Source organism: Podarcis bocagei (assembly GCF_964188305.1).
Source record: "Podarcis bocagei genome assembly, chromosome: 11".
Lineage (NCBI taxonomy): Eukaryota > Metazoa > Chordata > Lepidosauria > Squamata > Lacertidae > Podarcis > Podarcis bocagei.
In genome coordinates, this window is record NC_138136.1 from 57,171,362 (window position 1) to 57,232,309 (window position 60,948).

A 60,948-nucleotide genomic window follows, 5' to 3' on the forward strand; every position below is an offset into this window, starting at 1 on the left:
AAGGGACACCTGACCGTTAGGTCCAGTCGTGGCCGACTCTGGGGTTGCAGTGCCCATCTCGCTCTATAGGCCGAGGGAGCCGGCGTACAGCTTCCGGGTCATGTGGCCAGCATGACTAAGCCGCTTCTGGCGAACCAGAGCAGCGCACGGAAACGCTGTTTACCTTCCTGCTGGAGCGGTACCTATTTATCTACTTGCACTTTGAGGTGCTTTCGAACTGCTAGGTTGGCAGGAGCAGGGACCGAGCAACGGGAGCTCACTCCGTCGCGGGGATTCGAACCGCCGACCTTCTGATCGGCAAGTCCTAGGCTCTGTGGTTTAGACTACAGCGCCACCCGTGTCCCGTGGCAAGTAGTTTGCCTGCAGAAGCTCCTAGATTGAATCCTCAGCATCTCCAGGTAGGTCTGGGAGATAATTCCTGGACAGATCCATTGACAGTGCAGACATAGAAAGCCTTAATGGCTCAGAACCGCAATACCTCAAGGACTGCCTCTCTCCAGGTGAACCTACCTGGACCCTCCGATCATCATCTGAGAACCTTCTTCGTATGCCTCTTCCCTGAGAGGTCCAGAGGGTAGCGACAGGAGCAACACTTTCCCGTAGTGGCTCCCCATTCATAGAAAGCTTTCCCCAGGGAAGCTCGCCTGGCGCCTTCATTATACACCTTTAGACACCAAGCAAAAACGTCCCTCTCTAACTAGGCCAGTGATGGCCAAACTTGGCCGTCCAGCTGTTTTGGGACTACAACTCCCATCATCCCTAGCTAAGTGGTCAGGGATGATGGGAATTGTAGTCCCAAAACAGCTGGAGGGCCAAGTTTGGCCATCACTGATGTTTGGCCTTTGGCTGATGAACATTAAACATCAGGAAGAACTTTCTGACAGTAAGAGCTGTTTGACAGTGGAACGGTCTCCCTCCCTTGGAGGTCCTTAAGCAGAGGTTGGGTGGCCATCTGTCATGGACGCTTGAGCTGAGATTCCGGCATTGCAGGGGGTTGGACTAGATGACCCTTGGTGTCCCTTCCAACGCAACCATTCTGATTCTGTCTGATACTCTTTTAAATGTGCTGTGGGATTCTTGGTTTGCTTTTGCTCTTACTTTCATTATTATGTGTTTTGTGTCTTCTATTTTCTTTCCGCAGGGCCTGTAAGACAGAGTTGTTCCGCCTGGCCTTTGGCTTGGAATCAATTTGATTCCCTCCCCCTCTTTCTTTTTTCCTTTCTCCTTCTGTGATGGAACTCCTATTTGGGGACTTCCCTGGCTTTTTTCTAGCCCATGTAGGACCAGTCTGGATAGTTAGCCTTGGCGAAGACTTGACGGTTTTATCCCCCCAAAAGTTTTTCAGCTCCACTGAAATGAGGCTGCATTTTAATGCTGTATTTTAATTTTGTTTTTTAAGCTGTATTCTAATCAATAGTTTTTTATATTTGGTGTTAAGCTGCCCTGAGCCTGGTCTTGGCTGGGGAGGGCGGAGTATAAATATTATTATTATTATTATTATTATTATTATTATTATTATTATTATTATTATTATTATTATGTTCTGAACTGCCCTGAGATCTACAAATGCAGGGCGGTAAACACAATATAATAATAATAATAATAATAATAATAATAATAATAATAATAATAATAATAGTAGTAGTAGTAGTAGTAGTAGTAATAATAGGCAGTGGTGAGCTATTGGAGCACTGGTCTGACTCAATATAAGGCAGCCTCTTACTTTCCCATCACCAGTACTTAAGTTGGTCAACTGGGGAGTTCAGCCGGCTTCCACTGCGTGGAACTGGGGAGGAGAGTGGGGAGTTTTAGGCTGCAAATGGCTCAGGTCAGCCCATGGACTGCAGTAATAAACATACTTGCCTTTTTAAACCACATCCAGGCTGTCCGGTTTCTCCTTGAGGAAGGCGTTTATGACTCCTCTTGCAATAAGCGGCCAGCTTATCTGGAGGGGAAGCGACCTGCTGGCTCATATTGTTTTATTCATTTAGAAGCATTTCCAAACCACTTTACGTTGCGAAAGAGGTGTATGCCACGCACTACACAAAAACAATATCCATTACAATGAAAATACAACCTAAAACCTTCTTCAGAGAGCTGTCATGGTGTAGTGGCTGGAGTGTGGGGACTAGGACGTAGGAGACAAGGGAAGCTTGATGCGGTGATAATAAATTATAAGGATCATTATTATTATTATTATTATAACTTGAAAACAGAAAAGCAGTGGTGAGGTCCATGTACGCCATCTCCCAAAATTTCCCACCCCTCCCCCAAAGCCCCACACACTACAAAGTAAGATATTGTTTAAATAATCCACTCTATTTTATTTTGTCTTAAAATAGTTTAAACTTTATGCTACAGACTTGTTTCCAAAAAAAACAGAAAGTCTCATCTTGCACCAAAAAATATATATATTTTATAACACTCTGTTTTATTATTATTATTATTTTTTCTTCTCCAAAGACCATTAAATACTAGATGGAAACGAGAATGAGTGTTAAAAAGAACATTTTTGTGTGGGGTTTTTTGTCTTTTTTAATTCAAGAGTTACACAACTGAAAACAATAAATTCTAAGCATTTAATTTTTAATTTTTTTTTTGTCTCCACTGGAAGATTCCAAGCTTGAGCTCCAGCAAGAAGAGAAGCTGCTAAAACCAGGCCTGTAAGGAAAACAAGGAGCCCCAAGATGCAGCTTGCCAATTTCTTGGGTAGAATCTGTATTTTTTTATCAGAGATCCTGCTGGTCTGCAAGACGTGCCTGGGAAGCCAGGATGGGTGCATGTTTAACAGGCCTGTGCAAGGACGATCAAGTGCATTTGTTCTTAGCCATACGATGGCTACAATTTCACTTATCCATTGAGAAAATCAGTCCCAGCGACCTTTTGCTCTCTCAGACAAAGATGATGAAGAAGAAAAGGGGGAAAAGGAAAAAGAAGACGAAGAAGTAATGTATTAACTATCCAGTGATTGCGGTTTGAATTTTTTGTTTCTTTTCTCTTTCTTTTTTAAAAGAACATAGCTTTAAGAAAAATTATCCAAGTCGGCAAAATAAATGTAGTGTTTTTTGTTTTGTTTTTTAAATTAAAAGAGAGAGACATGAACTGGTTATCAAGCTTGGAGTTCATGATTCCTTTAAAAACAAACACAGTGCACAATTGGAGGAAGTTTGGTTAGAATGCAGTCATATTTTTTATATGTACATGGAAGTCACAGCATATACAAAGTTTTTGTTTTCCCCTTCTGCTTCTTTCTTTTTTTAAAAAAGGAAGGACTCCTAGATGCTTCTGGTACTGGCCAGCGTAAAAGGGAGGATACTGGGCTTACCAGCTTAGTAGACCAGCATGGCTCATATATTTTCTAAAGAGAGCCAATTTTCATGTTTCAAAAGGCAACTTCATTAACGGTAGTAATGAAGCAGCCGTTCTCGGCCAAAGGCTGCCTGGTTAGCTTGCTCTGGTGCTTTTCAAACGCACCTCCATCTGAATTACTTGCCCATGATGCAATCCATGCAGTCGTCATAGGCATGCGTGAAAACTGGAAATGGACATACTGGGTGACTGGTGTTTCTCACCTGACTGCCAGCATGCCACAACCAGCTGGGAAGAGCTAGGCAGCTGGCCAATGCCTCGTGGCAGTGCCATTCACACACACACACAGACACACACACACACTCCAATCACATGGGACAGGGCCACGAGAAAGCCGTTCCCAAGCAGCTTTCTCGTGCGCAGGTGACTTTGAGCCTGGTGTTCATTTCGCAATGTAGTTTGAGAGCGATGGAATCAGCGACTGAGGAGAAAAAGAAGGGATGGCTTTTGGGGGCAAAAGATCTGCAGGCACAACTGATAGCTTTAACAGCCTTGGGTGGTAGGTGAAGACACTGTTTAGGACCAATGTGTCCTGTGCACAGTAGCGGCTGGTGGAGTGGCGTTGCCCACCTGGCTATCCAACATGGGAGATTCTACCAATAGCTGAGAGGGAGAGGAGAGGAGGTTGGCGTGGACACAGCGTCAGATTGGCTCTGCTGCTGCTCCCGCAGTGCGCTGACCTCCCTCGCCCCTACCAGCAGCAACCTCCATCTTGAGATGGCAAGTGAGTAATGCCATGCCACCCTGCTGTTCTGGCAACCACTGCCTGGGTCTGCTGTACATCTTCAGTCCATGCTGCTTTGCCTGCCATAGCAAGCAGGACTCGGATTTCACAATCTGGCAATTTTAGCTCGGGGGAAGGAGACACTGTTCCCAAAGTTAGCATAATCATGTTAACATTGCAGGCTGAAGGTGGAAGAAACTGCACATGAAAATACTTTTCCAAAAAAATAATAATTTCCTGAGCCCTGGCAACTACTTCAGAGAGGGAGCTGCAGCCTAGACTTCTCTCAGACATCCTCGTTTTCCATTTGGCAGAGATGTTGCTAAGATGGCAGAGCCCTGAAACATGCAATTCCTTCGCCTACAGTCTGAAATAAGGCCTCACCACCTCGCAGATGTTGAAGCAACAGGTGCAGTCTCCAGATCAAAAGCTGGCAAGCCTAGTGGTGTCTATTGGAACTGTGGCCAGGACAACAAAGCATTATCTGTTCAACAAATCAAGTCCTGACTGCCTCCATCTAACAATAAAATCCAAGTCTCAGAGTCCAAGTCCACCTTGTGGTCATTGATAGAGTGTGGGGAGAGCAGGAGATACAACTCATCCCCTCTGCAGAAACCTGTTATCAAGTTGTTTTTTTAACAGTGACCACATCCTTCCCACTTTATAACATCAGCAAAACTGCTCATAGCTGGCATCAAGAGCAATCTCAAGACCTGCCACATCTGCAGAACTATCTAAGGCAACCCTCTCCCAAAAGTCTTGCCCACTGAATCAAACTAAGAAGGGCAAACAAGTCCCATGCTGTCCTTCAAATGACAATCAGATGGGGACTTAGGAAGGTCTTTTTAGTACAGGCAGCGTGATCTAGTGAGTATAAAGAACTTTGTGGGAAGCATAAACGTTGTTCAGTTCAACATAACAACACATGCAGGGATTGCACAACAAGGAGATTTTAAACTGAAAGCTGGCTGTGTGTCATTAACCACTTAACTGTCTATTCAACAGGCTGCATCTACTCCAGTGTAAATGATGGCTGAACTGAGCTTTGGCATGTCCTACCCTTCCAGAGAGAGAATATTCTTACTCCTTGATAACCCAGGTACAGAGTGGTAACCCTACCATATGCAAAGGTTTGGTCCACCAACAGCTACTGCCGTTGCATAAGGAAAGATCATTTTGTAGCGACCAATATCAGAACTGAAACAACTGCATGAATGCCGTTTCGAACTGTCAAGGCATTTAAGGAGTCTTGAGGAACAAAGGGCATTGCCCACATATTATTCAGAAACTGCCCCAGATGTACTAATGATTGAAGCCAACACTGGTCAGGAATCAAGCAAAACAACTTTGTCTGGATGTGCAATGGACTCTACAGCTAAAGGTGACTGGACAAACATGAACATCTAAGTGCCCAATGAGTCCAGCTGCCATTATGTTGCTGCCTAAGTCCTATCAGCCCTTGCAAGAGAACAGAAGGCATGCGGGAAAGGAGAAATCCCGGCTTGCAGCAAATGCCACAATCTGGGCCAGGGAATCGTTCTAAAGCCAAGGGGCATAACCCCAAGAGTTGTTGAAGCCCAGCAGTGCTCAGCCAAGTTTTTAAAAGAAGGTAAAATCAAGGGTCATTTCTCATGTTAGTATGAAAAGCAAAGGTACACTTACAGATTAACACCTCATCTCTGAAGATGCACACACACACACACAAGGAAACTCCAATCCCCTCCCATTCTTTTTCATCCACATGAAGTGATCCATATTTGTGGCAAAGCTTCCCTTGCTGCTCCAGATTTCGCTGCTTTTCCTGCGGAAGCAATCAAATGAATGAAGGCAAAGCCGTGCTGGGTAATTCTCAGGGGTGACGGCTATGTAAGAGGATATGTTCTACTTTTGATCATACATGCTTTGCATACAGAGCCTCATGCTTTCCTCTGTAGGGTGGTAATATTCAGAGAAGCTACGGGAGGCTTCCTCTCTACGAGTTATTTCTTGCTCTGTTTCGAACAGAGTAGGTGCCAGTCACCCTGAGAAGAGATTGAACTGGGCCTACTCTGTAAACATTCGCCCAGCTGAGAAAATGCTTCCCTTGGAAGGGGAGTCCCTAGCGACCCAGCAGCCTCCTCTAATTCTTCTCTTGCTAAGAGGAGGACAGGAAGGATAGTGTGCTAAAGGTTTGTTAAAAACCAAAATTCCTTTGTACAAATGCAGCCCAGGGCAGAAGGATCCACTCTGGTGCTCATGTTCTGCTTTTACATACCTCCAGACACGTAGAGATACGGGTTAGGCTGCCTTTAAAGCTTAACATGAAAACCACACCTGAGATCAGAATTAGGTACTTTTGTGATGCGTCACTTCCTTGTGCTTTTGTTTGCTTCGGGTGAACGACAACAATAACAAAACAAAACAAAAAAAGGCTGTAACAATCTGGGCCAAATGACCAGTAACAGTACAGTAGTCTAAAGAGAAAAAATAAAATGCGTTATTATGAGGAGACTGAGCACTGAGCAAGCTACAAATTATGTTGAAAACCATCTTTAGGGTTTTAAACAGAGCTGCTCAGTGCATGCTAGAGGCCTTTTGTGATCAATTCCTGCTGGTTTTGCAACCAAATCAACTTGCGTTAGGAATGCCCCCGTCTAAGCTCCCACAGTTATACTACAATCATGATGGGGGCATTCAGAGCTATGAACAAATTGGGCCAGTGGTGTTATTTATTTATTTTTAAATAAAAAAAAATGCAAGGGGAAAAATAATAATAAAGCCCCACATGTACCAGCGACATCCGTTTTAGTGGTGAATTAAAGCAATTGTACGGCTCTCTAAAGGGTGTGGGTTGGAAGGTGTCGCTGCTGCTGTCAACGAATGCTCTAAATTAATCACACACAATGGAAAAAAACCTGGAAGTTGTCATTGAAGTACAGTGCCACTAAGTTTTCCGTAAGAGGGAAAGCTCCCTTTGACTACAGAGGGGTCAATATCTCAAGGAAAGTTCTTGATGATGCAATTTTAATTGGAGGGTGTCGGGGGGGGGAGGGGAGGAGGAGTTCAGAAGAGGAGGAAACCCTCCCGGAGGACTCTGAATTCCAGAATGCCAGGAGCAGAGGCTTTGAACACCGAGGCGATAACCAGAAACTTCTGTGCCACAAAAGGAAGAAGAGGGCTAAGTGAACTAGAAAACATAGTGAAGTTGCATTACAGTAGGTATTTGCGCCTGCTGTCCTCGTCCAGCGTGAGATCCACCACTTCGGGCGGCGAAGACCAATTCTGCGGGGGGGCCACACCTGTCCATGGTTCAGATTGCCGGGTGCACTGCAGGCCTGAGACGTGTTTCCGGGAAGACACACTCTGAATCACTCCTCCCCGAGGATGGACACATCTGCGGAAAACAAAGGGGAGACAAGAGACATTCCCGTCAAGGCTCACCTATTGGAGCACAAGGAGTGGTTTACACCAGTGGTTGTCAACCTGGTTCCTACAGCCCACTAGTGGACGTTTCAGGATTCTAGGTGGGCGGTAGAGGGTTCTGTGGCACAAGATGAATCCTCCTTCCATCAAGCACTGGTGGGCGGTAAGGAAATTTTACCATCAAGGAAGATGCATTAGTGGGCGGTAGGTATAAAAAGGTTGACAATCCCTGGTTTACACGGATGCATTAAGACCCTAATTTCTTTGGCAAAGGGATCACCAAAATAAATGCATCAAAGCAGGGAGAGGGAGACAGAAAAATTATGTCCAAGCATTGGCTAAAATTCTTAAGGAAATCAGCCCTGAGTGCTCACTGGAAGGACAGATCCTGAAGCTGAGGCTCCAATACTTTGGCCACCTCATGAGAAGAGAAGACTCCCTGGAAAAGACCCGGATGTTGGGAAAGATGGAGGGCACAAGGGGATGACAGAGGACGAGATGGTTGGACAGTGTTCTTGAAGCTGCCAGCCTGAGTTTGACCAAACTGCGGGAGGCAGTGGAAGACAGGAGTGCCTGGCGTGCTCTTGTCCATGGGGTCACGAAGAGTCGGACACGACTAAACAACAACATTGGCTAAAATGTGATAAGGGAGGGGGTGTAAAGGGGCTTTTAAAGTGTAGCATAATTTGGAGGAATTAACTTCATGTGTGAAATGGGCACCAAAGGATAATCACCGAACCGTCCTTACAATTTATATAAGCGCTTGAGGGTGTTTCAAAGCACTTCCCTTGGATTGCAACCACGCCTGACTAGATCAAAGTAACGAGAAATATCATCCTGTGCCAGTTTTCTTTTAATGACATGGCTTAAAAAGGCCACCTGCCTTTCGCATTCTATGTAATTTTGCAGAGCTGTCAATGCACCTGAGAGAGCATCCCGCTTCCAGATTTCCAATAACTGTTTTAGCGTTCAAAAGGTAGCTCTGGTATTTGAAAGGTGAAGCCGCTTACAGCCTGTATTCCCCTTGCCACAGATGGAGAAACCTGGGATTAGAGCTACATCGCGTGCCAGTGGCCAGAAGGTCCTACAGGGTCAGCGAAGGGCTAACTCTCGCCCGGTTGGATACCTGCCATTGGCCAGACACCAAGGCCACCTGCAGCTTCGCTCCCTAGAAAGAGGAGCATGAAACCAGGACGACAGTGACTGTCTGTGCCCAGATGCGGAGCAGGCTTCCTTGTGGTCCCCGGCAGCCAGTACCTGCGTAGAGTACCTGCCTTCACACTGGAAACTGAGGGGCAGTTGGGCTCTGCGCCTTTGCTCAAACGGTTCTTTGCTCTCACTTCTTGCCTTGCCTTTTGACACCTCACTGACTTCCTCCTCGGCTTCCACTTCACTTCCTCCTCTGCTTTCACTTCTCCCTATGTCTGGAATGCCTTTCTCCCCTGCCGCTTGAAACACTTCTTTCCTGTTTTAAAAAAACGATCTCCTTAAGACTCGGGTTCTCCCTTTGCTTTGCTCCCTTATGGTTTTGCTGCTTTGGTTCGTTTAAAAATAAGCTTGCAGCGGCTTGTAGCAGCTGTGCACACTATACGGTATGCTAAAAACACCCTTCTCTGTGCCCTGTGCCTCTGGGTTCGGCAGATTCCGTCACACCCAAATATCAATCAAATATCAATCATATATTTGACGCTAGGTCCATGTTTAATGTGTATGCACTTCCGGGGGTTAGACTGGGAAAAGGCAAGTCGTCTTAACAGAGGGAGGGAGGGAGAAAACCTACCCACAGGCGGAAAAAGGTAACATGACCAACTGATCTGCATTTTCTTCCTTTTCAAAAATTAATTCCAAGTATTTAGATGGACTCAGTGCTTAAAAGGGAAATTAGTACCTTGCGTGTTCCTGAACTCCCACGATCTCCACCTCGCTATCTGATGATGCTATATTAATTTCTTCATTGACCTGGGTGTTGCTGCTGGGGGCCTTGCCGCTTGCCAGGAATCCAGCATTCAAGTGATCTGTAGAAGGCAAAGAAAAAGGGCAACCCAGCCCAGATTCAGCAGCTTCATCACCCTTGCAGGAAATCCTTAGAAAGAAGCCGTTTCTCACCAAGGTCAAGCAAAGACCCATTCATCACACTGACATTGCAAAATATACCAGCCATGGATTGGGAGTGGGGGACGGGGAGAAGACTTTCCTTCCTGGCAGACCCTGTTTTTCTATAAAAACAGACCCTTCATATTTTTTATTTTTTATGATGGATTGCCACCAGGTCGAACCTGACACAGTCTACTGTCCACCTGCTAGAAAAGCTTCAGAGGGTCCCTTCCATCAGCCTAGCTCTACAAAAAAAAATAAACCCAAAGAGCACTTTTGGATTTACGAAAGGACCCAGAAGTTAACAAAACTTTGCGAAATATCCTTGGAGAGTATAAAAGTGTCCCTGAACAATTGTGTGGTCTGGAAGATTTTTGTGAGAAATTCCAGAGAAATATCTTTCTAAATCATTGACACAAACATCAGATCATTCAGAAAAGGTGGGGGAAAGGAAGGAAAAGGAAAAGTGACAAATCACACACACAGATTTGCAAATAAAAATAGAAGTGTCACAGTAAGTTAGTTTTACCTGCATGAGTCGGGCTTCTGTTAAGGGGCCAGCTTTTACTGGTCTCAGAATCCCATAAAAATGTTAGGCTTCACTCATGGTCTTTCATCCTTTGGAAGCATTTAATCAGAAGTTCAGATATTCTCTCTCTCTTTCTTTCACAATCTTTTCCAAGGAACTGTGCACATGTTCTGAACCCTATTGGTTTGTATTACAAAAGGACTCGCTATTTTTGAGTAGCTGACGTATCGGGAGAAAAGGGATTAAACTCAGGATATGTATTGGGGAATGAAAGGAAGAATATCTGTCTGTTTTGGACTTTGAGAGAAGTGGTCAGCCACAGGTGCTCTCGGGGGCAATGTTTGCCTGCTTGGAATACAGCTTGTCTACAGTTCTCACTTCCATACATCACTACTGGGAAAACCATAGCTTTCACTATACGGACCTTGCCAACAAAGGTCCGTATAGTTAAAGCTATGGTTTTCCCAGTAGTGATGTATGGAAGTGAGAGCTGGACCATAAAGAAGGCTGATCGCCGAAGAATGGATGCTTTTGAATTATGGTGCTGGAGGAGACTCTTGAGAGTCCCATGGACTACAAGAAGATCAAACCTATCCATTCTGAAGGAAATCAACCCTGAGTGTTCACTGGAAGGACAGATCCTGAAGCTGAGGCTCCAATACTTTGGCCACCTTATGAGAAGAGAAGACTCCCTGGAAAAGACCCTGATGTTGGGAAAGATGGAGGGCACAAGGAGAAGGGGACACCAGAGGACGAGATGGTTGGACAGTGTTCTCGAAGCTACCAGCATGAGTTTGACCAAACTGCGGGGGGCAGTGGAAGACAGGAGTGCCTGGCGTGCTCTGGTCCAGGGGGTCACAAAGAGTCGGACACGACTAAACAACAACAACCATGCCAGTTCAGCCATATTTACAATGTGTACACTTAAGTTTTCTAATAGCGAGCAGTGGAAAGAATGGGTTTGCATGCCTAGTTGCTGCAGGCTTGATGACCTCAGGCTACAGATGAAGAGTCACGGCGGGGGGACAACAGCGTAGGCCAGGTGCAGGAGCTAACGTAGGACTGGGACAATGTTCCCCTACTCACCTGTCTCAGCATTCAGCTCTTCTAGCAGCCCTCTCGTCCTCCAAGTAGGCCCAGTGTCCTGGTTAGCGACAGAACTGTTGTGCTCTTGGACTACCGCAGCTGCCAATAGATTGTCTACATTCACCACTTCCGGGTCGGAATTTGTGTCCGAGATATCATAGTGAGCCACAACCGGAGCTCCATCTGGGAAGGAAAGAAAACCCGCAGCTATTAAGACCGCAAGCGGCTCAGAGGAAGCACAAACTCTACTGCTGCTTTGCTGTCTCTATACCGAGCGTTAGCATTTGAATACTAAACAAATCAAAAGCAGGGACAGAACTGCCAACTTTCATTTGATCCAGATCAGCCTTCTCGGATGGGGTGTCCACCAGCTGCTTTGGACTACAACTCCCAGCTGATGGGAACTGTAGTCCAAAATATCTGGGTGGCCCCAGGTTGCAGAAGGCTGATGCAGACCATAAACGTCATTTGTTGAAGTAATATGCAAGGAAATGCTTTACATAATGCCAATATTATTTATCTAAAGTATTACTGGCAATGAAATATACTGTATTTTTCGCTCTATAAGATGCACCAGACCACAAGACACACCTAGTTTTTGGAGGAGGAAAACAGGAAAAAAATATCTTGAATCTCAAAAGCCAGAACAGCAAGAGGGATCGCTGCACAGTGAAAGCAGCAATCTCTCTTGCTGTTCTGGCTTCTGTGATAGCTGTGCAGCCTGCATTCGCTCCATAAGACGCACACACATTTCCCCTTACTTTTTAGGAGGGAAAGGTGAGTCTTATAGAGCAAAAAATACGGTACTTAATATTTCCCACAAAAGAATAATAGAATCATAGTTGGATGGGACTCTGAGGCTCCTCTCGTTCAACCCCCTGCAGTGCAGGAATATGCAGCTGTCCCATGCGGGGATTGAACCTGCAACCCTGGTGTTATCAGCACTGTGCTTTAACCACCTGAGCAATCCAGTTAAAACTATCACCGGGCTACTTTGTGCAGATCTTATAGATCTGCCCTATTTCTCCCCTTTAACTGAACTTTGTATATCTGGGTGAGGCTTCCCTTGCCGGTGGTCTGGAAAGTGCAGTGAGTGTAGAATGCTGCAGTGCAGCTGCTGACAGGAATGAGACCCTCTCAGCACACCACAACTCGGCCCAAAGGTTTGCAGTGCCTGCTGATTTGCTACTGGGCCAAGTATTCCTATTGGTATATAAAGCCCTTAATACCTTGGGGCCTGCATGCTTGAGGGACCGTAGTGGGCCTCTCATGCCTTCTCCACCACTTTGATTTACAGGGCTTGCACTCTTACAAGTGTCTTATAATAATCATTCCACGTCTGCCCAACTTTCAGGGTGGCAGCAACCATGCCATGGAACTCCCTGCGTGTTAGCGCTATTCAGGCACTCTTGGTATACTGTTTTTTGATGCTTGCTAAGAAGACTTTGTCCAGACCTATCCAGATATGTACCTGCTTTTAGTTCTGTTGATTTTACCTGCATCTCATTATACTGCAGAATGCACACTGCTTAAGAGATTATTTTTTATTTTATTGAGTGGTTTATATTTATATTTTCTAAATCGGTAAACATCGGCATTTCTGCGCTTTTGAAGATTTTGAAAACTGTAAGCACGGATGCAGAAAAAGTGGTGCAGAAACATACATATGCGAACACATGAAGCTGCCTTATAATGAGTCTAATTATCATTGGTCCATGTGGCCTAGCAAGGTACACTCTGACTGACAGCAGCCCTCCAAGATCTGGGGAAGCTGCCCTGTTTACCTGAGATGCTCTAACTCAGTGTTTCTCAACCTGTGGGTCCCCAGATGTTGTTGGACTACAACTCCCATCATTCCTAGTCGGCATGACCAGTGTTCAGGGATGATGGGAGTTGTAGTCCAACAACATCTGGGGACCCACAGGTTGAGAAACACTGCTTTAACTGGAAATGCAAAGGGCTGCATGCAGATAATCTACTCTACCAACGAGCTATGGAAAAGGTATGTCACATTTCATCTGGCAACTTACAATTAAGGGGGGCAGATGAGGACAAACCCTCCTTTTCGATTCACTCATCTAACACACCGACAAAAGAATTCACATCAATTCTTTCCAAAATTACAGCAGGGTATTTTTGTTGCTAAGTGAGAGGAGGGTGCGGGGGGAGAGTGAAGAGCGCCAGATGGACTGCAAGCGAAGCACGGCATGCCTGTTCTCAATATAGCTGCCTTAGAAACAACCATCTACTCCTATGAAAGTGGGAGAGAGGAAGGGAATGGGAAAAGCAGCAACTATGTAGACTGAAGAATCAACCGTTCAGGCTAGGCAATGAGGCAAAGTCAAGATTTGGCTGTCGGAAACACGCAACTTCCTCATGGTCCTCCACATCCTGGTTTCTAGGAACAATAGTTTGCCTCAATGTCTGAGTTAAGCAAATTATGGGTATCACTACTCACAGTCTGCCTCCAAACAGAATGAGAAATCATGGTGTGAAGTGGGCTTCCAACTCTAGATTGGAGGCAACCCGCGATCTGAAGTACTCATAGTTTCAGACATCACAACAACTTATGATTACCGTAACCCAGGAAGCACAGAAGGTAACTGGCATGTGCAAGCACAGAGTGTGTTCCCAACGACCAAATTATGGTTTGTTTCATCTGCATTGAGCCAGGATCTCGCTAGTCCATGCAGTCATGCATTATCATGGTACAAGTCTTTGTGACACAGAAAAACACAGAGGCAGTCCCTTCTTTAATTTATATGGTTCAGAGTCTTGTCTGGAGACTAGACACCTGAAATGCTCAGTCTTCGAATAACCTGGCGGGGAATTATTTTTAAATGTTCTTGGGGTTTTCTGCTTTTTCAATGAGCAGCAGACCGCCTCCCACTCCCAATGTCACATCACAAACAGTTTTTGCTATTCTCCTCCATTTCAAACTCCTCCATTTCTACTATGAAGCATTGTGTGTTTCAGGTGTTCCTATGTGTCAGCATCAGTCTAAAGTTTCTTTAGGCATGCAAACAAGTTAAATGGATCTTTGGATTTTTAAAATGTGAAAGCAGCTTTCTGGTTCAGACCAAAGATCCACCTAAGTGCAACATTTTGCTTCTTTCAGCAGCCAACCAAATATTTTTGGAGGCGACAAGCTGCACATAAAGTCAATAGCCTCCTCTGCTTTTGCTCCCCAGTACTTAATATTTAGATTCCTATAGACTCCTATAAAAATGGAGGTTTCATAAAAGCCATCATCACTAATAGCTGTTTCTCCATGCATCTGACTTGTCCCCTTTAAAACCGCCATGCCGCGTAGTAGAACTGAATTTTGCAAAGTCTGCAATACACACCCCTTCTGGAGGTATTATTATTATTATTATTATTATTATTATTATTATTATTAATACCCCGCCCATCTGGCTGGGTTTTTTCAGCCACTCTGGGTGGCTCCCAACAGAATTAAAAGCACAATAGAACATCAAACATTAAAAACTTCCCTAAACAGGGCTGCAATCCATATTCTGAAAGAAAAACTCACTTTGCTGTCAAGAGAACTGACCCTCACTCTGTCCTGGCTGAAACAGAATATAAAAAGAATCCTTCCAGTGGCTAATGTGGGTGTGCAAATGGGATATGGAGCCCAATGATTTGCCAGACATCCTCAGTGAAAGGTTCTCATGTCACAAAGCTGGGGAAGACTTTGAGATTCCCTACTGCCAGTTTGGACAGAGGACCCTGGGCTAGATGGACCAATAAAAATGATTCAGTATAAAAGCAGTTATTCTCTTATATAAAATGGCTGCCAGCTACCATGCAGTATAAATCCCAGTGTAATCCGATATAGTAGAAGAATAATGTTCCATATTATGGGAAATGAAGCTAAAGTTTTAGGAATCTAAAAACCCAACTTTGGAGCAGACCCAAAGTTCATCCTGTTTCCCACAGCGGCCAACCAAATGCTCTGTTCAGAAACACAGGGATTTTGGTACGTTTTGGACTTCATTTCTCAAATAACTAAATAAACCAGGTAATTTAGCAAGACGTTTCTTAATTCCATAAGGAACCATTTAAAGTATCCCGAAATCAGTTCTGTAAATTACGTTAAAGAAACGTACAGAAGATTCAGGATAAACCAGCCTCAATAATAACCTGCTTCCTGAAACAATGTCAGAGTTGCAAAAATTAAGACAGATTCAACTTAAATAAAAGGTAAATGGAATGGTTAACTACTAGTATGTACAAAGGGGACAATGGACCAACACCAAACACTGATGATTGTAATGCGGGGAGGAATCATAGCCAGTTGCAGATTGACATTTGCTGTTGAAAATAGGGCTTTAAACTTTATATGCAAGGGTAAGAATTTTTTTAGGTGGGAAGTGAGAATGTGTGTTACAACACTAACTGGCGTGCAGAGTTAAGCAAAGGCGTAATTTTCCGCCCCACAATATCATCAGAGTTCAGTGCAATATGGTATCAATTGACATTACATGGTCAATAAAAAATGTTTTGAGTGCAGAAGATACGAGGGTCAAGTACAATATTGACTGTTTCTTATCTAGCCAATTAAGGAGCTACTCATAATTTTTTCATGTTTTGCAAATGAGTTTACTTTAATTGTCAGTAATATTGTCAAAAGTCGAATCGGACAGGTCTAAATGAGCCAAATTGTATTTAGACAATAACTGGAGTAAAGTCAAAATTGTACCACTCCTACATGTATAATCATGCAAAAATGTATAATAAATGTATATACATGCAGAGTGATATTCTTATCACCTACCCAGAGAATAACTTGGGTGAAAGTCTTCATCAGTAGGAAATACAAGCATAAACTTGCTATCTGTAGCTCCAACTCCTGTATCTTCCACACTTCCAAACAGCACACCTTATAACTTAGCTTAAATTTTTAGCATACATTGAACAAACAGTTTACATGCTGAACAATAATTAACATTTGTCAATTATGAAAATAAATATTTAAACTAGGTTTCTTTAAAAGAAAAACTGGCAAAAATCAAATGCCCTAAAACTGTCAATGGAAGAGTTGTGTTATTTGATTGTTTTGGACTCTCAAATGAGATTGGGGAAAGGGAAATTCCTATGCATGTTTGCATTAATCCAGAAGCAGCCCAGGCAAAAGGCAAATGAAGCCGATCATGGGCAGGTGAGGGGAAAGACAGGAAGGTGAATAATCTCTTGCACAAGCCCTGCTGGACTTAAGGGGAGCCATACAAGGGCATTCAATGAGACCTGTACAGGGAAGAAACTGGCAGAATGAATCCCTTTTTTACTGGTGGTGGGGTGGCTTATGAATTTTCTGACTCAGGCTGCAATACACTTGGAAACAAGTTCCATTTAACACACTAGGAATTGTTTCTGAGTAAATATGCAAAGGACTGGGTTACATGGCACCAAAAGTTTTTGTCTAGGCCCTGGCTAAAACAGCTGTCCTTTTAGGAAATTCACAATGCAATGTCCTGCAACTTTGCCTTTTCTCTCAATCTGCAAAGCCGACTGCCCTCTGTTATGTTGTTCACTTCTGTATCACACAGAAGGGAATGGCTATAGTTATGCAGGTTTATTAGTGGCAAGCATTGGTTTCCATAGCAGAATGGAAGCCTACAATAAGAATAGGTAGAAATTCAGGGATGAGATCCCGGTGCCCAAGAAAATTGACACTTTCCCCATACTTGCATTGGATAGAACAAGGGGAATCTTAAGTTAGTGTCCTCCCAACTCTGATGCGGGTGGCGCTGTGGGTTAAACCACAGAGCCTAGGACTTGCCGATCAGAAGGTTGCTGGTTCGAATCCCCACAACAGGATGAGCTCCTGTTGCTTGGTCCCTGCTCCTGCCAACCTAGCAGTTCAAAAGCACGCCAGTGCAAGTAGATAAATAGGTACCGCTCCGGCGGGAAGGTAAATGGCATTTCCGTGCGCTGCTCTGGTTCGCCAGAAGCGGCTTAGTCATGCTGGCCACATGACCCGGAAGCTCTATGCCGGCTCCCTCAGCCAATAAAGCGAGATGAGCACCGCAACCCCAGAGTCGGCCACGACTGGACCTAATAGGCAGGAGTCCCTTTACCTTTACCCTCTGCTTCAGTTCAATGTGCACACCCCACACTCCTGTGCACAAGGGCGCCCCATTAACTTTGGCAGAGGCAGCAATATGGTACATGCAAGAGATTGCTTACTGGAAGCTGCCACCTCCACTGAAATGAATGGGGAAGCCCCAGTGGGGAAGGCAACTCTACACATCCAAACAAAATGGAAGGCAAGAGAAACAAAGCTTTGGGAAACAATTGCATTGAAGAAAGGGCGGGGGAGGAAATAAGCTCCATATTTGGGGATGAGAAACAAACGACCAGTGGGTTATCAGATGCAAAGGCAGAAAATATCATCTAGAAGCAGGAGCCCCACCTGGGCAGGCTAAAGGCCCAGGTGGTCGAGAAACTTGCTTCCCTCAATGACCAACCAGCCACCCTCCTAGAAACACATGAGGGCAGTGGGTCTCCACTGGTGTTACTTCCAAACAAGAAATATTCAGTGGCTCACTTCTTCTGAGCATGGAGCATTTAGCCTTCATGCTTAATTGGCAGGCCAATTCTTTTTGGATTTGTCTAATCTTTTAAATAAAAAAACAAGCATGGAGCTACAGGCCACCACTTCATCCTGAAGCTGCAAATTCCCTGAATCACAAGTCTCCTAAGAGGAGTACCTTTCTCTTGTCTGTCCTGAGCCTACTGACAATCAATTGCACACAACTCATCCGGTTAACTGACGTTCGCATCCAAGCCGATGCAAATGTGTGAGGCTTGGCAAGGATGGCTCTGCAACACAACTTGCCAACCAGCTCACGTTTGCTTGGTGAACAGCAGAGAGAGACGTCTCCATTGGGAAACTGACATGGAAAAATAAAACCCAGCATGGCGTTTTCACATCCGCAATTTCAGAATGCACACCAAGGGGGCTGCCGGATCCTGCCACATTAAGAAGAGCCTGAAATATCCAGCCCAGAGGCATTTTTAATCCAGCATCATGTTTCGCACACATGAAGCTGCCTCATATGGAGACAGACCATTAGCCCATCAAGCCCAGCTTTGCTGCTCTGACTCTAAGGTGTCAGCTCTTGTAAAGCAGGGATGTCCAACGGTTCGACTGCGATCGACAGGTCGATCCCTGACTACTAGCGGTCGATCGCGGGCTCTTTTTTCTCCACGGGGGGAGAAAGAACATCCGCCCCTGCCTTCTCGCTCTGTTCTTCAATTGCGCATGAACGCAAAAATGGAAGACCGAGTTATCGCTGCACAGTTTCTTCATTTGCTGAGCGATCGTTTGGTGTGTCACTTTTGCCTCCCCCCTAAAAAAAGATCAACAACTGCTCCCCCCCCCAAAATCTGAGATTGAGCTTGGGACCTTGCGCATGATAGGCAAATACCTCTAGATGCTCGTAGGATTGTAACTATTTATCCTAGTAGCCATGAGAAGCGTTGACTGTGAATACTGAGGACTCAATTCACGATCATAGCTGAAATAGGGCCACTGAGAAAAAAGAGGTAGTTGTTTGGACAAACTGCAAGGTTGCAGAAGTATCAAAAAAAAACCCTTTGAAATGGAGCAGCTCCCCATCTCCCCAAAAAACAATGGGATTGTGAATGATCTGTGGTTACCAAACGCTACCAAGGGATGTTGGAAAAGAAAACCAGAAAACCAGTGGTGGAGCGAATTGGCTTGCTTAAGCTTATAAAATCCTAAAGGAAGGCATGGCTTGTTCCTTCGTATTATTGAGATCTGCATTAATGGCAAAAGTGGTCACCCCAGATAACTATGGAGTGGAAAGCTTTGCTTAAGAAATTCTGGCTCATGGCTTAAGCAGGCCTCCATGTCTTTCTTACAGATGGAAATGTCTCTGCCTAGACCACTGTTTCCCAAACTTGGGTCTCCAGCTGTTTCCATTATCCCTAGCTAGGAAGACCAACAGTCAGGGATGATGGGAATTGTAGTCTGAAAAATAGCTGGAGACCCAAGTTTGGGGGACACTGGCCTAGACTCTGGAATATGGGGGGCAGAAATGCTGCCAAGGCCTTAAAACTATACACCAGTTATGAAGAAGATACAGGTTTGTTCTCCTGCATTTTAGCAGCTCTGAGTGACCTTCATGAATCTCCATGTCCCCTCATCAGGCATGAAAGCATGCCAAGTATCTTAAAACAATTGGAAACTGTTTTCTGCAGGCGCCCAACACGTCCTTCACCAATATAGAACTAAATTTTAGTGAGAAAAAGTGGAGTGAGAGAAATGAACAAATAAGGACACAGGAAAAAATGAGGTGTCAAGATCCAAATGCAACTGTACCTCAGTGCTAGGACTCACTTTTTCAAGCAACTTGATTTTATTTTATTGTTCCTTTCACTAAGAGTTTTTCTGAGGACAACTGGCGCTCAGGTTGCCTCAGCCTTCACTGTGGGAGCTTTGAACACCTTCTTCCTTTGGTCTTTTATGCTACTCCTGGCCATTTTTTCTGAGTCAGGCTTCTGGAATTGAATATTTGGCTCCTGACCAGTTCTGAATAAATGCCTTTTCTTTAGTTTTTATTTCCCCTAAGGTTATGTTTATCTTCCTGGGATGCTCAGGCTGCACTCTTCATGCTGTAAACATTTTTAAATCTATTTTTATCTTAATTAATTTCCTATTTGGACCATTCAGGATGTTGAATTCATTTACCTCCAGTTCCCTCTCCCACTGCCCCAAGAACCTGTTCCTTGGATCCCTCCTTGCATAGGTATCTATCACTTAATCCTTATTCTTTATTTTACAATACTATATACTGGACAATTTAGTAAGCTTTTAGCTAGTTTGGACTGGTAGAAGTTGAAGGAAAAAGCTGTTTAGGGCAACGTAATATGCATGCTTTAGTGGCAGCTGTTTTGTTAAATATTTTTATTTGCCAATTATTTTTTCATTACACATTGTGTATCTCTTTAGATCTCCATTGTGTTACCTTATTCTTTAATTTTCTACTGTTTCTGTATTTAATCTCATTTGCACCCCTCCCTCAGTTAATATGAATTTCATATTGTTCCTTTCCACTTTTATACCGATCTTACATAAAAAATTATGAATTTTTTTCTAACAATGCCAAGTTTGCATGTTTTCATCGTATGTCTGCTTACATTGAAGCAAATCTTTCAGGTTTCCTGCATTCTGAGTGTGACGCTGGCTCCTTCCTGGTTAGCACTACTAGTTCAAGAGAGCGACACTTAAGAATCTATTTTCAGCTCTCTCCTTCCCAATTTTTGTTGTCGTTCCTGAGGACGAGACTTAAACCAATGGGTTTGAATGGCAAGAAAATGGATCCTGGCTAAACATTAGGAAGAGTGATGGTAGAAGCTGTTTGTCTGTGGAATAGCCTTGGAAAAGCTCATTCGGAAAGCATCCATGTTGCATGCAGATGACACCAGGTCCAATTCCTGGGATCTCCAGGTAGGACTGTGAATGTCCCCTGCCTGGAACTCTGGAGAGCCACTGCAATTCAGGACAATGCTGAGCTAGATAGACCAACAGCAGCTTTCTAACTTCTATACCCCTTTTTATGCAGAAGCTGGAAGAAGATCCTCTGGGAATGGTGTAATAGGGAATTTCCTGCATTGGCAGCAGTTTGGAGTAGAAGCTATGGATCCCTTCCACCTACAGTGGTACCTTGGTTCTCAAACGCCTTGGGACTCAAATACCTTGGAACCCAAACACTGCAAGTAAGTGTTCCAGTTTGAGAACTTTTTTCAGAAGCCAAACGTGCTCCGTTTTGAGTGCCACGCTTCCTATTTGAGTCCCACACTTCCGTTTTGAGTGTTAGGCTGAGGTCTGTCTGTTTCTGCTATTTATTTTGCCGGTTTTGTTTTTGTGGCTCTTTTTGTTTTGTTTTTGTGACTGTGTGGAACCCAGTTCAGCTACTGACTAATTGTGTGACTGCAGTACATTGTTTATTGCTTTCATTTTAAGGATCAATGATCTTGTTAGATAGTAAAATTCATGTTAAACTATTGTTTTAGGGGTTGCTTTTAAAAGTCTGGAACGGATTAATCCATTTTGCATTCCTCTCTATGGGAAAGCGCGCCTTGGTTTTGGAACGGACTTCCGGAACGGATTGAGAACCAAGGTACCACGGTATTGTGATTGCAACCCTGAAGCAGGAGCACGTCTATCAGGTGAACGAATGCATGCTGCAAAATTTTGCTTCGGGTACCACTTGTCGTCACCAAATCCAGCCTTACAACAGTGGCAAAAGATGACAAAGTGATTTCTTTAAAAAACAAACAAACTTTCCAATCGGGAGTAAAACAAGTAGAGCCAAGCAGCACGTAGGGAGCTGCAATTATTGTTACTACTAGTGGAAGACCTCAGCACTGGCAGGTTTGTTTCTTTACCATTAGAAACCTTGGTGCAGAAACATGCTGGTTCTTAGAAGAAGCCTCTGCCTCCCTAGATCTCTGCCTTCTCTGCATTTGCTTCCTCAAATGCTTTGTCAACAAACAACTCAAACCACTTTGGCAAACTATACGGCAAAAACAACAGTAACGCTTGGTTACATCAGAGGCTTTACAGCCACCTTCCCCAACTTGGTGCCCTCCAGCTGTTGCTGGACGGCAAAAGGGCAACCAAAATTATCAAGGGGATGGAGCGACCTGCCTCTGAATAAAGGCAGCAGCATTTGGGACTACTTAGGTTTAGGGACGCAGGTGGCGCTGTGGGTTAAACCACAAAGCCTAGGGCTTGCCGATCAGAAGGTCAGCGGTTCAAATCCCCGCGACGAGGTGAGCTCCCGTTGCTCAGTCCCTGCTCCTGCCCACCTAGCAGTTCGAAAGCACGTCAAAGTGCAAGTAGATAAATAGGTACCGCTCCAGTGAGAAGGTAAACGGCGTTTCCGTGCGCTGCTCTGGTTTAGCAGAAGCAGCTTAGTCATGCTGGCCACATGACCCGGAAGCTGTACGCCGGCTCCCTCGGCCTATAGAGCAAGATCAGCACCGCAAAGCCGGAGTCGTCCGCGACTGGACCTAATGGTCAGGGGTACCTTTACCTGTTCCTAAGTTTAGGGAAGAGGCAAGTAAGAGGCGACATGGTACAAGTTTATAAAGCTATTTGTGGCATGGGGAAAGTGGAGAGAGAGAAGTTTTTCTCACTCTTTCAGAGCACTAAAACTTGGGGAAGCTGAGAGATAAAAGAAATTACTTCTTCACACAGCTAAAATGATGGAACTTGCTCCAACAGGAGGTAGTGACGGCCACCAACTTGGATGATTTTTAAAAGGATTGGATGAATCCATGGAAGAAAAGGCTATCAATGGCTACCGAGCCATGATAGCTATGCTCTGCCTATAGTCAAAGGCAGTAATGCTTTTGAATGCCAGCTTCTGGAAGCCACGGTGGTGGAGTGAGAGAGTGCTCTTGCATTTGGGATCTGTTTGTGGGATTCCCAGAGGGATCTGGTTGGTCACTGTGGGAACAGGGTGCCGGAGTAGTGAGCCATTGGCCTGATCCAGCTTAGCTCTTCTTAACTCTCATCCTAACAGACGTTTCCATTATGGAAAGCGTTTATGGGGGTGAAGCGCCACAATGTCTGGAGGGTTCCAGATTAGAGAAAGCTAATGCCCAGTGAAGTTTACAAAAATAAATTGATAAAACAACATGGGGCATTATAGCGTCGATGCAGAGGTAAGTGGCTTCAGAAACCAGGTAGAAGCGAAAAGCGAAAGATGTATGGAACTGAAAGGAGAGGGGAGATGTAAAAGTTTCCCAAGCAACACCTGAGGCAGTTTAGCTAGATTTTAAAATAAACCTCACAAAACCTCCCACCCACCCCCCAAAAAAGGGTTGGCTTTATATTTTACATTGTAATAAGAATTTTATTAATAGCTATATTAATTCTAGGTTACAATAGTTACATTTCTGAATTTATACATTTTGGCAAGGAATACACATTTATAAATACAGTAAAAGAATAGCATAACCATATTCTCTCCAAAATCATAAAGTGAAAAGAATTTTAAGAGAAATTAACATTACTTCACCCTTCATTGAACAAAGCTGCTCCCACCCCGTCAAGATCTTTTCACTGGGTTGGGGTGGAGGAATTATGCATTTGATATACGTTGCTTATACTTGGTTTAAATATTAAAACCCAAACAAAATCATGAAAGTATATGCAACGGGTGATATCCAATATTAGTGATAAATCAGGTAAGCCCTCTTATTTCTAATCTGAATATAACTCAGTTGGGTATTATCCATTAAGAACCAATTCAAGATAATTATTCCTTTCTCCCAAAAAAAATAAAGTTTACCAAGTAATAATTTCATGCCATGCAGTAAAGTGGACAGAAAAAATAATTTTCTGTAAGCAGTCATGAGGGGCATGACATGGCAAAGCTATGTTGGCACATTGAATTGAAATGTCTAGGGTTGACGCAGGCACCTTGAGAAAGTTATAACCTCCCCTCCTCTTGAACCCTAATCTATAAAATGGACATAACCACTTGCTATCATAGCAAAGGGAAAGACAATAAACATGTTGCCATACAAAACAAGTGATTTCTGAGCACAGGCTGTGAAGCTACACTGTACAGCAGTGATGGCCAAACTCGGCCGTCCAGCTGTTTGGGGACTACAACTCCCATCATCCCTAGCTAACAGGACCAGTGGTCAGCGATGATGGGAATTGTAGTCCCAAAACAGCTGGAGGGCCAAGTTTGGCCATCACTGCTGTACAGTATTTCATAATCTACTCAAATCAAAATTACATCAAGGTGACAACAACATGTGAGTGCGAGTGGTAGGGACTGAACATTCACAGTGTGACATGCATGTAACTGGTCATTGGCCTGAAAGCAGATGTTTTTCCTAATGGAAGAGATGAGAGTACCTCTTCAAAATTTGTCTCTCAACTCTCTCTCCTTGTCCTTTTTTCCAGAGATAACTGATACTAAAGCCCAACTAGGTTTAAACACAATTTCATACCCGGCTTGTAATTATTGGTAAAAACCTAACTTCAAGTAGCATTGGTTCATAGGTAGCAAATATTCTGCAAGTGGCTGGACTACAACTGCCACCATGCTGCGCATTACATGCTGCCAAGGGTGGATGAGAGTTGGACCCAAATAACATGGCTCTACATGAGGTAAATCTGCACTAAATCATGACTAAAGTGGGAGAGGGGAGCAACCAGGGGGCACTAAGAGGGGGAGGCAAACAGGAACATGTGTGCCCAAAGAACCTCCTGATAAAGGTGGTTAAGAAACTGCAAAATGTAATATCTGAAGGGAGATTTTGATGTGTTTTTCTTTCTGCACTGTGAAGGGTTTCCATAAATAAATTGCTGTCCTAAATTTGAATCTTTTACTTAAAAGACTAAGATAAAAATATAGAAATACTAACATCATGAGTTAAGGAGGGAGAGGGGAACTGGTCTATTTAAATTACAAGACATATATTAAAATAATGTAAATCGTATCAAAGATTAGTTTGTCACTCAGAACAAATCTATTCAGCCTGATAAACTGGTTTCAATCTCAGGTTGTTACGAAATGCCTGCAAGAGCCATGATGAGGGATAAGTGCAATGGCATGAATGCCATTCTTTTCTTATCAATGAAGACAATGTTCAGCTATTCCACAACGTCAGTATTCAAAATCAGAACATGGGACAGGCCACTCACCCTTGAATCTGTAGCAAGGATAGTACTGAAACAATGCAACCCAAAAATTATTGTGCAAGTTGAAAATTAGAAGTGTTTTTCTGGGGCTCTGAGGGCAGGATCAGCAGGTGCAATCCATATAATTGCTGGACCCTGAACCACCATTTCCTCCTATGGAGAAAAGCTTTAAAGGGGTAGAAGGATCTGACAATAGGACATGTTGATCTAGAAATAAGGCTTCTCACAAATTATTTGGGGGTAAGGTTTACAAGTTGCTCCTTCGGTTCTAATAACACCATCAGGACATATTCCATTTACTGCACCACTAGTAATGATTGTTTATTTCCCCCATAATTTACAGATTAAAAAAGATGAATGCACAGTTAAATAAATCAAATTGTCAAACCTATGGCATCTTCATATTCTACTTTGCAGATACCCACTGGTCAGATTGCAGGTGGTTGGTGCATAAAGCTATTATGCATGCTTAAGGGATCTAGAGCCAGCTATGAATGTTTGTACGCCTTCCTTCCACCCCTTTCTTGAGAAGCAAATTCCCTCTTCTTGCCTCAATCATGGACAAGGAAGGTGTCACCAGCCATACCAATGCTTAACAAAAGCCAGGGTTCCTGTTGTACTGGGATCTGAAAGTTGACAAACTGTGGTTAGAATTAACCATGCTTGTAACATTTCCCTTAAGGCAGGCACCCCCAAACTCAGCCCTCCAGGTGTCTTGGGACTACAACTCCCATCATCCCTAGCTAACAGGACCAGTGGTCAGGGATGGTGGGAGTTGTAGTCCCAAAACATCTGTAGAGCCGAGTTTGGGGATGCCTGCCTTAAGGTGTCTGGAGGGAAGGGGATTTACTTCTGAGGAGGGAAGGCACAAACTCTTGCACAGCTGACTCCTGATCTTTTAAACACAGCTAAGAGGGAGGCAGCATTACATCTCCATTGTCTTTCAGAGGTCACCAAATTAAAGACAAACTGTCTATTGAAGAACTCTGTACAAACAGAGTTATAATAAAAAGTACTGCTTTGACACCAAAGGTATGGTAGCACTGTAGAGAAACCACAGGTTTTTACCGAAAACAAAGGTGATTATGCTTTGCACAGGTAAAGAGTGAACAGAATGCTAAACATGATTATTCATAAACATCAAAAGACCTTTCAGGGTCTTCAGTAAAACTCCCATCTATTTTCAATATTAATTTTTGCAAGGGGCTTCTAAGAACAAAATTACAATAAAATTATGCTAACAGGATTATAGCCAGTTACAACTAGTTTCGATCTCAAAACTATTACATTGTGAGATGCCTATAGCATAACCCGACTCAGCTGATCTAGATTCTAAAACACCTGTATCATCCATTTTAAAAATATGCTTTAGAGCATGCTTGAGGCAATGATGTTCTACAAAAAAAGCAGCCCCTGCGTGCTTGGGAAGACCTGTAAAGTTGACATGCAGTTCCGAATATATTTCTAAATGCTTAGATGCCTATTGGTACTAGAAAGGGGTACATACTAACTTCAACAAAATAATCACAATAATTTCTTAATTTTAAAAATAGGTAAGGACAAATTCATAACGTTTTATTCAAGGCAAAAAAAGGAGAGAGGGAAAAGAAAAGGTCTTGTCAAGATTATAAAAAATTACTCTACTGTTTGAAATCAATCAAGTTAATGTACACATGATTTCATATTAGGAAGATATCAAATTTACATCAAAACACTCATATCAAAATTATACAAGGAAAGATTTAACACCAAAATTGCTTTAGAAACCATTCATATTTTCTTTTACATAAAATTACATCCTGCATAGCCTTTCAACTGTTACCCTGAAAATACAGCTTTTTAAAAGCAACGTTTATTCTTAAAAGACATTGTGTAGAAGATAGGGCAGCGAACGCAGGTACATATTTCCAAGTTATCTTACTTTCATAAAATCAGTTATGACATTAGAAAAGGGGGAAGGCCAGTGAGCGGCACGCGGCAATAAAAAGGCAGGGATCCAAAGAGTTATTCTAGGAATGCCCCAAGGTCTTGGAAATGTCTGTTGTCATTTTTGAATGCTTGTCATTGAACAGCACGTCACATTACAGCCTGCTTTCAAAAGCTCCCTCAATTCCAAGAGCACTTTGCCATGTGGTACAGGAAGGTGTTGTTAGAGAAACACAGTCCTTGGCCATGAAGAAGCAGTCACCCAGTTCTCTGGATGTCGGCCAGTGTTTGCAACCTGTAGTTTTAGGTCCTAAGCAGTCCTAAGCACAATTACTTCAAAGCTCCATTGAACTTAATGAGACTTATTTCTGAGTAAGCATGTTTAGGCCCACACTGCAAACCTGAAATAGATGCAATGTTGTTTTGACCTTTGTTTGCCTATAACGGAAGGGGTTATGCTGAGCTACTGTACACTGTGCAAGCAGCACATATGATTTGCATTTAAAAGCCTAACTGGAGAAGGAAAACGGAAAACTTTCAGTTTCCATTATGAGAACAAAGTTTATCTAACCAGCAGCTTTATAAGGTTCATTACTCTACACAAAGCTACTTCCCAGGTGCAGAGTTTACCCACAACCTGCAAATTACAGTAATTGAAATAATGCTTAGGCATTTTCAACCAGAGGTGTTAGGGATATAGTTCAATTATTCCTTCAAGGCTGGCTTGGAAAATGCTTGAACTGAAACATGGGTTAAAACAATGGCCACAATCCAGAAAGTCATACAATAAGCACCACATACTTAAATTTTCCACATACTTGTGCATCCCTTGCACCATTAAATTTACACTTTTAGGAGCTGTAGTCTATGTCACCCAAAAAGTGTGGGGCAGGTAAAATGTGAAAGTTCTACCATGTTACTAGCCCCCAAGACCTGGTTTGAAGAAGAATGTCTTACACTGCTTCCAGAAGACATACTAGCTTGGGTGAGTCACATGGGGAAGAAAATTTAGAAGCTGAATGCCACCATTGGCAGCCACCAAGAATGCCAATCTGTGCACCTTGAAATTCTGACTGGATGCCCAGAAAGTTTCTAATCTCTTAAATGTAATGATGATAAAAAGGGAAGAAAGTTGGCTCTTAGGTATACTAGAGCAGTGGTGGCTGATATCAATTTGAACTGGCAGAGCCAAAGGCAAGGAGACCAGGGTGGATAAAAAAAATCAATGGTTTAAAAATAATAATAATAAAATGGATTTTTATTTTATTTAAATCAGTTTTTTAAAATGAAATGCTTTTGGATAAAAAATCTTTCTAAAGATAAGTTTTCTATTTAAATTACATTATAGGCCAAAGGCTATTCATCAGGAAATAAGGATCTGTTTTAAGTTTTCATGTGCGCTACAACTAAAGTCTAAGGGGTTTTTTTTGTTTTTGTTTTAAATTGTTTAACCACATCAGTTAACAAACATGGATACATATGCTATACTGTTACAGTTTTAGTTAAATAAATTGTTTAAATTGTTATTAAGGAAATGATTATTTTTCTCCTTCCAATAAAGTACAGCAGAAAAGTTGCCCAAATATAAACAGTTAACTTATTAAACTTCACAACAATGTCATAATTATTTGTCTATGTATTTCTACTAGTATAACCAAATCAGTAATTTTTCATAAAACTATAAAAACCACTCTGAAAATTTATTATTCCAAAAATGAAACCTTCATCTGGTTGTAAATATTAAGATTATACCAGCAAGAATATATTTCTGTAAAAAAAAAAAAAGATTTAAATCAAGTCTTACCGACTAGTGATTTAACTCATGATTTAAATTGATTTGATTTAAATGATTTCCTAGAGAAAGCTCAACAACTTGCCCATGAAGGAAACCATCAGTTGGTGGAGCCAGAGGCAATGACAGGCAGAAAAAACAAATTCATGTTGTCCTCATCCTCCTCTCTCTGCTAGTTCTACAATGGCAACACTAAGGCCAGGGAGAAGGAAAATGATGGGCACAGCTACTCCCGGGACTGGTTTTAATAAAGAAAGCAGGCAGGTGGGCATTGGCTAAGACTTGAAGCTGGTGGAGCAATGCCCCATTTCCTGTAACAGACCGGCCTCCACTGTACTAGACCCTGATGGACTTGTACAACAAACCCTTGCATCGGCTGCCTAAAGAGACTCTCTGGATTGCAGCCAATGTACTTTGTTCTTCCTCCATGGTAGATCAGATTTTTTTTAAAAAAACCAACCCTTGACCAATTATTATTTTTTTACTTCAATACAGGCTTCTGGAGTTTAAATGGAACATGAAAATACAATCTGATCATGTATTAACACACACCAATTACTATTTTTCTGTTTGTGGACAGGTGGCCTAAGTGTTTAAAGCAGTCGTGCTGGTACAATAAAAAACTTATTCAACCTCTTTTATTAAAAAACGTCGAATTTTCTAGAAGTTAGTGTAACCCAGGGTAGACAGGCCTATTGCTTCTAACTATCTCTCAAATTCCTGTGGTCCTGGGGTAACGTGAGTTTTTACCAAAACATATGCTTCCTAAATGTCATAAACACTTGTGAGAAAAATAAAGGCTAAAGAGGGGCTATGAATACTGGTTTATCTTATCATCTCGTCCATAGACTGGCCAATCCAACAGGATTTGATCCAACAGGATCAAAGGAGAAACCCAAAAAATATGGCAAGCAATATATAATCCTGTTTATGATGCACAATCTAGATACTAGCATTTGTTTCAGAAAATATTCACAGGGTATACTGTCTGGGTACATAAGGCTGCTTTCAATTCCAAATTTGTATTTCCACATATAAACACTTTTGGCATGCAAAAGGAGCATACAAGTGAATACATTGATTGTTCCTACAGTAAGACACACACAAAAAGATCACTAAATTGTATCTTGCCAAGCTTTGGTGATGATAAGCTGGAGAGGAGAAGCATTTAATGGTAACCTTAAGTACAAATCTGTTGTCTTCAAAAAAAATCCAACACTGGCAGTTAAAAAGCCTAAACAAGGAACAAAAAAAAAACACATATAGAATACAGCTTTTGCAGTTCAATAAAGTTCAACAGGAAAGGTTTGGGAACCATGTTAAGTTTGTGATTGATTCAAGTTGGGGTCTGCGATATTCCCATTTTCAGGAAAGATAGCTGGGAAATTGTTATTTAAAGTTGCAGTGTCGGCATTTTGACAGCTCACATAAGAATTAAAGGGCGGCTGTGGAAGCACTTGGCTATCAGGCACCTGCACAAATACCCCTGCCTGAGTAGCTGGGGAGATTCTTTGGCCACCTAATGGTACTTTAGGTTCCCTGGGCTCCAGCTGCTGCTTGCTTTCTTCATCTGTGTCAAGGCGGGTTAGCTTTTCTATCCACATGCGAAACTTCTCCTCTGTCTGCCTCTGCATCTCGGCAAAGCAGTTCATGGCCTCTTCCAGGACACTGCCTATGCAGTTCCTATCCCATACGGTGCCCCTGTCAAGCAATCCTGGAATTTCCCTGGTCGCTCCTCCAGATCCCCCAGCACGACTGAAGCCAGCTTTAAAGACATTGAGGCCATTGCATAAGACATCATTAAGGAAAAGGTAATCACATCCATACATTAAGGCATGCGAGCACGAACAAGCTACATACTTGCTCTAACTGGTCAGGTAGATAGAATCTCTGAGAAGCACTGAGATACCTGCCCAGTTAAAAGTTCATAAGCCACCACCCCAACATAATTATTTAAATCTTTTGGCTTTCAAAACATTTTTTCAGAAGGTGAAATCAACCCTATTTCTAAGTTTGGTGTCTTCCTCGCTGAACAAAAGCCAAAGCAGCGTAACTTTGTAAGAATCAAAATCTTGTTTTATGAGAATACAACCAACACTCAAATCTAATTTTATGCACACTCCATCTAAGTAAAACGTAAGAGTACAAGAGTTGCCGTGCGAGATTAGAGCATAGTCCGTCTAGTCCAGCATTCCATTTCCAATATCTGACCTCACAAGCAAGGTACGATGGTGGTGGCTATTCGTGGTTGTTTCGCCACGTCATCTGGTCATCAGATATATCTACTGCCTCTGGGGGTGAAGGTTCTGTTTCTCTCTCAAGGTTACTAGCATCTGGGAGACCACCATGGATTTGATTTTATGGATTTGAATTATATTAAAATAATCTTATCTTCAACTACTTAGCATAGAAGGGGAAACACAGAGCAGATTACGCCAAAGAAAAGCACAGGGCTGCATCCAGACCTGCCTGCAGCAGAACTCTAGGTGACCATGGGTAAAAGGGGCTTTTCAGTAATTCATCCCTTTTGCCGACAGCCCTCTATGTCCCCACAAAGCAGCTCTGGAGGATTGAGGTATCCTCCAAAATTGTGTATGGGGTCCTATGGAAGGGGGGAGAGGGGCTGCAGAAGAGGGGAAGCACTGGTGAAAAATGCCTCCCTGTACCCCATTTGCAGGATTAAGTGTGTGGAAGCTCCTGATGGATCAGAACCTTATCTGTGACTGGAAAGAGCCTTTCCGATCAGAGGGAGATGTCTGAATCCAACCCACAGTCTTTGTTTACTCTGCTTCAAGGAGAAAATCCCAAAACACGAAGACCTGTATGTGGACCTTGTGGGTGAAAACATTCCCACAGGGAAAAGTTGCTCTTGCAGATAGTCAGAACCACAACTCAAGGAGAGGATCCCAAACATGCACAAAGAAAACCCTAATTTTGAACTCTGAGCAGCTCATCTAAGTTTGCAGAAACATAATTTTCATTCTGTATTCTAACGGTAGTATGTAGGTCTTCACAAATCTCAGACTTTTCTGCAAAGAATGAGGTGACACAGATTATGGAAGGTGGATGTGGGCCTGAGAGATGAAACATGAAGCACAAGTGAAGCATGGATAACGGAAGGAAAATCTACAGATAATTTCTAGTAGTGATTAGCAAGTGACCAGCAACACACTACTGGTTTGGGACTTGCCTACACGTTTCCATCTTATTCTCTGCAACTGTGATGTCCAGAATTTATTTTAGAGGGAAATATTACAAGTTTAGGAATTTAACTGGGCACCTGTTCTGAAATACTGACAGTGAAAAATACTGGGGCATCTCACTTGATTTGTAAGTCTCTAGCTCAGTGTGCTAGAATATGGGGAGGAGAGTCACACATAGCTGATGCTATGGGAACCTACCACAAGAATACCATGAGGGGACTACTACTGATAAATTATAGTGTTTAGGTTAGTTTTTGCATTCTTTTTCAATGGCAAACAATTAAGAGTATGACATTATTCTGATAGATTGCTTTCTCAGGAGGCAGAGGTTAAAATTCTCAAAACCTGAGTATCAGTAGAACTAGGCCTACTATCCTTATAGGAATGAAATATCTGGACTTTTATTATGGGATGCATTCTTCTTGAGTTGTTAGAAGCAATATATCTTCACTTACAGTGAAGTCCTTCAATGACTAAAAAGATCAGAGGCAACTAGATATGGAAAGGTCTGTCTTTTGAGCTCTTCTCATAAACCTGGCATTCTATAATAAAAGCAGCTGCTTTTGAAGGGAAATTCAGATTTCTTCTCCAGGGCAATGTCTACCAGAAAGAAATTCTGGGCTCTCTTCTATCCTCCTCTCTTCCAGGATGACAAGAGGGGCAAAGGGGTGTTTCCTTCTGTTCGGAACACAGAAGAACTGCACTAATATGGCATGATTTACAAGATTACAATTCCACAGCCAGAGCTTTGGCTCTAGACTTGTACCCACTACAAATACAACTAATTGCAAACTGTAGGCTTTTATCCATGTTTTCAGCTGGGTGGGGCAGGGTTCTTCCCTCCCCCTCTGTAGCACCAGCACTGGAACTACACCTTGGGTTTGTCCTGCTTGCCACTGACAAAAAGGACAAGAGGTAGTTGAACCCTACTAACACTGCTGAGGGTGAACTTTCAAAACAGCTTGCAGCAATGGTAGATTAAAGAAAGATATTCATTTCCAACTTACAAGAAGGACATATGGTATGGTAGCTATAGAGGGGCAGGCAGAAACCCTTGTGCATGGTTATGGTTTTTAGGCAATTGTCACTCCCATTCAATTTCCAAATGACACTGTCAGTGAGTTCCTTTTTGCAGCTCTGGATAAAATAGCTCTTTCAAATTTAAAATATAATTTTACTCAAAACTTCACTGTAACAGGCACCAATCAGATCTACCCTCTGTAGGTCCCCAAACCTAGATTTTATTAAGAGAAGGAAAACTATTCAATACAAACAGCTTAACGCTTATGCAAACTGACACTGAGATAGATATTTAAATGGTGGCTAGGTCTTATCTTTACAAAGGTTGCCTTGACATTTTTAAGCGATATAAAGAAATCCAAATGCACGTAACTTAAAGAAGGCAAATACTTGGCCTCCACAACCCCACATGCGTGTTTTTTGCACTAATTTCTCCAAAAATGGGTTACTTTAGGGTTATGGTACATTATTTACTCTCCTGTTTACTAGCAAAACTAAAATGTAAACAAGCAGGTACAGATTATGTACTTTTCACTTAGCTCTTCCAATTTCCCATTGTGGTGTTTTTTGCCTTCCTTAAAACTGAGAAACTCTCACCTAGCCAAAAAAAAGAGGGCTAAGATGCATTGCAAGTTCCTGAAACTATGTGTGTGCTCATGAGCACTCACCTGAAATTCCAGCTTGCAATCCTTGACTTATTTTTTACCCTAAAACAGAAATGCAACAAAAACAAAATCCTGCCCCTACTTAAACTGACAATCACACTTTCAAAAGAATCACAATTATATAGGTTTTATATTTATATAACAAGCAAGGCAAAGGCACCGATGGAGGAGTGATCCACACTTTTAAAGACTTCATTGCTTTGCTTCATACTATGCGCCAAACAACCAATATGCCCACAGTGAAACATGCCAGAGAGAAGCATTGTTAATGGAGGGCATATCACACTATTATTGTGTGGAGGCTGTGATGATGTAAAGCTTGCTACTCTTCCATATCCTTCAGCAGAGAGAAGCTGACTTAAGGGCTTGTCTATATACAAACATTTGAACAAGATGGCCCCTGCCATTGTTCGGTGTCCCATCAGAGAAGGTTTAGACAGCAGAGATTCTGCTTTACAGAAGAGACTGTACTAGAGATCCCCTTACTTGATAGGAAGCCCAGCCTACACCTCTATCTCCATTGTGTCTACAATGTCTGCCAGTACTTTACACCTGCACAGAACTGCACACAGGCATCAAATCAGTGGAATAAGATAGCCTGCCGTGCAGTCAGATTCTGTTAGCACTACACCAGACTAGCCAAGACCCACCAAAAACCTGTTGTGGGTGTAATAAAAGATTCCCTGTTCAAAACTAGTGTGATATGAAAAAGGGCTAGCCTAGATATTTAGTATAAGGCAGCTTCCTATGTACCCTGAGTCAGAAAACTGGCCCATCTGAGCTCAGTACTGTCAATACATACTGGTAATGGCTCTCTAGACAGCAAGGCATTCACTGGCAGAGATTGAATCTGGGACCTTCTGCATGCAAAACAGATCTTCTACCCATGAGCTATGGCCCTTCTTCCCAGTATGCCGGTTTTTTATATGTAGCCAGCATTTTATGTGGAAAACTATGCCATGTCCATAGTATGAAATGGTACAGTCCAGCAACAGAGCCAGTCTGCTTGGGATTAGTCCCTTACACCTAAGATTGTAAACAATCTTTTTTTAAAAAAATGCTATGTCCAGAGCAAAGCCTTAGTTTGTTCACTGATATGGCATCTTACTAGGCACTGCTGCAGTGCAACTTCCATTTCTTTTAACGGGTTTGGGCAGAAAGCTCATGATATCCAAAGTGACATGGAGGCTGGGCAACTAAAAGCCCTGGCAGACTACATCCATAAGCAACTGTAAAACCCAAAGGGCTGTGCAAAGGCAGAATCCATCAAACTTTAAAAGGTTACCACTGGCAGAAAGAATACTTGAAGGGTCAAGCTGAAAACACAGCATTGTAGTTTTCCTTTTAAGTCTTCCCACATCATACATAAATAGCTTTACTGAGGACACAGGTTTTAATTACAAAACTTATCTCTCTCATGCAAAGAAACAAATGTTATGTTCACCCATAAAAGATCGGCAAACCAAAAGCTTTTTAAATAGTATTTTATTTTAAGGTTGCTATAAAATGCAGTTATTTTGAGTACCATATGCCAAGTAGAAGATACATATTCCTCCTCATGCTATTTGGGATAAAGGAATAATGCAGGCCTTAACAAATGGAAAGCTGTCCAAAATGCACCTTCCAGTATTTGATCGTAAGAATGGCCCCAATATTTGATTGTAAGAATGGCCAAGATATTTCACCTCTCAGTCACACAATATGGATGCAGCAGGAAAAATGATATTAGTAATTGTGCAATCCATGCAACAGAGGACATTGAAACCCTCTGGCTTCTGAAACTGAGGGGTAGTGTGGAGGCTATTAATTTGCAATCGATGTGCAAAATATTCCTCATATAGGTTCTGAAGTAACCAGCTCACACAGAGAGCCAGTGTGGTGTAGTGGTTAAGAGCGGTAGACTCCTAATCTGGGGAACCGGGTTCGCGTCTCCGCTCCTCCACATGCAGCTGCTGGGTGACTTTGGGCCAGTCACACTTCTGTGAAGTCTCTCAGCCCCACTCACCTCACAGAGTGTTTGTTGTGGGGGAGGAAGGGAAAGGAGAATGTTAGCCGCTTTGAGACTCCTTAAAGGGAGTGAAAGGCGGGATATCAAATCCAAACTCTTCTTCTTCTAATTGTAACACACAACGAAGCTGAACCAGTTTATCATGCACTAAAATGAAGTTGGAAAGTGCACCATTAAATTCAGTATTGGAGAGAACGTGGCCTTCTCCAACAGCAAAACTATGCCCCATGGTGTTTCAGATGCAGATACAGGAACAGTTGCAGCATTTTAAAAGAATAATCCATTTGTAATAAAATAGCTTCAAACTAGGCTGTTTTAAATATGTCTGTCTAAGCCACACTGATGTTAACTAGTGGGGGCAGAAAGCAGGGTCTGGAACTCAACTCACCATTACCAGTTTTTTAAATTTTCAATTCTGCAAATAAGAACATTCAAAAACCCCAGGACCCAACTTTAAAACATTTCACATACTGCAGCCCTCAAATTTACATAGAGTTGCAGTTCTCCTAGTTTATTATTTCTATTTTCTCAAGTGTCGCTCCTCTAAATTTAGCAGGACAGCTGAGAAATGACGGTAGGAGCTTTACCAGTTCAGTTTAAAAAACATCCTCTACCTGGTATCTCTGCAGTGATTGTCTTGCTGCTCCCTGAAACTTCTTCATCATCATCTGATGAACTCGTGCTTGAGTCACAGGTCAGGTCACTATCACTGGTACTGCTGTCCTGCAGCAGGTTGTATTTCTTGCGGGCAGCTGCCTCCCGTTTCTGCCTCAATAACCGAATTCTCTCTTTGTGCTTTTGGCTCCGATGACCTTTGACCTTAGCGACACGACCATTCTGCTTATCACTAGACTGCCGGTTTTTCTTTGCAGCCATTGTTGAGGTTTCACTCTCCGACCTTGACCGCCTGGATTTCCTCCCAACAGTAGACCCTGATACCGCAGAAGCATCTCCTTCTATAGTTGCTTCAGCTTGGCTGGGCTCGTTCTCTTCTGCGGAAGACAGAGTGTCTGAATCAGCCAAGTGCCCACTGGAAGAAGGGGACAGCATGCAATGGTTGGAAGAGTCACTCTCATAAACACGGCCAGCTGTTGGTTTGTCACTCTCTGTTGATGCTAGCTGAGATTCTGACGAGTCTCGTCTCAGTTCCATCAGCAAGCATGGCATTGAGGCAAGCACTGTTGAATCCTCTACAGCAGCTCCGCTTTCTTTCTGGGCACGCATTTCTAGTTCTACAGGTCCCTCTTCACACAGAGCTGCTTCTTGTTTTTCTGGGAGTTTTGATGGAACCTCTGGGTCAATGAGTTCTTCTACTTTGTCTGCTGCCTCCATCTTCATTTCAAAATTTTAAGTCTCTCCTGGTCTCAAAGCATGGATCACAGAGTCTAGCGGACAGCGCAAATTAGCCAAGGGCTTCAGGAGGAAAGGAACCTGCAGGAGAACACACAGAACAAATGAACAGGTTTGGCAGTGACATAGTAGCAAAATTACGGTACTTTATGGAGAATTTGAAACAACCATGGGAGAGTGCAAAGGATCTTGCTGGTTATATAGAAGAAATCAATAAGTTTACTGAAGCCCTTTATTTTAAACTGGCAACTCAGTTGGGGCTTAACACTTTCCCAACAAATTTCAGGCTCTCCCCCCCCCCCCAATACTTCCCAGAGAGGGTCAAGCTGTGCTGAAGAGTCAAGAAATTAGCCTCTTGGGGACTTCTGTTAAGACATGCTTTGCTTCAAACATAAGGTCCAACTAAAGAGCACATTTGGGTACACTACGGAGTTCCAGCCCAAGGTTTCTTGCTAGCAATTTAGTGATGTACCAGTGGTGTGAAGCAGCACTAGGCCCAGGAGGGAAAATTCTTCCCATTTATCAAGAATCAGAACAGTGGCAGAAATGACCATTCACTCAAGTAGTTTGGGCACACACACACCTACAATTGATGTTGAAGTCTGGGAGCTGATCCAAATTCCTCTCCATCAACAGCAGTAAGAAGCAAAGGCCTCCTTCTTGCAAGGCTTTCAGATCAGTGCACAATAGTAAGCAAATAGATCAGTTCCCCTTTCCTCATTAAAGTGAGACCACAAGCTTCCAGGTGCCATGAAGGTTGATCTCCCTTATTCCATCACTACCAAGCCAACTATGGACAATAGCAGTACTAGGAAAAAGAACTGGAGCCTGACAGAAGACCAGAAGCAGAATGACTCAGAACTGTACCCAACTGCTCAAACATATAACTCAGTATATGGAATGTTATCTCAGCCTAAATTATTATTACTCAGGTTCAAGGGTTGATGCCAGTTGCTCACATTCACAATAATAATGACGGTGGGAAGTCAGGTAGGACTTCAAAATGTGTATACGCCAGACAAATTTAGATTATATCCTATTTAGACCATATCAGGACTTAATCTTCATATTCTATCAAATAGTTAACATGGGTCTGCATCCCGACTCATGTCTTTCTGTGGCTACATTAATATTTTTCTTTATCTATTTATCTATTTCTTTAGCTAACCTTTTAGATATTTGGTTTCCATGGTCAGATTTCATAGGCGTTAATACCGTACAGTTTTACTATGAGTATCATTTCTGTCCAAAGAAATGTCCACTGGTTTGGGGACCACCTTCTGGATTTTGAGCCTTCTATGTCAGTACTGCCCACTTGATAAAATGTTTCTCCACAATGACTGTGCTCTTTAAAATGGTCAAGGGTGCTTCTTACAGTTTAAAATCGGGTGCAGAAAAATGTAATGCTTACAAAGCAATACAGCTACTTTTTTTCAGAGAGAAGTGGCACAATGCTAAATAATTCTGTCCACATGTCCCCTGTCCTGTCCCCCAGTCTCAAACAAACGCACTGCTCTTCCAACATTAGTGGCTCAGTGGACAAAGTCCTGGTTGTGGGACGCTAAAGTTGTGGTCACCTTCCCCGGCTGGGTGGGAGTTTAAAGTTCTGAGATGATAAACATAGAGGACAGGAATCACTTTAAACAATGAGAAGTGCTATAGAAACGATTACCTTAAGATACAGGGAAATTCCACAGGAAAGGTGTTTTAAAGTAGACAGCAGCCAACTTTAAAAACAAAACATGTGAAAAAATGTGAAGCGATTCTTAGGATTCTGCATGTCATGTGTGGCTATATGACTCTCCAGATGTACTCATGCACAGCTATGCTGAATGAAAGTGCTTCAGTAGTAGATAGGTAGCCGTGTTGGTCTGCCATAGTCAAAATAAAAAAATTCCTTCCAGTAGCACCTTAAAGACCAACTAAGTTAGTTCTTGGTATGAGCTTTCGTGTGCATGCACACTTCTTCAGATACACTGAAACAGAAGTTGCCAGATCCTTCTATATAGTGAGAAGGTGGGGAGGGGTGTTACTCAGAAGGGTGGTGGGAATGGGAGATAGGCAGATAGCTGAGAGAGCCTCTTGACGACTCTTAACGACTGTAATAGGTCTTACAGGAAAAGGCAAGGGGTGGGAAGGTGAGAAATGGTTTAGTTATGTATAGTGAGATAAGAATCCAATGTCTTTGTTCAGTCCAGGTCTTTTCATGGTTTTAAGTTTGGTAATGAGTTGTAATTCAGCAGCTTCTCTTTCCAGTCTATTTCTGAAATTCCTTTGTAGTAAAACAGCTACTTTGAGATCTTGTACTACTTTGAGGACATTCTATACAAGATCTCAAAGTAGCTGTTTTACTACAAAGGAATTTCAGAAATAGACTGGAAAGAGAAGCTGCTGAATTACAACTCATTACCAAACTTAAAACCATGAAAAGACCTGGACTGAACAAAGACATTGGATTCTTATCTCACTATACATAACTAAACCATTTCTCACCTTCCCACCCCTTGCCTTTTCCTGTAAGACCTATTACAGTCGTTAAGAGTCGTCAAGAGGCTCTCTCAGCTATCTGCCTATCTCCCATTCCCACCACCCTTCTGAGTAACACCCCTCCCCACCTTCTCACTATATAGAAGGATCTGGCAACTTCTGTTTCAGTGTATCTGAAGAAGTGTGCATGCACACGAAAGCTCATACCAAGAACTAACTTAGTTGGTCTTTAAGGTGCTACTGGAAGGAATTTTTTTATTTTGAAAGTGCTTCAGTTATATTTATACTATATGTGCTTACTAGGGATAGGTATTTAAACCAGACTAGAGGTGATTCATAGGTGGGAAATGGCAAATGTCACTATCTAGAGATGCTTAAACATTACACAGAAGCCCCTCTGGTTTTAGTGGGACATAAACAAGTTTAAAGGTTGAGCTGGAAAGAGGGCCAAGGCTGCCTACCTCTTACACAAGTCTGAACCGACCTAGGAAAAGGCTTTATACCAAGTCAGACCATTAGTTCATCTACCTCAGTATATAACTGGCAATAACTGGCAGCAACTCTGCAATGTTTCAGACAGAAGTCTCACCTAGCTGTACCTCAAGATAGCAGGGATTGAAAGGGGGCCTTTGGCATGAAAATCAGCTGCTATACACTTAGCAACAGTATAAGAAAAATACACACAGGAAAGCTACAAATTTACTTCACTGAGGATGCCAATTGTAAATTATTTTACAATTACAGTGGTACCTCGGGTTAAATACACTTCAGGTTACAGACTCCGCTAACCCAGAAATAATACCTCGGGTTAAGAACTTTGCTTCAGGATGAGAACAGAAATCGCACGATGGCGGCACAGCAGCAGCGGGAGGCCCCATTAGCTAAAGTGGTGCTTCAGGTTAAGAACAGTTTCAGGTTAAGAACAGACCTCCAGAACGAATTAAGTACGTAACCAGAGGTACCACTGTATCACGGTATTTCTAAAACTAGCTACATGGAAAGGATCACTTCATCACAGAGTCAAAGAGAAATATAGAGAGAATATGAAACAAAAATAACTTTCAGTATTTACTTAACCATTAACTATAAAAAGTATTAAGGGCCATGTTCTTCAGACTTCTCATTTATAAACAGAAGTATGCTGCTGGCTTACTATGCAAGAAGACAAGCTAAGTACTTGCTTAGAAGTAAATGTGCCGCTCACGGTGCACTGATATCATTACTTCATGCAACATTCAGGTTCTTCTTTAAGGTCTCGTTTACAAGTACTGGCCTAGACTGACCCAGATAAACTTGTGAGATGTGGCAGAGGAAACAGTATAAGAAGAGGCAACTGAATACGAGAAAACATTTATTTCTATCCCTGAAAAAATTCGGCCACAATGTTATCTTTTTAATTCAAGCTTCGGTTAATAGAGCGTAGTATAATTAGGAATTCATTAGCCCAGCATCCACACCCTTTATGAAAAGGAATCTTATGCTTCATGTTTATCTAAAACAGATTTGATGAAATAAATACATTTTATAACAGAAATAAATGCTTATCTAAGCATTTTTTCTCTTCAATGCAACATTCTGACCTCTAGCTGTTTCCGGCTTATTTAGGAACCCTGGAATGTGCCTTATATAAAGTCAGACCACTGATTTAACTAGGTCAGTATCGTCTGTACTGGTTGGAGAATCTCAGGCCCAGGGTTCAAATGAGGTACTCCAGGAATCTCTCAGGCCACACACTCCTGACCCCCCCCCCCCGTTCTGCATCCTCCTCAAGTGTTTTTGCCTGAGTGGACTGTGTGCTTGAACTGTGACTATGTTTTTGGGTGATAACGCCAAGGCCAGTGCCTCCCTACAACGCAGCGTTGCCCATCATCACTCCAGGCTGATGTGACCCATCTCCAAGGACATGAGCACACGACTAGCAGAGTCCAAACAGAAACTGAGCCTTGAGGTGTAACATCTAAGCCTAATTTATTGCGCACAAAATCAAAAGTAACAAAACAAAGAAAATATGGCTTCTCTCTGCGTCTTTCTTCCTCGCAGAGAGAACTGCAAAAGCAATAGCTACACAGAACAGAACAGCGTATCTCAATTTCTGCTCACAAGACTCCAACAATCAGTGCTAGAATGTAAACAAAGACATGTGACATGTCACAATCCCACACGTCTGCAGCCTAAGTGAAGGATAGAGAGTTGCGTGCAAGTGTAAAACCCATGACTTTTGCAAGGCTGGAATGCAAAAATAGCAAGTCACAGCCACTACTCTACCCATTTTGCCTCTGGTAACACCTGCCACTGCATGCAGCCCACAGAAGGTTCCCCACAAATAAACTTCAGGCCCTTGGCCTGAGGTTTTCTGACCCATGGTCTGCCCTGACTGACGCTAGCTTTTTAACACTTTAAATAGATTTCCCCAGCTCTTGAACTCTGACCTGCTGCATGCAAAATACATGCTGTACCAATGAATTAAGCAAAACACATACATAGCTAAAGCTAAGACAGTTTAAAAGATTCTATACAATATTTAGTCAAAGAACACACAGAAGAGTTCAACTACTTGAGAGTGGGTAGTTAATTTAGCAACTTCTGTTTCTAGTGGCTACCAAAGCAGCAGTTGCCTCAGGCTAAATTCGCACTCATGGAGTTGTAGTTAACAATGTTCTACTCTGAGTAGAGCCATATGAATAAACATACCTAAGTTACTTATGTCCATTACTTTCAGTGGGTCTACTCTGAGTATGACTGTGAGTATCAATGTGGATACAACCCATCCAATCTAACAGTTAATATGCAATAGGAGAGAAATTACCACTTACAAGCTCAGTTTTTTGCTGCGTAGTTATTTGATGCGATAACTGCCTCTTATCTATGACAGTTAATAAAATTGATACATTTGGATTGTCTTGTTGTTTCTCATGCTCAGATGATGAAAAGAGCTGTTGTACATGAAGAGTATAAGATAAGGACTCACCCTTCAGCTACTGCTGTCACTGCTGTACCTGTTCTGCGGACAGAAGACTTGAGTGCCCAAAGTTGTCATTCTGGCTGTTTTTGACCACCAAACTCACTACAAAAACAAACAAAAACTCACATGTAAAAAAAATTTTTTTTAACAAAGCGAAACAAACAAACAAACAAAACCAGCAAAAGTTTAGCAGGTTCTTATCATTCAACAAGTTTTCAAGAAAGGTGAAACCGAATCAGTAGGTTCTTCTCCTTATATAGAATTCCCTATCTGTATGTATATATCCACAAGCATGGCCGATACTCCTAAGGATTATCTCCTTTGCATAGCCTGTACATTGCGCAGGAACACAAATGCATTTTCTTTACTCATAAGCCGACAGTGAACCTTCTCTCTGGGTTATGAGTATGCTGCATTAGAATTACAATTGCAATTACAACAACCATTTGTACATTTAAACATGAGGGAAAGCACTCCATATTTTTTTAAGTCTAGTCATTTTATTTAACAAGGGACAGTGGTAAATGCCTGCTTGACCAGCTCTCTTTGCTGACATATCAGTAACCAACCACAGACTGAAATTTTGAAAGATTCACTACTTAACCCTGCACGTGTTTAAACAAAAGTCAGCCTTTTCACATGTGTCCAGCCAAATTCTTGACTGCAGAAAAGACAAGTGCATGAACTTCAGACAATGGCATACCCATGTATTTTTCTTACACCAGTGGTCACTGAACTTTGTATTGAGACCTATCTTTGCTATTTTCAGATAACATTCTCTTACCTTCTGGTCACTATATGAGTGGATGTCTAATAGGGTTCCAAATTAAAACCAACTGCTGTAATTTGTCATCAATCTTTATCCCAGTTGGTTTTTGTCCTGGATCTGAATTAATGTTATGGATGTATGTATGTATGTATGTATGTATAATTAAGAGTTTTTAATTGTTTTTCTAAATGCAACATGCAATATTGTAAATCACATCAATATGCCTCATGGGAAGTAAATAATAATCATCCCATTTTGAGAGGCTTCATTATGACTGTAAAACCAACATTCTCACTCATATAAAGCCATTCACTCCTCATGAAGGAAAGAACAGGACAGTGCTTGCATCCTCTCTCTCACAAACCCCACTATGTACATGTTGGGCGGAGGAAGGTCGAAAGCAAGCAACCTCACGTGATGATAATCAGTCAACGCCTGTGCAAGGCTACAATTAACTCCAAAAAAGATGTAAATATATTACAATGATGCACCAGACCATGGTTAGCGAAGGCTTCATTTTTCTTTCAATGTATTTCTGCAGGTTTAAGCTGGTAAAAAGGCTCATAGTGTTGTTTTTTAGGTCATAACTTTGAAGGAAACCAGACATTTTAGTTGAAGTCTAGCACTTACTAAATGTTTTGAGAGTTACAACAGGAGTGCTAATTTAAGTACTGTACTGGGGTGGAATTGGAATGCTGTAAGAAGAGTTTTCTTGTCAAGCTTCTCCAAGTAGGCTTCACTGAGTTTTGATGACAAGCTACATCTGCATTACTTGATGCTGAACAGCAAAAATGGTAAGGATGACTAGTTCAAGTAGGGTAGGTTATGTGTGTGGGGTCCCCCCCCCCAATCCTGGGGAAATTAAAGAGTACCTTCCTGCAAGTAAATATTTCACCATGCTGAACAGTTGTCCAGTGGTCCATAGTCTTATAATTTTGCTCATCCCCAACTACTGGCCATGTTGGCTGAGAGTGATGGGAGGAACTGGAATTCAACCAGATCTGGAAGGACATAGGTTCTACTATCCCTGCAATAAGGGGGGTGCAGCAAAAATGATGCATCTCCACTCCACTCCATTCTATACTTCCATCACATTTTCTTCCTCAATTTTCTTTACAGCCACAGCTGCAAAGCTAGGATTCTAGCAAAATCACCTAGGTATATACTTTCGCTCGTATCTAGTTAAAATTATTTGCAACACAAAGAAACCTAAAAGCTAGCCTCTTTTCTTCAAAAACTAAGGTTGAGTCAAGTTGGTGTGGAAGACAACCTTTTGGAAGGTTGAGTTCTCCCCAATCAAACCACCTACCCCAATCTTAACCACTTCACTGCCATCTGCATTTCCCACTGATCGCTGCTTCATCAACATTCTTTATTTGATGTCATATGTAACCAGCCTGATTTAGCTATATGTTGTTGTCATTGAAGGCAAACAAAACTAATTCAGAGAGCAAAGTTTCATCTTGGCCATGAGTCCTGGAAGACCTGCTCCCGGCCTTGCAGGTCTTTTTATTCACTTGGCCTGGGAGGGTGGTGCCCTAACTGACTCCAGCTTCAAAAGCTAAGGTTGCTGAACAGACTATTATTGAGCTGCGGTATTGTTGGGGGGGGGGGTGTTACTGTTACTGATATTATTATTTTGTATCTTTATTTTAGATCTTATGATTTATGTGGAAATTGTTCAATTTGGCTGTGTACCTTTTGATGTTTTATTTATTGTTTATGAGTACTTATGTCTGTAATAATGTAATTTTTTTCTATGTTGTAAGCTGCCTTGATTGATTGTTCATTAACAAGTACAACAAATGGGCAGAAAACAGTCCCAGTCGCAGGATTAATAGATAGTATTAACAGATCTATTAATAATATTGCATATGCCTTATAATTTTAATAGATCTATTACTTATGCTACATATGTCTTACAATTAGAATTCTCTAATGCTGTAGATTGAAGATTATTATAGAAGGCACACTGAACATGCTGTGCAAGTAGAGCATTTCACGCATTCAAAAAAAAATATTTCACGAGTTTTTAGTTTAAGGAAGACTAAGTTTAGAAATCAAGTTTTTATGGAAGGAAATGTTTTGCCCCCATTCTACCAAAGGCTCTGGGAAATTACTCTGGCACTTCACCAGACAATTAATAAATTAGCCTGAGCAGCCACCCTAGACGCAGTGGGGTCTACTCTGTCCAACTAGATGATGAGTGAAACAAGAGATGAAAGGATGAAATTAGAGCACTGTTTCAGCAAGCTTTGCATAAACAAATGAGGGTTAAGAAAACAGACTGCTTCTATTTAGTGCTCAGCAGACAATATACCCAAGCCAGCACTAAGAGGAGGGGAAGTATATTTATTACTGTCTGTAGAACATCCTGTGCATTTTGAAAGCTACAACATATTTAATAAAAGTTTAAGAAGGTGGAAACATAGGGCAGTAATGTAAATGGGACACCACATTCGGATTAACAGATATCCACTTGCTAAAACAGACTTAACTCTTCCTCTCCTCACTCTTGCAACCCCTCAAATCTGCTGGGGGGGGGGTGTTGGGGTGCTTCCAAACATTGAGAGAACAGGAAAAAAGGAAGTTCCATCACATCCACTGGCATGGCATGGGGTGTTGCCCATCAAAATCTAAAAGGTGTGTGCACAATATAAAAAGCTCAAAGCCCAAACTACTGTGCCAAGCTAGTCAAAGACTCAATACAGTGGTACCTCGGGTTAAGTACTTAATTCGTTCCAGAGGTCCGTTCTTAACCTGAAACTGTTCTTAACCTGAAGCACCACTTTAGCTAATGGGGCCTCCTGCTGCTGCCGCCGTGCCGCCAGAGCATGATTTCTGTTCTCATCCTGAAGCAAAGTCCTTAACCCGAGGTACTCTTTCTGGGTTAGCGGAGTCTGTAACCTGAAGCGTATGTAACCTGAAGTGTATGTAACCCGAGGTACCACTGTATAGGCTGAGAAAAAAGGTATGATGCAACTGCATCTGCAACACAGTGGGCAATTCTAGTTATGTCTTCTCAAAAAAAGAGATCATACAACTGGAAATGGTGAGGAAAGGGGGAATTAAAATAATCAAGAGTCTGGAGACTTTTCCCTATGTGGAAAGGCTTAACAATATTTCCTGGGAGTTTTTAAATCTTGAAAAACAATGATGTAGGGGGACATTTGTTGGTTTTTTGTTTTTAAATAATAAACAACACGGAGAGAGTGGATAGGGGGAGAAACCTCTTAAAAGAACTCAGGATCCACTTCACGTCTTGATGAATTTTCTAATTTCTAATGCGAAGCCATCTAAGCTTGTGGTCATTACCACATATCATAGCAGTGAAACTGCAAGTTGCTTATGAGTCTGTACTGTGAAATAGTACTTCTTGTTTTATTTTTTTCCATTCAACTGCTTAGCATCAAGGAGGAAAGCGTCTATCAACAGATATCAGCCATAACAGCTAAATGGGATGTCAGAGAGTGTACACCTCTGAGTAAGAGATGCTGGGATCAATACAGGAGGAGAGGGTCAATGCCTTCACATCTTGCAGGCACACCTCTCAGAAACAAAATGCTAGACTAGCTGAACCATCAGACTGATCCAACAGGGCTCACAATATGACAGTCTACCTTGGGCTTAGGATGTACACAAATAAGGATGAAGGTAAGCAAGAAAGGAATCCTATTCTTGGAACTGCTGACACATCTGTGTTTGATAAATGTCATTTAGGGTGGAATTTAAGCCTTGAATCACCACATAGAACACAAGTGGCCATTGATAACTCCTTATTTTTTCTGTGTCAACTTGGGGTGTTCTGTGCCACACAAACATATCAAAATCAATCAATCATATCTCCCTGGCCCAAGTTAAGCATTCTATGTAGTACATCACACCAATGCAACGGAGACATTCCACTTTGTGGCTGGAAAAGCAGTGCAGCTTCAAGAGGAAAAATGCAGTGATAGGGAGGCGCATTTATTTGCCCTTTGTTACAGAAGCTATGAAATGAAGCATTTCCTGTATTACAAATAACCAACTCGTGAACAATTCTGAAATATTAACATTGCAACATAAGACATCTCCCTCCCAACTTCAGTGTCTAGACAATTAAACTATTAAGATCTCTGGGGTAAGAAACAGTTCTCTTTTAAGGACACCAAATATTGCTAAAATGGTATTTGAGCATCTCTGTCTACATTTCTGGAATCAATACCTCAATCAACATTTTAGGAATTCTGCTCAATATTTCCAACAAGTAGCATTCATAGATTTGGAGAGATCATTTGCAAGGTTACAGCTAGTAGATATCATATCCTACCGATATTGTATTTGACTTGTTAAGTTGAAGTGGCAGCAGGGTTGCATGGCATACGCTTTCACCTCAGGGCAATACCTGATGATACTAATCCTTCTGCTGTAAACTATTAAGATTTTATCTGCATGCTGTTAAGTCTCAATGAATGGCATTGGGCAATTATGTATCTCTGTGCTGGATTATTCTCATGAAATTCTGACAGCTGAAATGCTACTAACTGACAGGTAAACACTTACGTAAATATATGCAATATAAAATAAGTAAACATTTGCCTGTCAGTATAAAGATACTACAAATAACTGCATGTGTCTTGCGGTTGTAGGCTGTCAGTTCAGGGCCTTTGTGTGTGTTAAGAATAAACAGCTCCACAGTTTTTTCACACATACATCCTTTAAGATAGTACAAGTTTTTCCTGATGATTCAGGAAAATAAACTGCTTTCGTAAACCAAGTGTCAAACTGGTAGTCATTCAACTGGTGCATTTCATTGCATGTTACAAAATTACTGCACCTACTGATAACTGAATGGTAAATCAATGTGCTCATTCTTATTATATTCTAATCTTTGAGCCTTTGTTGAAGCAAAATAAAGGAGCTGTCATTTCTCTTTGGTTTCCAGTTATGATCTTGATGGCTTCTAAATCCCCAGTGGAGAAGATATATGGGCCAGAAAAGGAGGATCATCGGATCAGCAAACCACAGAAAGCAACCTAACAGAGGGTGGGATTCATCAGTCCCGAGAGAAGCCCTGTGTAAGGGCTTCTACTTACGCAATTGGGTTTTTCCTCCTTTCCTCCCCATGCCCACTCCAAAACTGGCTTTGGAAACCTCCTGGAACAGTGCATGGAGAGGGATTACTCCATCTGGTAAGCTTGCTCAGACAGAGCATTCAACATAGCGCATTGTTGAATTCCACCCAGAGCAATGGGATTACAGAATCAAGCCAAATATAACCTATGTCATGGATGCAGAACCTGTGGCTCTCCATTGTTGTTGGACTACGACTCCCATTAGTCCGAAATAGCATGGCAAATGATCAGGAATGCTGGGAGTTATCAGTGTAAGCCAGCAAAACCTAGAGGGCCACAGGCTCTCTCTGAAGGCTTATTTCTGGCTTCAGTTCTCATGATCTTGTTAAAATCTATCCTTTCCTTTTTTAAAAAAACTGAAATTTGATAATACGATACAAGAAAAAAATCTGTCACATAATTCCAAGCATGCTCACCATTAGGGTAAGGGTTACAGTCAATGAGGTGAATGAAGTAGAAATTACACCTTCGAAGTCTATTTTTAAAAGTTCAGAGGGTTCAGCACTGTTTACCCTTATCGCTGAGCTGATATAACAATTTCACTAACAGTGGTCTAGTACCTAGTCAAGGTTTATTTTCAAAACTGGACATCCCTGAATTCAAAATTCTAAATCAAGTTTAATTTGTAGAGTGCTAAAAGATCAAAACCAGTTGGTGCATTTTGTCCAAAGAACAATTGTATAAGCAATTCAACAGGTGATGCATGATGTTTCTTCAGGCTACAGATTTTTTTAAAGGTGTCTTTAATCATACTGCACGGTGTTTCTACAATTTCTATTGGAGACTTTTAAAGTTACAGCTTTTATTCTATGGCGCAGCATTAAGCACTCATCAACTGCCATCAAAAGTGAGAGAAGTCCTTCATGTAAACAGAAGATCTAGTTCAAGCCCATGGCCTTAAACAGCCTCAAAGAACTGACATTTTGAATTTCAGCAGTTAATGGAGGTGACTGCATTGAGCTGACTTGCATTAAACTCTGTTCTCAAACAACACACGAAAAACCATACCCTTTCCCCATTCATCACACTGGCTACATTAAAACAGAGACTTTAATAATTCTTCCTATAGCACAGGCTCTGCTATTCCTGGGAACACATTATTGAAAAAGCTAGGCAAAACTGGCAAATAAAGGGGGTGGATTGAAAACTGGCAGATGATTTTAAAATCCTCACTGAAACTGAACTGTCAAGACTTTGCTGAAGTCCTGCTAAATGTAAACAAGTATCACCACTGCATTCTATAATTCCATAGTCTCGTAAAACTAAAAGATGTTTGTAGAAGCAAGAACAGATTTCTTAGCTGTTTGAGACAACACAGTAGCATCTGTGAATTAGAGACTGCAGTAGATTCAGCCAAAGTTCCTTGGTTCAGGTTTCAGGCCACTTACTATCCAAAACATGGATAATTCTGACCACTTTCGAACACTGAGGAAATGGTCAACTTAGGCTCTTACCTGCAAAGTTGTCCTCCTGCAATTACTGCAGGTGCCACACTATACTGGGTACTTTTCCCCTCTGACCAGTAGGAGGCAGAAAATACCAAATACCGTAAATTTCGCTCCATAACACGCAGATTTTTCCTCCTAGAAAGTAAGGGGAAATGTCTGTGCGTGTTATGGAGCGAATGCCTACAGATGGCGGGGGAATCTGCTGCAGTCGTGAGCAGTCCGTGGCTCGCTTTGAAACAGCAAAGCGGGTGTAAGCAGCTCCTGTCAGCTAGCGGAGCCGGGAAGGAGGGAGAGAAGCAGAGCGGGAGTTGGCTGCTTTAAAACAACCCCTGCTCTCTGTCCCTGCCTGCAGTTTTTTGCTGTCCGATTTTGGATTAGCCACTGTAGGGGCTGTGTGTGTGTGTGCTTGAGCTATCGTTCTCCTCCTCCTGCTTCCCCTTCACTCTCCCTGCGCCCCTGCGACTTTAGAATTGACACTCTGTGTGTCTGTGTGTGCGTGAGGGCTCCTTCTCCTCTTGCTTCCCCTTCACTCTCCCAGCGCCCCTGCGACTTTAGAATTGACACTCTGTGTGTCTGTGTGTGTGTGAGGGATCATTCTCCTTCTCTTGCTTCCCATTCACTCCCCCAGCGCCCCTGCGACTTCCAGCGCCCTGCAACTTTAGGGCCAGTTCTCTCTCTCTCTCTCTCTCTGTGTGTGTGTGTTGACCTCACTGTGCTTGTTGGGGGAGAGTGTTGGTCGCACTTTTTCTTGATTTGTCTCAGAGTGGTTACTATTGTGGTTTCCTTGCTGGGGAGGAGGGAGAGACGCAGAGCCTGCTTGTTCTAAAGGAGCAAAGCCGGAGAGGAGCCTCTCCTGCATTATTAGCAGCACCCTTCTCCACACCCCCCCCCACGTGTGCTCCTTGTCCCTTGAGTGCTTTTCCTTCCCTCCCCACTTAAAACGTGGTTACAAAGCACGGATCCACATGGATCCTCAGGATTTTTGCACTGGGTCACCCCAAATTCACCATCAGATCACATAGCATGTCCATGGCTACAGCCTGCACAAAAAACACACACGCACCCACTGTTTCATGGGGCCGCAATGGGGCAAAAACGTGGTTACAAAGCATGGACCCACATGGATCCTCAGGATTTTTGCATTGGGCTACCCCAAACTCACCGTCAGATCACATGTCTGTGGCCACAGCATGAACCACAAAAATCATACATCCACTGTTTTGTTTAGAATATTTTTTTCTTGTTTTCCTCCTCTAAAAACTACGTGCGTGTTATGGTCAGGTGCGTGTTATAGAGCGAAAAATACGGTAATTTTCTCAGATGGACTCCTTAGGACCAGGCTCCAGGAGTTATTTTAGAGCTTCCTATAACACTAACCTTCACTATTTGAACTTGAACAATAACAGTATCATAAAGCAACCCTTCAGTAACAACAATGATCGTCTCTCCACCCATAAAACATAGACTATACTGCCCATCCACCCCTTTCCCCCGGACTGGCAAAACATTAATAAAATAAAATGAAACTCAATTACAAGCCCACAGTCAGTCATCTGGTAAAGCCATTACGTAAGTCCCAGATACAAAACAAGACGAAAGTCTTCCAAAACAAATACACTTATCTCTTCCCATCAGTAAAGTATAGAGAAATATGCGCTTTTTGTTCCAACGAAGGACGGCTGCACTAGCACCCAAGACAATGCCATTTCAAACTGGGTAGTATCAAAGCAGTACACACACACACAAAATTGGGAAGAATACATTTGAAACACAGCCAAGTAAGAACAGACTGCTTGGTTGGAACAAACAAACAAAAATGCCAAAGGGGGCTAATACATTTTCTGCAAAGGGTGCCCTCATTACTTTGTAAGCCTCCATATTAGAAGCTTGTAAGCATTTAGAAACAGATGTCTCAGAGGCTCTTGCCTTGATTTTTCTTATCACAGTAAGTAAAGGAAAATCAACTAAAATCTAAAAGATGCTGCTCTGGAAATAAAAATAAAAAAAACCTTCAGGGCCCTAACATCTGAGGAAAGACAAGCTTTCTATCTTTTGGGTCACTAAAATTTGGATTGAAAACTGGTGAGATTTATGCAAGCATTTTACATAAATTAGAATTAACCACAGACCTGGATAAAGAACTCTGTAGATAACATCACCTAAAAAATCCCTGAGTTAGGAGTGTGTATGGCAACTAGCAATGAACCTTTAAGAAAGGGAAAGTCAAATAACCTTGGAAATAGACATTTAATTCAACATGCAACTTAAATGGGGCCCAGTGTGCTGGGAGTTAGATCAGGAAGGTCCATGTGCAAACTCAACCATGAAGTTCAGTGGGTGACTCTGGGCAAGACACTAGCTTTCAGCCTAATTTACTGCTACAGGCTGAAATGACAAAGATTACCAATATGGACTGAGATGCTGTGATACGAGATTACCCTATGCATGTTGCCCTGAGCTCCTTGGAGGAAAGGTGAAACACAAATGCTATAAAATAAATTCACACATATTACTTCATTTCTGTATGCTTTGGGCAACAACTGTAATTGTGCAAGAACGAGTCCTGCTGTAACATCTTGAATTAATAGGTTCCCTGAAGTTTAGATGTTTTGTAAAGAAATACCCAAATTGCACCACTTACAATTTCAGTATGTATTTTTTAATATTACAAAACAACCTTTCTATGGAGATCATAGTTTGATTATTGTTGCTGAGCTAGTATAATAAAATTGATAAGAGTGTCTTTGTCATGTTATTCTGAGACAATCAAATTAAGAAGCACACAAGCTTTCCACTGACACATACCGGTAACTCTTATACAGACCTTAAAGGCAGCTAACCTTGACTTCAAGACAAAGCGGTCTGCAACATTTTTCAATGTAAAAAAAAATTTTTTTTAAAGAAAATCTTTCCTATTTCAAACAATACATTGGACCGAGCCAAAGTCACAGTATCTACAAAGCAACAAATGCAAATGACAATAGACAGAAACACATGGGGATTCACCGTACTTGACCACTTCCTCTCAAAAAGGAAAGCCATACTAATCTTTAGAAGACATGCCTGAAAACAAGTTACTGAATACAACAGATTGTCTAGAAGTTTTTGATTATAACGGTAGGCTGCAGTCTGTATCTGACGTAGGAAAATGTGTATTGTAAATTCACAATCTAAACCTTAAAGCTAGCATAGTGACTCTGTTTATGCTGGAACAGATATGAGAGGCATCATCTTATTTATTAATCCCAAAATAAATTGTATCTTGGATTGCTTCTAAGACAGACAATGTTTACGGTGCTAGGTATTTATTGCTATCACATATGTAGCAGAAGCTCATCGTCACCACGGAGAATAGTTCTATTAAAAATAGCGCTTCTGTAGTGGAACTCTTTTAAAAAAGCCATACTAATATAAATAATATAGATAAGCAGTGACATTAGCACGCTTTTTTATCACCTGGTTTCGTTAGTTCACTTTTGAAAGCACACTATAAATATACTTGGGGATGATATTTCATAGCAGTGATACCCCGGAGTCAAGAAACTCTAATTCTTAGTTTTATCTAAGCCCTAAAGAGCAATACTAAAGCTCTATCTTAAACTGAAGTGGGCAGAGGGGTTGCTGAAATGGAGATGAACCTTTTTTTAAAAAAACAACAACCCCAACTTCAACTATCTTTCCTTTCTAGGGCTGAACTCTTAAGCCAAATACAGTTATTCAAAGGGAAAGTCCCACTGAACTCTGTGACTTACTCTTGCATAAGCATGCACAGGGTTGGGTTGCATGGGTGAAAAAGCATATTATTGATTAAGCTCTGTTAAACTAGAGGTTTGGTGGTAACTGCAGGATTCCCAATCCTGTGTTTGCTGCTGATGTGCAAAGTGGAGGAAGGCATCCACAGGGGAGCCGACTTGGGGGGAAAGGGAGGGGGTTGCTTAACTGTTCCTCTGCCAGCTGTTACCCCAGTTACCACCCTTGATTTAGACATTTCAGGAAAGCACAGGAATCAGCACCGGTAAGAGTGAAAGCTGCCAATTCATAAATGCCGCTGTACTGCAAATTTGTCAATTCCCCCCTCCCCCATTTTTTACCCATTCATTTAATGCAGGTTTCCATTAATTCCTTCAACTTTATAGTTTTGCACAAAGACTTGTCACACTTGCTTTGTGGTTGTTGTTGTTTTTTACTGTTAGCTATATGGGGGGGGGACCCAAAACTGAAAGTTCATTAACTCTTCCTACACCCAAATTTGTTACAAATCTATCGCACTTTTCTTTCAGCTCAAGGTGGCACAGCTAGAATTTTCATTATCTTCACGACCACTTGAGGTATGCTTGGCTATGAGGTAGCTAATGGCGCCAGTGAAATTAATGACATAGCAAACAACTGAAATTGGGTCTGGTATATCCAAATCAACCACTTTGCCTATTCCCCTACACTGAACACTATCCAAAGATAAGAAGGGAAGAAATCCTAAACGCTGTCATTTATTTTTGCAATTACACTTAAATAATTAGGGGTGGCAGTCAGCTAAGTTTTACTCAAAGTAGCCCATGATTAAACTAGTGCCATGAAATTCAACAGGTCTGTTCTGAGTAAAGCTTAGTTGAATACCTTCCTAAATGTGGACCCTTTAAACAGAAAACTGAGTGCTATATACCAGTCTATAAAATACAGGGATGTTTCTAAATAAAAAAAAGTGGTTTCCAACCAGTGTGCCGTGGCACCCTGGGGTGCCTTGAATGATGGTCAGGGGTGCTGTGGGCAACACTGGCCTCTGTCCCTCTTTCCTTCCCTCCTCTGATGCCCTCTCATGTCTCTGCCTCCAAAAGGCTTGCACAGCTGTTTGTTCCAGCATCCCTGGCTCTCCAGAAAAATGGTGGCTCTGGGGCTAGCCAGGGGGTGCTTCCCAGGCCCCTGTGGGGGCAGTGGGAGGCACCTCTCTTTGGGGCAGGGGAGGCAGCTCAGAGACCAGGGACAGCGGCAGTAGCTGCCCAAAGCACTCCCAAGGACAGGAGAGGAGGGTGAAGGCACACTCCACAAGGGAGGGCGTTCGAAAAAGGTGAGGGGCTACCAGCTCTGCAGGCAAAGGGTGACATAACTGGGCTCCTGAGCCCCACAGGGGTGCTGCAAAAAGAATGTAGTTGGTCAAGGGAGCCGTGGACCCATAAAAATTGAAATCCTCTGATCTAAAGTTATAAAAACTACATTACAAGGGCAATTGGGGACTTCTGAATAGTGTAACTAGGTGAATAGATAAGTATAGCCAATTACAGTGGTGCCTCGCAAAACAAAAAGAATCCGTTCTGTGATTCTCTTCGTCTAGCGGTTTTTTCGTCTTGCGAAGCAAGCCCATTGACGGATTAGCGGATTAGCGCTATTAGCGGCTTATCAGATCAGCTGATAAGCGGCTTAGCGGCTTAGAAAAAGCGGGGGAAAGGAAAAAAAACCCGCAGGAACTCGCAAGGCATTTTCGTCTTGCGAAGCAAGCCCATAGGAGATTCGTTTTGCGAAGCACCTCCAAAACGGAAAACTCTTTCGTCTAGCGAGTTTTCCGTTTTGCGAGGCATTCATCTTGCGGGGCACCACTGTATCCCACTTTTTCTTCTCCTCTATGTCTTTTTCACACTTCATCCCATCCTCCAAAAAGCACATGCACACACACTACTAGGAAATTAGCACCATTAACAAGAGCTGATAAAATTACACTTGAAGTCACCAAGTAATAAAAATCCACTCTGGATCAGTTTCTCTTTTCGGTACACAACTTCCTCATATCATTGACCACAGATAAACAACATATCGCAAGCACGTCAGTTATATTGCTCAGAATAGCTAAGACCTTTTACCATATACTTGGTCTCTCTGCTTCAAAAGTTCACATTCTACAAGCAGCTCTGAGAAATAGCAACTAAGGCATATATTTGCAAAGAAAAATGGGCATTTGGAAGGAAATTGCCTTTACATGTTTATTCTCTTTTAAAAAAAAGCAAAATGAAACACTACAAAAGGAGGAAGGGACTGAGGTGTAATTGCATTTCCTCAGATGCCACTTTTAGCATTTCAGTTAACTACTTTCGCAGTGATGGTTAAAGGTACACCTATTCTGTTCCTCTCTCTTTTATTTCACTAGCCAGCGTGGGATGAGGCATCCCATAATTAGAACCTGAAGAGACAGAGGTTTAAATAATTCAAAGACGAAAATTGTCAGGTTTCAAAACCATTTAAGAAGCATTATTTGCAATGCTTACATTCTCCAAGACACCAAAAAGCTTGATCTTCTCTTTACCTTTAATATATTTTTCAATTTTATTGGCTAGAGTAAACATGTACTTTGAAACATTTCCGTAAGTGCTTCCAACACAGTATAGGCGCTTTGCAGATCATGTTATCCAACATCCATCACCACCGATCTTGGTAAAATATTAAAACATAGTTATTATCATAATCAATGATACAGATCTAATTTTGCAGCTATGTTTAACACATTTGAGCAGCCTTCTATATTTCAGTGTTAATTCTTTGATCCTTATACCTAGCCAAACACAGACACTAATTAACTCCTCCAGCTATGGAAGAACCATGAGAGTATTCCTCAAGTTTATTGCTCAGTCATTCTCAGTATATCAGTTGAGAACTCCCCTCTTGAGACAGAAAAATATTTCTGCTGCTTTTAGGGAAGACTAAAGTACAAAGGAAAGAACCCCACAATTAGAACAAGATATATATGTCCTTTATGCAGCTTATTTTATTCAGAGCCTGTTATCAACAGCAAATGAACTCAAAATGTCCTCACAAGCTAGATCCCCCAGAGTCGCAATACTTCAGAAAGGTTTCATGCTATTCCTTTCAATTTTTTAGAAGGCAGAAACAATAAAACCACGAATGAACAATAAATGCTGCCCTTGTAACAAGAAGCTAGGAAGGATCTACAGCAGGCATCCCCAAACTTGGGGTTCCAGCTGTTTTTGGACTACAACGCCCATTATCCCTAGTTAACAGGACCAGTGGTCAGGGATGATGGGAATTGTAGTCCCAAAACATCTGGAGGGCAGAGTTTGGGGGTGCCTGATCTACAGTCTGCTTGAGGGCTCCAATAAGTCAGTCATAGGGCAAGCGGCAAAGTTTTTGAATGTGGCCATCCATATTAGACCACTTATGATGGCTATATATACACACACAAACTGCTAGCATTATAATTCTGTGTTTTTAGTTGCATTCATGTGCATCTTTGTTAATGTTATTGTCAATTGTTAGTTGTTATAAAACATTTAAATGGTCAGATGGCTGCAAATAAAGAGATGATATTGATGATGAGTTGTAGTTCAGCAACATCTGGAGGGCAGCAGATTACTACTACCCCTTCTCTACAGCATTTGCAAATTAACAACATCCATACCTACATATGTGTTTTTTAAAAAGCAACAGCAATACTTTTGAGAAAATGAACCAGTACCATTCAAGCACTAGGGGATAGTAGAAACAGCACTATCAGACAACATTTCATACTGTTGCTGTAGTCCTATCCACATAGGGGAAAGTGACAGCTTAGGGACTGTCAATCCAACAGAAAGAGAAAATGTGTATAAATGAAACATGAAGGCTCTTCATTTGCGTTTGGGATTCTAACCCACATTCTGTAGTCACAGATCAGAATATAAAGCACTGCACATGGTGTCCCACTCATACAGAAGAGATAGTTCAGGCTTCCTTCCCACAACAGCTCCTCACATTCTCCAAAGAATTGCTCCTGAAAGTCAAGCAAGGCTCTTGATTTTGGGAAGAAGGAATGAGGACTCTAACAAGGTCCTAGAGTGCTCCTGCCTGGTTAGCAATTTCTCAGCTTTAGGAAGCAGATGGGAGGACTGTAGGACCCTGTCAGAATCCTCACACCTCCTTCCCAAAGTCCAACAGCTCATTAGCCAGCTTTTGGAAGGCAGCACAAGTGGGGTTATCAAATTTTGGCCTCCCCACCCCCACCCCCACAACAGGCCAGTGTGTGGCCCGCAAGTCCTGTAGGTCCACTTGGTATGAAAAGCTGGACCGCCCTACTCTAGACAACACTTGATGCAAAAAATGGCATTGTTGAAGTATGCACATTTTGCCCCTTTAATCTGGAATGTTACACTTTGCGAATGAAAAGCAACAAATGTTAGAATGCTATCTAAATTCTGAACTAATTTAAAATGAGCTAAGTATATAGAAATAATAATCAAACGAAGGTAACATTTGGGTTTCCACAATTATTGCAAGAAAAGCCCGTCCACACTCTATTCCTGCTGTCCTGTTACATCAAAGCTCTCACCAATGTTAAAAAACCCATCATGTCCATGGACATCTGGCTTGTTGTCACTTGCAAAATAGTAAACTCTCCTTTGAATTTGTGTACATTCTACAAACAGAAGCATATAGTGGTCCTCTGGCTATTGCGGGAAGAACATTTGCTTTGAATGATTTGTTGATGCTGAATTATGGGCTCATCAATAACATCATACATTTTGCTCTAAGAATAAAAAATGATGTCCTCCAACATTATAAGTTCTTCTGATTAAGTGACCTACAGCAGTCACTATTATTACTCAACAGCCCACAGGGCTTGTAAAAATAGTTGCTAAATCTACAAATTAAACTTCACTAGAGCAATGTGTCAGGTCACAGAAATTCAAAGCAGCTATATTTATCATTTACTGTCATTAACCCAGCTGAAAAGAATTCTTTACTTGAAGCCAGACAGTTGTATTTCAGTTACACCTCTGGCTTGTTTCCACCTTTGCTAACAGTGGCAGATAAAATATTCAAAGGAATGGGGAGAGGGAGGGAGAGAAGAGGGCAAGGGGAAAAGGTTTAACACCTAATATCTTTGCAGCCTTATAGAGGGATAGGAGGTCAGTACAGATCAGATCACCATGCCGCAAAGGAAATAATAACTAACAACCAATCTGGAATAATTTTCAATTGAAAAAGGTGGATTAGGATGGATTAACAAGAATGTCCTGGATTGCATGTCACTTAAAACCAGAGTTTAAAATATACTACGGTTTACGATGAACAAGCAGCAAGCTAATGCCTGCTGCTCCGAAGATCACACTTGACTGCTCCCCAGCTCTTTCCTTCAGTGCACCAGGGAGGAAGCAAAGCAGAAGCAGGCTTCACATCATGTGCGAGCCCATACTCATAATTTGCTTTCTCCAAACCAACCACCGTTTGTTTGCCTTGCCACTCATTGTTTGACTGGAAAACTTGTACCATGAAGCCAAGCTGTCTCTGGACAGGCAGGATTGGGGAGGCACAAAGTGCCTGTAATTTCAACAGCAAACACCAGAAGGTTGGCCATTCAGCTTATTCACAGTATAAATTAAACTATGGTTTACAGTGTCGTACAAACCTGGCCAATATATCTACATTTGAACTTGCCCCAAGGGAGATCCATAGAAAGTTTCTAAGCAAACTCTACCACCCTTGCCACTACATACACATATCACGGCAATCTTGTTTCTGGGGGAAAGTGCACTCTAGTACATTAAGCTCCATTAGTGAATAGAAAAGGAGGCATCCCTGCTTCTTTCCAAAATGAAAGAAAGATTACAAAGTTACCCACATAGAAGGAGGCTCATGGTTTTCATTTACCACAGGAGTGAGGGTTCTGTGGTATTGTTCAACTACAGCTCTTATCACCCTTGACCACTGGCCATACTAACTGGAAGTGATGGGAGTTGAAGTCACAACATTCAGAGGCCCAGGTTCCCCATCTATACTTCACCCCTCTGATCTCTCACAGCTATTCTATTAGGCCCTCTCTTTCCACCAAGAAGAACTTCTTTATCATACACGTTAAACACATATACTAACAGATCCCATTGGAACCAAAGGAATAAACTTCTGAGATGATGTCCCTTAGGCACAGACTTAAGTTGGGGAGGCAGAGAGAGGCAGCCAGTGTGTCCATGGTGGGAAGCAAAAAAGAGCGGGTGGGTGTGATGTGCTACAGGTGAGAAAACCATCACCCCCAAAGCAGCACTGACTCAAGGAAAAGCCGCTCATCCCCTTCTTTCTTAAGTTTCCACGAAAACACAAAAGAGGGGAGATGGGACTATTTCCTCCACATTTCACTATTTCAAGGTTAGGCATGGAGCAGATGAGAAGCAGCAGAGTCATGGCTAGTTAATTCTACATCTGGTGCAGTCCTCCCCCCTCAAAAATAAAAACCCCTGGCCCGAACATTCCCCACCCCCTCATTTCTCAACCCTGTGAAGAATTACAGGGCCATGCCAACCAGCTCCTCTTAAGGAAACCTGACAGGGCAGGTTTCCTTAAGGGGTGGGTCTCTGCCTCCTGACCCCCTTGGCCCGCATGCACCCCCCCCCCAAATGAACAGCTACACGCCGGGGAGAAGTCCTGGTTTCTTTTGAGGTGGTGGTGGGGGGGCAAAGGGACCACCAAGGAACGAATCGGGGGGGGGGGAGGGTTTGAAAGAGAGCAGCCCTCCACTCCACCTGCCCCCTCTCTTTAAACCTCAAGATTTGAGGCGGGGGGGGGGTCGGATGAAGCGTTGCCAGGCGACAAGGCGAAAACGGAGGCCGACCAAGGTCGAGAGCCTCAAAACTTGCCGCCGTGCGCGCTCTCGAATCCAACCCCCCAAGCCTTCCGATGGGTCGAGGGGGCGGCTAGCGGGGTTCCCCCCCCCCGACTGTGGGGCCTGGATTCTCAAGGAGGGCCGCTTGGGAAAGGGGGTCACTCACCACTAGGGCCGCCGCCGCCGCCGAGGCTCCTCCCGGCCTCAGGCCCCGCGGAAGGGAGCAGCTCGAGCATGAGGGGCCGGGTGTCCTCCCTCCGTCACCACCGGCTCGCCCTCGCCCTCTCCTCCTCCTCCTCCTCCTCCTCCTCGGCCCAGCGGGGAGGGAGCGGAAATGTCACCGCAGGGAGGGAAGGAGAGAGGCCGCTGGGCTCGCTTCGGCTCCGGCTCCCTTCGGCGTCACTTCCGGCGGCGGCGGCTTCGTCGACGGAGGGGGAAAGGCGAAGAGGGAGGCGGCGGGGAAGAGCGGCTGACGCAAGGGCGCGCGCGCCGCGGCAGCGCCGCCTAGCGGCTCCCGGGAGAGCGCGCGCGCGCGTGCGCATTGGGCGGGAAAGCGGAGCCCCTCGCGCGCCTCCAACGAGTTTCCCTCAGGGAGGGCGAAATTGGCGCGCTTCTCCCAACGGCCGCTGACAGGAGCGGAAAGGTTCATTGCTAATCGCAACACAAATGAAATGAAATGAGATAACGCACGTCAAACGTTACAAAAGCACACCGAACATTAATCA

General features: G+C 42.5%; 1 protein-coding gene across 7 annotated transcripts; it reads right to left on the minus strand.

The window, feature by feature from the left end:
* Positions 1 to 6,976: 6,976 nt before the first annotated feature.
* ARK2N (arkadia (RNF111) N-terminal like PKA signaling regulator 2N) lies at positions 6,977 to 60,650 on the minus strand. 7 transcript variants are annotated; one of them, XM_081213009.1, is made up of 7 exons: positions 60,393 to 60,645; positions 42,326 to 42,421; positions 36,135 to 36,951; positions 11,205 to 11,387; positions 9,384 to 9,510; positions 8,766 to 8,960; positions 6,977 to 7,466 (listed from the first exon to the last, which is right to left on the minus strand). In XM_081213009.1, the coding sequence occupies exons 3-7, from the start codon at positions 36,856 to 36,858 to the stop codon at positions 7,283 to 7,285; spliced, it is 1,413 nt and encodes a 470-aa protein (XP_081069135.1). In that variant the 5' UTR covers positions 36,859 to 36,951; positions 42,326 to 42,421; positions 60,393 to 60,645; the 3' UTR covers positions 6,977 to 7,282. The 7 variants fall into 7 exon arrangements, with proteins under 7 accessions (XP_081069135.1, XP_081069139.1, XP_081069136.1 ...); XM_081213013.1 differs by having other exon boundaries at positions 8,843 to 8,960; positions 60,393 to 60,644; XM_081213010.1 differs by lacking the exon at positions 60,393 to 60,645 and adding an exon at positions 55,726 to 55,792.
* Positions 60,651 to 60,948: the final 298 nt, after the last annotated feature.

Excerpts from the sequence above, each read along its gene's own strand:
- ARK2N (XM_081213009.1), bottom strand. The coding sequence starts at position 36,858 with ATGAAGATGGAGGCAGCAGACAAAGTAGAAGAACTCATTGACCCAGAG. Across the intron at positions 11,388-36,134 it reads AATCACTGCAGAGATACCAG|ATGGAGCTCCGGTTGTGGCT; the intron begins GTAGAGGATGTT and ends TTTCCTTCCCAG. Across the intron at positions 9,511-11,204 it reads AGAGCTGAATGCTGAGACAG|ATCACTTGAATGCTGGATTC; the intron begins GTGAGTAGGGGA and ends TGCCTTCTACAG.